Source organism: Haemaphysalis longicornis, unplaced genomic scaffold, assembly GCF_048455015.1.
Source record: "Haemaphysalis longicornis isolate Haplotype H1 unplaced genomic scaffold, Haemaphysalis longicornis Haplotype H1 scaffold_10, whole genome shotgun sequence".
Classification (NCBI taxonomy): domain Eukaryota; kingdom Metazoa; phylum Arthropoda; class Arachnida; order Ixodida; family Ixodidae; genus Haemaphysalis; species Haemaphysalis longicornis.
This window is the reverse complement of record NW_027526204.1, coordinates 16,932,613-17,004,701: the sequence shown is the minus strand read 5'-3', so window position 1 is coordinate 17,004,701 and position 72,089 is coordinate 16,932,613. Positions and strand designations below refer to the sequence as shown.

Genomic DNA, 72,089 nt, shown 5'->3' with positions numbered 1-72,089 from the left:
GCATCCTTTGTCCCTCCCCAGGTTTCTCGTTATGAAGATTACCTGTTTGTTTTTTAATTTCTGGTAACGGAAGCGCGAACTTTGAATGTTTTTTATATATTCGGTGCTTTTATTCGTTCGAAACGTGTTTTGCGGCTGGAGTGGAGCTGACTTAGTGCCAAAAGCTAGTTCTTTAGAGCAAACCAAGTTGTATTCTGCATTCATGACCCCTCAAAAACTTTCTTGCGCTGAGAGTCGCGGTAATATAAAACACGTTGCAGAGGCACATGCATGTTCCGTCTTTGTCTTTGTCAAAAGGCTTCCGCAGTACATTTGCATATACTTTTTTTACGTAGGATGGCAGAAGACGTATGTATTTGTTAGCTTGGCAGTCGCATTAACTTCAAATATTTTTTTCATACCGGAACGCATCTAGCTAAGCGTTCTTTTCACTCGGCAAGTAAAAACCCGCTTTATGCGCTCAAATCAATTATTTTACGGTGCATAATGTACCTGCTCAATTTTCGCCGGGGAGATGACAACTTTTATCCCGACGAGGTTAATTTTCTCCCTCACATTTAAAAGGACCTCATTTAACAACAAAATGTTACCATTTTTAGAATACCCAGCACCGTCATTTTTTGTTATACTGTTGTTTGATTAAGGGGAATATATGGGGGGGACATATCATATGGACAACCTACTAAGATACCTCTATTGTAGAATAAGTGTTTAAAAACCTCAAGTTTTGTTACGTTATTTACGCATCGGGTTACGTAGACGTCTGTTGTTTTAGAAAAGTCTTAATATAGAGCAGTTTGCTTGTACATAATTTTTTTGCGTTCCCTCTTACTGCATAACGTATGTGCGATTGGCTCCTTTTCAAGAAAATTTCAAATTTCGGCCAATGCAGCCTTGTACGAAATACCCCAGCAACACACACGACGAACTTAAACTTTTCACTTCTGGAACAATCCAGAAGATTTTGACACACCAGCGTAGGCACTCAATGTATCTTCACACTGCAATCATCTGAGAAAATCGTATCTTCGTACCTCGCACCAAATAAAAAACCTTTTTTTCTGAATTCGAGAGGTTACAACTTTCATAAAAACAATAATGTCTGGCAATGGAATCCGTCTCACAATCGGCGAAGTGACCCAAAAGGGCATAAGCTTGGATAAAGGCACGTTTTTTTATCGCTCAATTCTACGCGCCTTTACGGTGTTTTTTATCTCTATGCCGACGATTTCACAATTTCGGTCAGAGAAGGCAGTAATACACAAATTCAGGAAATCTTACGGCACCATATTGAGGCAGTCCAGTGGTACGTAGGTCCCCGGGGCCTTAGCTGCTCCTCGCAAAAATCAGAAATCCTGCTCTACAAGCGTGATGCTAGCGTAAGACGTACAGAGCCAAACCGTGACCCAAACGTAACGAATCTCCACAGGGTACGGTACACCGGTTCTTGGTCTCCGAAACAGGAAAAAGGAAATAAATGAGAGACCATCCGCGCACTAGAAAAAAACGTAAATGAGACTACCCGACCGATATCGCGAATCGCTTACGAACATTACGGTATGAAGGAGAACGGCACGCAATTTTGTGCGATTAGTTAAAGACTTCGTCGTCAGCAGGATAACGTACGCAACCGATTTCCTACACCTCAAAAAAGACGAAGAAACCACTATTGACGCCCGCGTTATATGGGTCTAGAAGCAGGCCCTAGGCACCTCGATCACTGCTCCGACAGAACGTTTCGAGGCACTAGGGCCTGACAACACCCTCAGTAAACAAATGGAAGCTCAAAGGCTAGCTCCATTGGGGTGGCTTAGCTAAAGACAGACGGCTAAGCATATTCTCGGCTAGCTGGCGATCAAATACCCGCAAACCAGCACACAAAAGGAACCCTGGGTTCCTGAAATGCGCGAACAGATTCACATTCCGCTGATCCCTCAAAACATACACTTGGTCCACAATCTGGAACGCAGAAAGAGCGGCCCTTCAGGGAGAAAGCCCTGCATAAGCGATTCCGAACTTAGGAGGATGTAGTTTACGTGGACCCGGCGGATTACCTGGGTCGCGCTGTCATGGCTCGGGGTCCATGAGGTCGGGGTCCGTCCGCTCGAGCGAGCCGCAGGTGGAAGAGGCGGCCATTGGCTTCGAAATGATGGCCTCCGCCAAAATCAAATACCTGGTACGTGACTCAAACTCTGCTATCATAAAATACGCAAGGGAGCGCATCTCCCCAGAGGCATCCGAAATTTTCAGGACTACACTTCGCAATATTGAGCGGTCAGGCGAGATATCTTTAATATGGGCACGTACACACTCCAGCTACGCTAGGAATGAATACGCGCATGACGCCGCTCGAAGATTTTCAATCCGAGCTGTTGATGATAACAGCGCTCATTCACTCCGAGGCTCGTCAGAGATAGGCTCGTGCCCGTTAGGCACATCACTCAACACTACTGGCAAGAGCGGGTTCGCTTCCGCCCCCCCCCCCCAGCTCATCCTACCCTCAGTAGATTTCAATTCGTGGCTTGGAAACTTCTGCAAACGAACTGGTACCCTAAAGCTGTAGCCTACAGTCAATGCTACCCCGGACAGTATTTTGAAATGTGCCACCGGTGTACGGACAGGGCAGAACTAGCACACATGCTATGGTCCTATCCAAAGGCGTCAAAATTATATCGCAATATCGCTAATGTAGAGCAAAGGGAGACCGTTTTGCGCAGCTCTGACACAGCGTTCAGGTCTGGGCCATTCAGCTGGCCGAAAAGCCTGCCAGAGGCCAAGGCCTCTTTGCCCACATCTAGGATAACTGTTTGCCACAAAATAAAGTCATTTTTATCGCTCGCTCGCTCTCCGGAATTCGCCCCTAATATATTTCCGTAATGGCAAGCATGAAGCCGCCAGATCATCAGATTGGTGAGTTGAGCCTGGCGTGCCGTACTAAATCGCACTACCCCGAGGATAACGCAGTTACGTATGTATTTTGCAATATTGAATATTCATACCTTGTAGGAATGACATACCGTTTGTACACATTCTATTACTATCAAATTAAAAAGTTATCCGTCAACTTTATAGGAGGGCAAAACTTCACGGTTAACATCACAATAACAAAGTATAGGTGTTGGTGGTGTTGTTGTCGTTCAAATGCATAAAACGTGTCATTTCAGATGCTAGAAAGCACAAGTTACAAGAAATACGTCTATGCCTTGGCAATGATGATTGTTAAAGAGATGAACTTACTAAAAACGCAAGCTACGGCAGCGGTTGTCTACCTTGAGAAATAGCGAGACCTAGTAATTCCAATGGGATCACCGATTTCTTCATTACACATATTAAAAAAGTGTTTTCTACATTCTCTCCAACTATCACCACATGGTGTTCGAAATAGATATATCTTAATGAGACGAAGTTAGTCAAGGTTCAGTAAAAAAAATCGGAGCGTAGGTTTTAACCTCGTCTGCCTAAACATTGGCTCGTTAGGTACAATCGCAATGCCAATGTACTTTTAGTAATCAGAAACACGGTGTTAATATGATGATAACTGTGTTAAAGCAACAGTTTGGGCTTCGACATGTTTTAAATTATGAAACGTCACCAACCAGGCTGTTGCTTCAGGCATTGAGAAGTGAGGCTTACCGCAACGTAGACAGATTTGTGTGGTCCGTTAGGCCGAAGCTTGATCGAGTACTGTCCTTTTTTTAAGGGTCCTCTGATACCAAGTGCTCTCCGCAGGTTCACCTCCCTGTGCGTTTTAGAACACGGACGAGTAATAATAAAAATGCATAGCAAAATCCTAGATTGATAGATCTAGAGCTGCCTCACTGGCCCTGTCAGCACTGTAGCGGCCACACTGCGGCATGAGGGTGGATAACTGATTCATCTTTTTCATGCAGCTAATCGTTGCCTTGCTGCTGATACCAGCTAGGAACAACGCAGAATGATAGCCTATGGAGGCGACCATCATGGTGGTCCACGAGAGAAGCCCCATCATGTACCCTGCGCCACAGATCTTGGATAGCAACTGGAATCGTCACTACCACCCGTCATCGGAGACATTCTGCGTCGGAGCGGAAGTGGGTGGCGCCCTGTGGTGTCAGCTCTGCAAAGTAATGAAGGCGTTCCAGGATCTTCTGCGCAGCCAAGGGCATGGCAGCGCTGTCGGCATGCGGGTGGCTAACCCATTCGTCTTTTTCATACAGGTTAGAAAACGTTACAGCAAGTGCACCTATTCCGATATATCGGTGCGTAATCGTGCTGCCATGCGCAAGGCTGTCGTGTTCATGCATGTATTAAGTGGCTTCGCACTTTACCGAATTGTTGCTCCTCGCTGGTGACGAAGAAACCCACCCCGTACCCAAAGTGTAAGAGCTGTTAGAAAAGTTAGAACTGATTGCTGGGGACATCAAGGAAATAAAAGAAGATAGACTGGCTTCATTTCATAAAAAACTGTAAAGCCTTGGAGTTCTGAGCACGAAAATTTCGAGCTGTGTTGAAAGAGTTGCAAAATTGCAAAAACTTGTCTGCCCTCGAACTGAAGGTAGACGAAATGGAAAACCATTGCCGCAAGTGCAACTGAATTATATATAGAATACCAGAAATCCCAAATGAGGATAATTACAACCTTGAAGTAACTGTAAATGGAACGGTCTTTAAAGGCAAGCTCAAGGTTTGTGTGGTCGCTATTGAAAGAATGCATAGGATAGGAAAAACTGCCGCGAACAAAAGAAGGCCGGTAATTCTTAAACTCCTCGACTTTCGCGACAAACCTATAGTGTTAAAAATTGCCACAACTAAAGGCTCAGATTTATCTGTTAGCGAAGACTTTTTCATGCGTGTGCGGGACATTACAAAAACGTTGTGGAACTGTGCAAAAGGAAATAAGTAGTCTAGAGACAAAGTCTCATTAGCTTATGATGAGCTCCGGATAAACAACGTTTGGTATCAGCGGGTTGCAGAAAAAAATGACAAAGTTGTCTTTCACACTGATTCCTGTGCTTCCTCGGTTGAAAAAAGCGTAAGGTGAGGACAAGGCAACACGCCCTCTGCATCCAAACCAACCTGCCAATAAGTAGTGTTCACAAATGCAGAAAAAACACTTTTTGCATCTAACAAAAAAAAACACATGCTTCACCCCGCAACCCGTTCCAGTGCAGGGTGAAGCATGTGTCTCCTTTTGTGCCATGCACAAGTTGCGTTGTGTACCTTATACCATTTCCATATGGTTATGTGTATATTGGACAAACAAGTCGCTGTATCAAGGTGATGTTGTTAGAACATATAAGTTCTTTAGGTGGGGACACCTACTTGCACGTCAGTCACCGCGCACCCAAGTGCAAATGCGAGCCTGGGTTCCAGGAAACAGATATACTATCTGTGCACAGGGACAAGTTGACAAGCGAGAATATTGAGGCTCACAATATAAGAAAAGAGAGGGTGTGTTGCTTCAGTGTGCCGTCGATTCATTTACGTGAGAGTGTGCTTAAATTTTTGTAATGGCCCTAGAACGTAAATATATACCACGCGCCTTTATCCACGAAGTTTGTTCATGCCTGTCACGTTTTCGATATGATACGCTGGAATGTGACATATGTATGATGTGTGGTCACATGGATTTAGGTTGAAGTATTACCCTGTCTGTTTTGATTAAAATCGGTTGTGAGTAAGCGCTGTGGTTTGTCGTTTCTTTTCCTGTTGTCCGTGTTAAGGTGCGCTACCCTCAAGGTGTCCCATATGCATTACCAAGTAGCCCAGTTGTCACTTCTGCTACTCCGCATTCACATTCCTGCGTGTACGTTTTTCTAAGCGTGTAACAGCGCTCCGGATAGATTCTGATAACGATCTAGCAATCTCTTATCGTCACTAGTGTTAAGCGTTAGGCAATACGCTCGTTCTACTAGGATACTTTCGCGCTATCTACTCGCTGCGCTGTGTAACTACGTTTCCATCGTTTTGTCTAGGCAAGGCTTTTCGAACGAGTATCAACGTCCTGCTACTTTACGTTTAATGGTGCAGAAACGGCTGAGTAAGCACAACAATCCTCAGATTATTTATGACGTGTTATGTCCCCCTACAGAACTACACTTTGATGTTAATTCAAAGAAAAACAAATTTTCCTTGAGTGTACAGGTTCCCATCTTTTGAACAACAGCGGATATTAGCGTAAAACGTGGTGAAGTCGAATGTTTCTCCAGTGCCTAAACCAGAAGGCTGTGCAATGTTTAAATGAAATTTGTAATTTCCCGGAATTTCTGTATTTATAGAAAACATTGCATCTTAACGTGATCTCCCTACCAAATTTAGCTGCTTCATAGGGCCCGACCCTGCCAGATGAACTAAAAGGTCGCTTTAAACTGCCAGTGAATTTAACATAAGGACGTCGAGATTGCAGCTTTTTAGCAGTTTTGACCATTAGTTCGATTTAATCTTGTTTTCGGAGATATGGTACGATAATACCCAAGTGTCTTGGTGCCCATCAAACTATCAATGCATATTGCATCGCGTACTAGTTGTCGAGGGGGGACAATATCACTGCTTGTTTCAGCATAGTATCTCGGCTGATCTCGTTGATCAATGTCGCTGGGTAAGTGAAGATTTCAAAGTATTATAAGTGCTTTGCTCCCGAACTGTATATTCTGTTTTCGACCGGACACCAAATGCCAGCTTAATATCTTTCTCTAGCTTTCTTGCAAACCTATTTGGTTATATATTATATATTAAGTACAAGGCAATTTTGGGACGAGATTGCGAGTAGTTGCGACCTAGAAGTGGTAGCAACAATTTCTGTCACAAGAAATTTTAATGTCTTGATAAGAACGTACGGGTTTCCTAATGTTATTTTGACTCCAATGCGGCTAACGAGTTCTACATACACGTACATTTGTTTATTACTTACTAATTTTAAGCCTGCGTATATTAGGAGCGGCGTTTTCTCCTGCCGTAAATGTGAGCACATGCAGAGTTCTCAGACTAAATTGGAAAATCAACAAGGTAAACACACGTACCAGGAAAGGTCAATCTATTACGAAAAATCGACTTGTGTATTTTCGCAATCAGTTATGCCAACTTGACTGGAGCACAGATTACTGCGCTAGAGGTATTACCACAGCCTTTAAGTCATTCTGGAATCTTTAAAACAGCCTATGACGCTTCTTCCTTTGCTTACCACTCAGGCGCATCCAGGTAATATTCGGAAGCCCTGGATGACGAGCGAATTACTTGGTTAAAAAAGCATAACTTTTAAGGAAATTTCTGAATTCCTGTGATCCGGTTGATTTACAAACGTTTGCATTTTTGTAATCAACTTACAAAGCGTCTACGTAAAGCCAGAACAAACTACACTAATAGCGCATTATAACGAAGTCAGCGGGAAGGCGAAAATTTTTTTATAAGCGGCATTATGTTGTAAGCAAGCTCTCAAGTAAAGGTAAAGCATTTGAGCATCACAGCTACGAGGAACGAAAGGACAATGTATTGAGTGAAGCAAAACTTTATTCAGGTGCAAAAAAGACAGAGAGCTTTGACTGTTCAAAGCTCTTGCAGGGCGCAAGTAACCCTTGCTCTGATTTGGCCAATCATGGCGTGACGCTGTGGTCGCCGCAGTTAACCTTGGACGTGGCAGGGACCACTTTTATAAGGGGCGTGCGGGCGTCACGGGATGCTACGAGAGTTTAGCTCTTGAAAGCGCCGTAAACGAGGTGGCTCGATTCTGACTCCTGAGGTTGTGTTAATTGAGCTAAACAAACGATTTACCGCTCATTGTGGGTACACGACGCGATCACGGAAACCGACCGGTTTTACACTAGGCATTTCCCATGATTACTGCGCAATTGTTTCCCGTGGTGCAACCGTAAAGTTGGCAACACGAAAGTTTTAACAAAGCGTTCTACCGACAACGGTTCTTTCGTGGCGAGGGTGGCGAGGGGGCTGCCGAGGGGGAGGACGGTTTTCGCTCACGGAGCACAGTGTAGAAGGCGCGGCGAATGGTTACCCAGCATTACTCGTGCGCCCGCGGACGCGACGCGTACCCATTCCGTCGGCTTTGTCGTCTGCTTTAGCGACGGTTGTTTGGAACCGGTTTGGGCGCAGCTCCGCGTCCATTGCGCGCTTCCTTCGCACGGCTTCAATAGCACGGCTTCAATGTTTCATAGCACATCCTGGGTAACCCGGCCCCGACTGAATGTGGTGGTCGTACGGCAATAATGCGTTAAGAGGGTTCAGCAGTGCGGCGCTAACTCAGATTCGCAATTTTTTGCGCAAGAGATGGCATCACATGCCGCCCGCAAAAAGCTGCGTCAGGTAGCAGTATTCTAGCAGTGGAAAAACAACCAGGACACCGAAGCACGATTTATTCTGCCGCACGAAAGAAAATATAGCTCCGATGATGGCATGCTTCCGCCGCGCTCGGACACGACCGTTCTCTAACATGACCGAAGCGAAGATTGTAGTATCTTACTCCGTGATCCTTGCCAAGAATGTCAGATAACCGTACGAAATGAATACTGGCAAGACCTGGCCCAGATGTTGTTTTATTGTTTTAAAATGTGTTGTTTTTATATATGTTGCTTACTGGTATGACGTGGAGGGGGTCTTCTCGCCCCAAAAGAAACTGTCCACGTTATGCGGCAAAATAGACAATGTTATGTCATAGTGAGAAGCCATCAAGAATACAATCATCCCAACATACACCCTCCTACATACACCCTCATACATACATACACCCTCCTTTGTGCGTTGTGCAACAAGTGTTGTTTGGCCACAATGATGTAGGATGGCCACACTTATGTAGGACAAACTGGGTGATGCCTAAACATATGTCTACAAGACAAAACGCTGACAAATCAAAGCACGGATCTCAACCTATGGAACATTGGAAATCGCATGGGTGTTCAGCTATCTGCGATACCACAGTATCGTCCCGGCATTGAGATAATAACACTCGAGCGCTGACAGAAGTGTTTCAGATTAAAAGGTCGCCGATAGATGTTTTAGTGCACCGTAAACTGCTACGGTCATAGCTACCATAGCAGTTTCTTGGTATGCCATGGTTTCGCTCTTTTACTGTTTTCACCCTTCGACAGTCGCCTGCAGAAGGGCATGTATATACTCCATGTTAACAGTGACTTTCATGGATTTATCTTGGACGAGATGAACGCACCGCGTGAGATGTTTCCAGAATATAGTCATTTTGTTTCAATCAACAAAAACTTCAGAGTTTCTGCTGTGTCTTCTCCTTTTTTTCCTACTGTCACCCCTGTTGCGTGAGAGCTTCTATCTTCAAGATTAACAGAACCCAAATATCCCAAATGTCCGTTCTAGTTAAGAAATACATGCTCACATTTTCGTGTTGTTTGCAAATGGAACAGTCGGTTCCCTTTTGCACTCAGAGCCCCTTTTTATCGAAGGTGCGACTGAAACTGTACCACTGTACAATTTAAACTAAAGACTTTGCTTCAGCTGACACCTCCATTCGCTTAGCTCGTTTAACCACATCTTGTCCTGGACCATTACTGTACAGAGCTCCCTACAGTGGCACGGGGAGACAACGTCGCATACATCCTTATGATATTTCTTTTTGTTACATTGGCCAGATATTGCATAAAAAAGGGGGTGGCCAAACAACGAACTTGAAGACACAATTATTTGAAATATCCATCACCACCACTTGCAATACAACTTGAAGAAACCACAAAATTCTGGAAAAGCACGTATTAACCGAACTTGCAGTACAGTGCGCAGAAAAGGGTACTGTACATCGCGCAAAAACAAAAACCGGTTTACAGGCGGCCATACAAACAGATGGGCTAGCCCTAGAGCACTGTCAAGGATTCGCGGACACAAATTCGTCCTACTGCTCCTCTTCCAATCGGACCCCCCCACAAAAACTACAAATACGCGAGGTCTCTTCTGTACATTCAAAGGTGAACAATGCTGTACTTGCATCACAAACCAAAGCTTTACCACAAAAAAAGTTACAAGTCTTCGCTCTTCCATATACTGACAGCCCACTTGCTTTCAATTTTTCCGCCTTCCGTTCGCGTGCTCGCACGTGCCCCCACCAGTAGGGCTCACTGTACGATAGTATCCCAGTGGGGTTCCCAAGTACTTTACGGGGGGGGTGACCCAAGTTACATAAGCAAAGTTCGCTGGCGTTGACAGCCATTCACCGTGCCAAAACCACACGCATTTTCCTAATTCACTAGACTTCAAGTTACCTCACCAAGATGCTTCACTGTTTCCTCGGCAGACGTGTTGGCCCATGCTAGCCCAGTATTAAATATTCGTACGTCGTCGGACGGCACTCGAGCCATGCCTGCAGCGATCAGGTAGAGTGCCGTTGGATGACACTCTACAAACAGTGTGTTTGACCAAAAACAGCACATAGACGAGGAAAACGTAAGGAAAACACAAGAGCTCATGTGTGCGTTTTGCTTTCTTCATTGTTGTCTATGCATGGTTTTTGCTCCAAATCAGCAGCAGTCTCAATTATTCGAATAATGCACCTTAACCACTCGATACGTTTGATACTGTTATATTTTACTGAGCAGGGAGCTCAGTCAAAGAACATTATTGTAACACTGGCTGCGGCACCAGCAAAACAGGGCATTTGGTGCCCTTGTTTTGGGCGACTTGAATTATGCATTTCATTTGTTCCTAATTGAGAACTTCATTATGATGTCATTGTTTCCCGCAGTGGCATAGCGATGAATAATTTTCGGGGGGTGCCATACGCCATGGGTACAAATACAAAGAAATACATCCCGAGGTGAAAGAGTATTATTTTTCTGCTTTAGTAATGCCTAAGGGTTACTGTTTTCGCCGACTGTAATAACTGCACAAAAATCGGGTACGTACAGGACTCCAAAGAGCCACATTTCAGAACAAACATACGCTTTTCTTATTTTTGTCTTTAAATTTTATTATAACGACGCTGTGTTTGAATAGCATGGGCAAAAAACAAGGCAGAAAGGGGAATAACGGAGGATGCAGCGCTCAGAAAATTTGGGGGGTGTTCTTACACCGGAACACCCCCCCTCTGTCTATGCCCCTTGTTGCACATGTGTACATTCAGCGTGAGAATTAAAATTTTTTGTTGTCCCACTAAAACCAAAACAGCCATCGGTGCAACAGACATATATTACTGGAAGTCACTTCTCTGGCTAGAGAAAATGCAATGCATTACAAGGGTCCTTTAGCAGAGATTTGCCGTCGAAAAAGCACATGGGCTCGTTCCGCCACGTGAGTTCCACAACGATTATGGCGGCTGGTGATGGGTGGCGAACACAACGTGGAAGCTGAAACATCATGTCTACTAGTCGTGATGAACTCACGGCGCTGAAAACATCGAAACACAGCTTAAACGGCGCGGATAATCTTGCACGCTGCGCTGCCAGCACATCTACGCAGGCCACTCCGCAAGCGATAGCCTGCGGGGCACCTCATTCGCAGCGCCCCACACTACAGCGGTCGTGGCATGTACTGAAGAGCATACACGATCTGGTCGTGTTCTCCACTACGGTGGCCGGCCAGTGGCAACACCTAAATATTCTTACACCGTGCTCGTGCCTCAGGGCGCGTGGCAGGCTCCTTAGTTACGCGGTGCCCTGCTCTGGCGCCGCCAGCTACCTCGGATACTGCCGATACAAACAAGACTTGGCAGCTTCCCGACATGGCACCATGTTTGTTATATCGAAGACAGAGGTGGCAATAACAACGTTTATTCAGACAGGCACAGCATTGCAGACTTGCAACAACCACAAACATCGACCACGGCGGCTGCTTCATTTCTACTAGCGTACCGCAGCGCCAACGCCGATACATCGCCGCCGCTAAACGATCTACAGATGACGTGCAGCCTAGCAGCATGTTTAGAAATACTTGGATGCACACTGCCCCACGTGAAAGGTCTGCTCACGCAATTCTGACCGTAAATAATGTGTTCGTGAGGTGGGCGCCGAACCTAAAGCGACCTAAAATATTCCCAGTTGTCATCATTGACAAAAAACACGTAAACTCCCTTTAGAAAATAAATGCAATTAAAATATTTAGAAGGACAACCCGCTGGGCTTCGAACTCAAGCCGTCCGCGCCAGTATCCAGAACTCTATCTCAACGCGACTCAGCCAGATTGGCGGGTTGCTTTTGCCAGAAGCCCAATCGAATAGCGCGGACACTGACATCCCACACTCGACGTAGGACACTGTGCAGTGAAGCGTTTGGAAACATGCTGCCGGGCACCCATATCAGATAACTCACACAAAAACGACGCTGCAGCAACCAATTATCACGCCCACAGCAATACAACGATGTCCATGGAGAATCGCAAGCTTTCTCTAAAGTGTGGCAATCGTGCGAATAAAGTTAAGCCTACACTCTGGCGTACGTACGGGTAAATGGCGGTACCTTGCTCAACTGAGAAGGTGGTGCACTTACGGGTTAAAAATATCCCATTCGAGGTCTCCATAGGTAAGGCGAAGGGTAGGGTCCTCAAGGTCCTTAGTTGTCACGATATCAAAGGAGATGCTTGCTCTTGTTTGGAATGGATCCTCAGCGTGAAGTTTGGGATTTTCCACCCTAATAACAGACGGCGAATCTTCATTTCGTTGAAATGAAAGAAATAAGATAGAGAATACAGTGAGAAAACTGCACCGATTACAGGCGACAGCCTTTTGGCTTTTGTGACGCCTAACTATTGCTCCCCACATTCTTGATTTTTACGGGGTATAACCAAAGACACTTAGGCAAGCCTTCAAAAGCGAATACAAATATAAAGACACAAAGTATTGAATTCTATGTGTTTGTTCTGGATTGAATTCGCAGCAGAATTTAGTCTTTGCAGTATAATTTTGGACGAGCACGCATACGTACACAAGTAGTCAGTGAACACAAAGGTAAACAAAAAAGCCCAACCATGCTTAAAAGCTACCCCCCGCCCCCTGAATATTGTTGCAGGTTGTAAAAACAGGAAACAAAATATAATATCGAAAATGAATGCCAAGAAAACTTCCTAGATTTATAGTAGGTGTATATGATGATACAACTTAAGAACGAGAACGGAAGGTGCCCTGCGTTCCATCACTGCAGCTGGCTGTACCTGCGTGATGTGCAGAGAATGCGATACAGCAAGTACCTTGAACTTGATAAGAGTGGTTTTCGTGATAAATCAAACTCAGTCTGCTACCAAATAACTGCAGTAACTACAAACAAACTGAATTTGAAAATGGAGGCGCCGTCACGCATCAGGCTTCGTGTCCTCTTAATATGCTCGCACGTGTTAACGTCACACCTTCGTGGCTCCAGCGCAGTCATAGGCGACATGAGTTACTGTTGTTCTTAAAGGAGTACTGACACGAAATTTCTCGCTTTCAGTTTTTATGCTGTAAAGAATACCTATTGGCCCAGTAATTACGAAAATCGAACCGAAAGCCGCCAGCCGCCAACACAGAATTATTATAGAACGTTTATTGCAACCAATTTCAAATTTGGTCGCCGCGCGGGAAAATGGCCGTCCGAAGGCCAGCCTGCAAGCGGGCAGCCTTACGTCACGGTCTCACCCGTGACGTCAGGGACGTTTTTCTTTCCTCCATGCGTTCGCCGCATCGTCTGCTACGATTTCACATGGTCCGCGACTCGCCCGCGCAGCCGACATGTAGTCTGAATCGTCAGACTCGGATGAGTCACTGCCACCCGACAGACAGAACAACTTTATTTGGCCTGGCGATTAGGCCGGCGATGTCTCCGCCGTCGTCCGTTTTTTAATATCACTGCGGCTCGAACCGGCGCAGACCGTGATAGCAACAGCTTGTCGCCACTCTTCTAATCAATCTGATCACGAAAAAGAAGCTCCACATGCGAGAAAGTAGACGTTAGTATGTTGAAAATTGCGCGCAGAGTTGTTATCAGCGCTGAATTTAAAAGTGGCGTTCAGATATTTGCCGCGATGGTAAGCCTACGCTGACCGGAAGCAGAGGTTCGGCGATCCGACCCAGCACTGCGGGCACCACGGTGCGGCGAGCGGCCGAAAGATGGCGCCACCTGCGCGCTAGAATCAAAACAGGCCGCGGCAGATGTCTTGGTCGCCGATCGCTGTAACGGAAATTATTGCCAAAATAAAGCTTCATATGCGAAAAAGGGGATGATAGTGTGGTAAAAAGTTGTGTAAGGGATGGTCATTCGCAGTTGTACAGATAGCAGCGATCAAATAGTCGCCGCGATACTAAGTTCCCAACACCCAAGGTCACCCGTGCAACCCCGAGCCCGCTGGCTTGGGCGACAGTTCTTGCGGCCGCCGGCGCGCACGAACTCAGTCCACGTTTAGCGCTGCATGTCGTCGCGTTGAAAATAATGCATCTTGGCGTCGTCGTCGATTTGCTCGGACAGGCTTCCACGAGCAGTACTTCGCATACCGCGAGCTTGCCATAGCACAACTTGGGCGAGCTCGGCGACGCGCACCGCCGCGTCGCCGCGGTGCTCGTCGACATCGCGCAGTTTTCGGCACCATGCGCCGGCAACGAACTGAAGAGCAAAGACGTCGAACACGCAACGTTTACAAGCATTGCTCACACAGCTACGCCCACGTCTCCTGCCCAAACGAATACCACCGACAACAGCAGCGCAGGATATCGTTTCCGGTTCTGAAAACGACTATATGACGTCACTCTGAACCGGCCAGACACGCAGGCCAATGTTTCGTCACGCCGAAAGCGATTGCGCTAGTGCTGCCGATTTGTGGAAGCTCGTGGCCTGGACAATCAAAATCGATTTTAGATGTGATTCCGGCCTCGGATCGCTGCAAAAATTTCTGTGAGGCATCTGTACAAACTACTCAAGCCAATTATATGATTTTTTAGGTATGCAAAATTTGGTGTCAGTACTCCTTTAAGAGTGTCTCAGTGGAGAATTGTGCAACATAGTAAGGAAGCAGGCTTTTTCCTTTCTTTAGAAGAACTATAAATATATGTTGCGTACAGAAGTGACCTGATTACCTTAAATGATGCGATTATGTGCCTCGACCTCGCTGGATTAGACCCAAACGTCTAGACAGCGCAAAGCGAACGTCTTGTGATGAGCTCTAATACAAAAGTAGGCCACTGTCCAGCGGCGCGAGGAAGGGAATATAGGTTGTGTACTTATGATGGCTGATATAGCAATGGTAGTGGAAATATCTTGAGGTGGCAGGAAATTGGTTTTGGGGCTTGCAGCCGCAGAGCACAAGGAATGACGTATTTTAAGGTGTGATCGACAGGCCAAAATCAATGAGAACTTTAGCGAGATACTTCTTGACGTACCGGGATTATGGTGTTCAGATTCTTGTATTATTGGTATTCGGTCCATAAGGCGCACCTGTATATGGTATCAAGCTTGCTCTGTGCTCAAAAATTGGTTCGTATAACAGTTACCATCATAACAAGGTAAAGGGAGTTGAGTTGCGTATATAGGAGTGCAGCAGTGGTATAGCAAGGCAAAAGACATAGGGAGACAAGCCATTGTACATGCCCTGTATAGTTGAGCGGGCTGCATTGTCATTGCTGTTTGTTAGCGTCCTCCTGCTGGTCGTATCATAGATTTTTTTCATTTTCAGAAAACATTTTGAACTATGTCAATCTCAAAAAATAATACGTGGTGTTAGGAGGCGATTTCAATACAAAATTGCTTTCTTATTGTAACGTTACCACATATTTTCTTGCAGTTATTTCAGCCACTAGGTACGCCAATTTCATTACTAACCCATCAAGAATTACGCCCACCACTGAATTTATTATTAACCTTTTTATTATAAACTTTGATGAGAATCGTTATTTAGGTTCCGTGGTTCCACTTTCCAGTTGTATTTGCAGTTAAAACACGAGTAAACAAGACGGGGCCGATGCGGCGTCTAGTACAACGCGTTACCGGAAATGGACTTGAGGAATTTAGGGAGGCAGTTGCTTGTGTGAATTGGGCTCAAGTCGTCGCCATGACGGACGCAAACGTTGCATGCAACACTTTTTTTTGGAAAATTTGTAGAAATCTAGAATACTTATTTTCCACCCCGCGCTTGTTTCCCATCTAAGAAAGCAAAAAATGGTGGATTACATCGAGTTTACTGAAAGGAATTTGGATGAAAACTCAAATTTACAAGAAATTTGTTGAACAGCGTAATCAACAACTATTTTCACAGTTCAAACCATACAGTAATAAAGTCAACAAAGCATCAAAACAGCCAAGAAATGCGTACTATTACCCGCTGTTTAAATCCTGTCATCATGAAGTGAAAAACGTATGGACACAAATAAATACAGTAGTTCTGCATTAAAACAATGTCATAGCTCCCGTTGAGATAACCGTTGATGGAGCTAGCGTCGCGAGCAAAGACATGTGTGATGCCTTTAATGATTATTTTGGTAGCCCAAGGACTGAATATGCTACGCAGCCAAATGAAAATTCGTATTGTTATAACAGTGATTGCATGTGTATAAACCCAGGAACATGCTCTGAAGTTTATTTTGTCTTTATGAACAGGAAAAATTCTCAAAGCCGGGATGCAGATGACGTCCAGTTAAAGCCGGTGAAATACGTCCTTAATATTGCCGCGAACCATGCATTGCGTTCGTTTTTTGTGTTTTGCTTTTGCCGCCCGGCTGCGCCGGTCTGTGTTATCGGTGTTGTGTGTGTCAAGGGAGGCGCGTGTTCCCTTCTTTCTTTTTGTGCCGCATGTGTTATCTGTTCTGATAGGGAGATCGTTCCGAACTAACGTGAGCAGCCTTGAATATTCTTCGTTGATCTACAGTGTTCTGGATACAATTCGACTATTTAAGAAACCCTCGCGCCGAGTGACAAATTCCCGCTGAGCAGATGCCGCGGCATTCAAATTGTCGACACCAGTCTACGCACGTCTGTTTCTAAGTCTAAGCACCAGTCTAAGCACGTTTCCTCTGTTTCGCCGCCTGTTTATTCTTTGAGTTCTTAGGGGAGCACAACTTTGCTCCAGAAAAGTTGTTTTTTCTTCAAGACAGCTGCGTCGTCTTTGGCTACGTGACATCTGGTGGAGGGGCGGGGTACGCACCCTTTATGCTACCAACTCCCTCTGGAAGCCACCAAGCCAGTCCAACTAGAGCCAGCCGCCGACTGCGAGGCCTCCCGCCCGAGTTTGGTCTTCTGCCAGACGGACCCAAAAGAACTACCGCTGGAACGGCCACCATGGTGCAAGAAGCAACATAACCAATCGTCCTGCAGCAGCCACGGGATCCGCCATCCTTCCGAGGAGCCCCCGCAGAAGATCCAGAAGAATGGTTGGAGAAACTGGAGCGCGTCTGGATCTTCAACAGGTGGGACGACGCAGAAACGTTCCGGCATGTTTTCTTTTACTTGGAAGATTCAGCTCGCGCTTGGTTCGAGAACCACGAGAGCTCCTTGATCAACTGGGCTGGCCTCAAAAGCGAGATCCTGAAGACATTTACTACCGTGGTTAGAAAAGAACGCGCAGCGCTTTTGCTGGAAACTGGAACCCAGCACCCCAACGAAAGGGTAATGATCTTCGTCGAGGAGATGAAGCGAATTTTTGGCCATGTGGACCCAGAAATGACGGAGGAAAAGAAACTACGGTTTCTGTTGCGAGATGAGAAGCAAGATCTCTTCGCATGCCTTGTTCGCAACCCCCCCAAGCGCCTGCCCGAATTCTCGTCTGAGGCCGCCGCGATGGAGAAGACGCTCGAAATCCGAACGAGGCAGTACGACCGCTCAATCAATGCGCTGGTTTCGGAGACGATTCGTGCCGGTGCTATTAACTCCGACTCACTATACGAGACCGTCCATGCAGTGGTGAGGGAGGAAGTGTGAAAACTTTTCCCGACGACGACGCCACAACCTGAAGTCTCTTCCCTGACTGACGTAATCCGGGAACAAGTGCAGCAGGCTTTGGGAACTTTTATGCCATCAGAAGCACCCCGCGAGCCAGCAGCTATGGCCTACTCCGCGGCTGTTCGTCGACCCCGGCCTGTTCCAACACGTCGTCAAAAGGCCCCGCCGTCCCGCCGCCCAATGTCACCTGCCCGACTCCCTCTAACCCGAAACCAGGCGCCAAGGAAGACCAAGATGTGGCGAACGCCCGATAATCACCCGCTGTGTCTCCACTGCGGAGAGGCCGACCACATCTACCGCCACTGCCCTTTATTTGTCTCAATGGCATTTTACTGTAGTTCTGTCTCTCTGCTATATACAGTACAATTTTTTTCACTTCTACATTGTACAAGAGGTCCCCTTTCAGTCTTTGTCTATGGGACCTCTTTCTGTATATCTTGCACATGTTATCTGAATTTTGCACAATAAACCTTTTCTGAATGAATGAAAGAGGCTAGGTTTAAGATAATTCTCCGTCGATTCACCTCGCCATCTCCCTGCCCAACGACCACGTGAGATCGACGAGTATCTCTCTCAAACAAGCCGTGGCCCAGCCCATTTCAACCGCTCGCTATCGCCCTACCCGTACCAATCGCCCAACGACCGTAGCAATGCTGACTTCGACACTGCAAGGTCCCCCAGCCCACGCGGGGGGAACTAAAAGTAGCAACTTGTGGAGGTGAAGTTGCTCTGCGGCGAAAAACCGGAAACCCTCCAAACCCGCAAGGACGTGCCCAACAACGTGATTCACGACATGCCCTAATCCCGACGACCCGACATATCCCTGACGAGACTCACGAACACGACAACTACACAGCGCGACGCCTACCAGACATGACCGAGACTGCCGCTGTGAAAACGACGACGACGCACAGTGCCCGACAGTCAACACGCACAAGCCGAGATGCGACGCCCCGACGCACCCGGAACTTGAGGAAGGCCGCGTCCGACGTCAAGGTGTCCATCCACGGCTTTGATGTAGTCACCCTCGCAGACACGGGAGCCGACTACTCAGTATTGAGCGGACCGTTTGCGTGTAAGCTGAAGAAAGTTATGTCCAGATTGGACGGTCCGCACATACGCACAGCAAGAGGCCACCTCGTGACGCCAAGTGGGACGTGCACATCCCGAGTCACCACAGACGGCACGACTTACCCTGCCACGTTCATCATTTTGCCTAACTGCTCCCGCGACGTAATTCTCGGAATGGACTTTATGACGGACACCGGTGCAATAATGGATCTGCTGGCCAAGTCGATAACTTTTTCCTCCGATCACTCCATGACGCCGGAACCGAACCCCGAACACCGTGCAACTGTAAGGATCGCCGGTGATCATGTAACCCTGCCACCCCGCGCGAGCTTGATGATCACCGTCTACTGTGAAGGTGCTGCTCGTAACGTCGACGCTATCGTGGAGAGGAACAAAGATTGCTTCTCGACCGCAGCCTGTCTGTCGCAGGAGGTATTTGGCGGTTTAAGCAGCGCAGATCCCACGTTTTGGTCACCAATTTAACCGACGAGTAGCAGTATTTAAAGAGCGCTACAATTGCGTTCCTCGAAGAAACGCAACAGGCCAGTGACGTGATCGCAGTTGCCAACTTTCAACGCGCACCCGAAGATACCCTCAAGCTCCCGCATCCTTTCGACGTGAATCCGACACTACCGCAAGAAGAAAAGAACCAGTTATTGGTTTTGTTTCATCGCTGCAGCGAGTGTTTTTCGTCAAACGCAGTTACGTCAGACACCTCTGGCGAAGCACCGGATAATAACCGAAGATGGAGCCCGACCTACCCGACAGTCACCGTACCGCGTGTCTTCACACGAGCGCGAAGCCATCCGTACTCAAGTCGATGACATGCTTAGCGACGACATAATACAGCCATCTAAAAGTCCGTGGACTGCGCCGGTAGTACTCGTGAAGAAAAAAGACGGAACTTTAAGATTCTGCGTTGACTACCCGAAACTAAACAAATCACAAAAAAGGACGTGTACCCCCTGCCACAAATCGACGACGCCGTCGACCACCTCTGCCGCGCGAAGTACTTCTCATCGATGGATCTGAATACCGGCTACTGGCAAATTGAAGTGGACGAGAGAGACCGCGAGAAGACTGCATTAATAGGCTTGGATGGTCTATACGAGTTAAAGGCGATGCCGTTTGGGCTGTTCACGGCGCCAGCAACGTTTCAAAGAGTAATGGACATGTGCTAGCTGGCCTGAAGTGGCACACCTTAATCGTATACCTCGACGACGCTGTGGTATTTCTCCGGACTTTTGACGAACACCTTGCAAGGTTGGAGTCGGTACTTGAGGAAGGCCGCGTCCGACGTCAAGGTGTCCATCCACGGCTTTGATGTAGTCACCCTCGCAGACACGGGAGCCGACTACTCAGTATTGAGCGGACCGTTTGCGTGTAAGCTGAAGAAAGTTATGTCCAGATTGGACGGTCCGCACATACGCACAGCAAGAGGCCACCTCGTGACGCCAAGTGGGACGTGCACATCCCGAGTCACCACAGACGGCACGACACGACGGCTCGTCGGGGTTAACGCTGAAGCCCGAAAAGTGCCGCTTCGCTTACGAGGAACTCAAGTTTTTTGGGACACGTCGCCAACGTCCCGAATTCCTACCCGACCCGGTGAAAAAATCAGCCATAGCGAACTTCCCAAGACCGAAAGACAAAAAGAGCGTGCGAAAATTTCTCAATTTATGCCCATACTAGTGGCGCTGCGTCGCAAGCTTCGCACGCATTGCAGAGACACTCACGCGCTTGACAAAAGATAGCACCTCTTTCGTCTGGGAAAACGCCCAAGAAAAAATTGGCCGCGTATCTGCTCCTTTCGTTGCAAATGTCATCAAAAGACGATAGTCTTTATCAACTTTTGCCAAGTAAATGCCTCACTTCGCCTTCCCACCCGCCGCGGTGGCTCAGTGGCTAAGGCGTTGCGCTGCTGAGCACGAGGTCGCGGGTTCGATTCCCGGCTGCGGCGGCCGCTTTTCTGATGGAGGCGAAAAGCAAAAACGCCCGTGTGCACGAGATTTCGGCGCACGTTAAAGATCCCCAGGTGGTCAAAATTAATCCGGAGCCCTCCACTACGGCGCGCCTCATCGCCTTCGTTGCGTCGGCGCGTCAAACCCTACAATCAATCAATCACTTCGCCTTCACGCTCACCTTTCACGTTGTTTCTCTTGCTTTGCCCTCCTCCCAACGTAAGGACGCCACAGGTCTGCTTAAATCATTTTAAATTTCCCGCGTTCCACTGTTCCAAACCGGGTGTCTCGATGCCAATGCTGCCGTACGGCGAAGACGCGCGTAAATCGAGGCGGCCTTCAACGTTTATAAAACCGGGTTTCCCTACTCCACGTGCGTTGCGAGCAGAACGTGGAACCCATCTAGTGGAACCTTTCGTAACTGTTGCCGGTTGATTTCTTAAAATGGCACCAGAAGCTATAGTGGCGCGGGCGACAGCAGGCGATGGCGGAGGGAATTTTTTTTCTGCAGTTGATGAAGTATTTGTTTCGCAAAAGTCAAGCATGTTGGATTTTTTATAAAGGAACACTGCAAAGATCACTTCTGTATTAACTTGTCTTATATTTTCGTAATGTCTTGTTCTTCTTCAACAATGTTGGCAAGTATGAACATTACACCGGACCTACACGGATATATTAGTTGTGACTATATAAGACTATTGCGCAGGCATTGTTTTACTTCGGCTGGGTGGCTAAATCGTGTCACAGACAGACAGACGGACAGACAGACAGACAGACAGACAGACAGACAGACAGACAGACAGACAGACAGACATACAGAGAGACAGACAGGTATACAGACAGACCAAAATTTCTGGGTTTAAGTAGCCCAAGAAAGACTATCGTCTTTAAAAGCATTCTGAGAGCTGCAACAACGCCTGCAAAACCCTCCCGTGCTCGCTCATTTCGACGAAAATGCCGAAACGGAAATGTACACGGACGCCAGCGATATAGGTTTCGGTGCCGTCCTCGTCCAAAAGCAAAGCGATTGCGAAAAGCTAATCGCCTATGCAAGCCGTTGCCTATCGCAGGGGGAAAGAAACTACTCTGCCTCCGAAAAAGAGTGCCTGGCTGTCATATGGGCCATTTGAAAATTTCGCCCATGCGTGTATGGCAGAGCGTTCAATGTTGTGACAGACCACCATGCGCTGTGTTGGCTCGCCAATTTGAAGGACCCGTCTGGCCATCTTGGGCGGTGGAGTTTGCGCCTGCAAGAGTTCGACGTTAAAGATAGTCTACAAATCCGGCAGGAAACACTCCGACGCCGACTGCCTGTCCCACGCCCCGGTCGAGCCAACACCACAAGACACCGATGAAGATAGCGCTTTTTTCGTAGTCGTGACAGAGCGACCTAGCCTGCAAGCAGCGTTCCCACCCCGACCTGCGCGTCATGATCTACTGCGTCGAACGACGCAACGTCGCCGCGCCTAGGGCGTTCAAGCGGAACTTACCAGCATTCACCCTCAAAAATTTCATCCTCGTGAAGAAGAATTTCAGCCCCGTAACGAGAACGAATTATCTATTTGTTATCCGCGCAGACCTTCGTGACAAAATTTTGGAAGCGTGCCACGACGACCCGTCTTCCGGACATCACGGAACAGCTGGCACTATTGCAAAAATCAAGGCGAAGTACTTCCGGCCCCGAATTACATCAGATGTCACCCACTACGTTCGGTGTTTCCGTGACTGCCAGAGACGAAAAACGCCGCCGATAAGACCTGCCGGAATACTGCAACCGATCACCGTCCCGTCGCGGCGATTTCAATAGATCGGAATGGACCTTCCAGGCCCGTTCCCTACGTCACGATCACAGAACAAGTGGATTGTCGTAGCGACAGGTTATATGACGCGCTACGCTGAGACCGCCGCTCTCCTGAGAGGGACTGCACAAGCAATCGCCAAGTTCTTCATAAACCGAATTGTGCTGCGACATGGAGCCCCTGAAGTCCTACTCACGGACCGCGGAACGGCATTTACTGCGGAGCTGATGCAAGGAAGCTTACGCTATAGCAACACGGATCACCGAAGAACTACACCGTACCACCCCCAAACGACAAGACTAAAGGAACGCCTGAATAAGACAATCGCGGATATGCTGTCTATGTACGTCGATGTTGAACATAAGACTTGGGGCGAAGTGCTCCCGTATGTCACGTTTGCGTACAACACGGCTATCCAGGAGACGACACAGCTGACGCCGTTCGAGCTTGTCAACGGAAGACGGCCGCTACGATGCTTGACGCCATGTTTCCCCACGTGGAAGAAAACGACCTCAACGCCGACGTCCAAGGACACCTTCAGCGTGCGCAGGAGGCGCCACAGCTCGCTCGAGTTCGTATAACGGACCAGCAGCTGGTGGATGCGAGACGGTACAACCTCCGACGCCGAGACGCCGAGTACCGCCCAGGGTATTGTGTGTGGGTTTGGACTCTTATCCCACGATGTGTACTCAGTGAGGAACTTCTACGATGGTATTTCAGACCCTACCGGATTCTACAACGTGTTGGCCACCTTACCTACTTGGTAATCCCCGATGGTGATTCCAGAACATCACGACGACGCACGCGGCCCGAAGTAGTCGACATGGTTCGCTTAAAACATTTCTACGCACAATGACAGACTTCTATTTTTTAAATGCAGAGCATTTCAGTAACTCACGATGTCACCCGCGTTGACGTCCGTAGTCCGCACGCTCACTGCGCATGCGCGTCGAGTCGAGGCGATAGCGAACACTCTTTCGCGAGGGGCATTGGATTGGATTCGAACACTCTCTCGCGAGGGGCATTGGATTGAATTCGATTGGATTTGCTTGGATTGGATTGGCTTGGCCTGGCTTGGATAGGATTGGATTTGGGTTGGATTGGATTGGATTAAAGTTGATTGTGTTGGATTGCGTTGCGTCATAGCCGCGGCACGTTGCGTCATAGCCGCGGCAAACGCGCTGGGGCCGGCGCATGTGCAGTACTCTCTCTTCCGCGGTTTCCTCTCCTTCGGGCGCGCTGCGCATATAACCGGTGTGTCGTTCTCCGGCGAAGCAACATCCGCGCTTGGCTCAAACACCTAGAGTCCACGCCGCTTTACAAGTGCGCCAACGTCGTCGACTGGGACCGGCTTACGCAGTCCCCTCAACGTATATAAGCGGCGGAGCGCGCGTTCGGAATTCAGTCAAGGGCGTCTTTGCTTGTCTTTCGCTTGACGTGACGCTTTGCTTGACTCGAGTAGATGCGACGCATTTACTCGAGTTGCCCCCGTGGGAAGATGCGGGCGGTGTTTTTTTTTATTTGTTCAAACTATCGCTTGTGTTAGCATCGCGTCGATGCAGTCTTAGGGGGGGGGGGGGTAATTCCGCGAACCATGCATTGGGTTTGTTTATTTGTGTTTTGCTTTTACCGCCCGGCTGCGCCGGTCTGTGTTATCGGTGTTGAGTGTGCCAATGGAGGCGCGTGCTCCGTTTTTTCTGTCTGGGCGGCATCTGTTATCTCTTCTGATAGGGAGATCGTTCCGAACTAACGCGCACAGCCTAGAATAATCTTCGTTGATCTACAGTGTTCTGGATACAACTCGACTATTCCAGAAACCATCGCGCCGAGTGATAAATTCCCGCTGAGCAGATGCCGCGGAATTCACATCGTCGAGACCAGTCTACGCACGTTACTTTGTTGACTGCTGTTTCGCCGCCTGTATATTCTTTGAGTTGATAGGGGAGCACAAGTTCGCTCCAATAAACTTGTTTTTTTTTTCAGGACAGCTGCGACGTCTTTGGCTACGTGACAATATATTAACCCCAATATTAACAGATATCTTTAACCTCTGACTTAATTCGGCCGTTTTTCCCGCCGAAATGCAAAAGCCAAAAGTGTCCGCACTCTTCAAAAAGCGAGACAGGAGATGTGTGTCAAACTATCGGCCCGTGTCAATATTATCGGTGTTTTCTAAAGGGCTTGAAAAAATAATTCAAATTCAGATGTCATCATTTTGCAAAACTCATAAATTAGTTTCTGATGATCAGTTCGGTTTTCTATCTCGCAAATCTACTGAATTAGCACTACTTCAACAAAAGGAATACGTATTACGCTAATTCAAAGAAAAGAAAGTTGTTCTAGGAGTGTTCATAGATTTTTCTCAGCCATACGGTTGCAATTATCACAACATACTTTTATCGAAAATTGAAACGTATGCTTTCCGCGGTTCCGTTCCCTCTTTACTCGCCTCTTACTTAGCCAATCGTTCACAGTATGTTTGCATTGACACTCACAAATCATCTGTTAAGCGTATAATAGCTGGCGTCCCACAGTGTAGTATATTAGGACCTTTGTTGTTTAGTCTATATATTAATGATATTTTAAGCTTATGTCAACAACCGAAGTGCATTTTGTACGCCGATATGTCCGTACTTTTTCGTTGGGCTCGTCAGACCAGATCAGAAGGAAAACTAACGCTGTCTTGCAGTCTGTTCAATGCTGGTCAATTACTAATCGATTAAAAATAAACGCAAATAAGTCTAAAGCTATACTGTTTCGTCCCAGAAATAAACAAATCATTGTTCCACAGTATGTTAAATTTGGTTCTGACTCAATAGAAATTGTGGAATGCCTGAAGGTATTAAGAGTGTATTTCAGTAGTCACCTTACTTGGGATGACCACGTTAATTCTGTAATTATAAATTGTCTCGCATTGCAGGAATTCTTAGCAAACGTCGTCACTTAATTCCGCTTAAAGTTAAGTTACTGCTTTATAAATCTTTGTTTGAGTCTTATTTAAATTACCCTCACCTAGTTTGGGGAACTACTACACTTGTTAATAAAAACAGACTTCATGTACTGCAAAAAAAATCCTTACGTTCCTTTTGCAATTTCAGCTTCTGGGCCCACACTGGTCATTTATTCCAGAAATACTGCAGTACAAAAATTTTCGATCTTTATTATGTAAGCTTAGCTGTTAGCTTTAAGAAAGAACTAGCGAAAAATTTCAAAAATATATCTGAGCGGGCCTGCCTTTGCCCTAATTCGCCTGTGTACACTTGCAGAAACACTGAACGATGGCGCGTGCCCACCCTTCGTACATCATTCGGTCTGCAAATTTTATCTGATACTTTACCGCGCTTACTGAACAAACGGGAAGCAAGAAATATAGATATGACGCGTACTTACAAAAAGGGAGAGTGTAGATTGAGAGCGTCATCCTGGTAATGTTTTTTTTTTCTTTACGTCGCCAATCTTGTTATCGCCAAGCTAGCCCCTATCAATGCTGCCTTGCAAAACACTTACTTGGGGGTCTTCCTTTTGAGTAATTCGCTTCTTTGCTACTCTTCATTTTTTCGGGCCTTCAATAACAAGCATCACTGTTTTCCTTATGTGTAACGTTTTAATGCATTATGCATCTCACTGTGGGTAACACTCTGAGTAGTGTAACGATTTTTTTGAAGGGCTTATTCCTGTTCTGTTGTATGCAGTAGCTCATATGTATTCTTTTTATGATCACTTTTTGTTTACCGGTGCGTTTTGTAAACTGACACTATTTGCATTTTGTATATGTTTCAGTATGTGCATCTTCGTTTGTTTCTCTTTTTTGTTTGTCTTTTTTTCTCAGCAAATATATGATTTTCGTGTAGCGTTCTCATGCTTTTCTAATACAATATCGTATCTTTGTTTAGTTGTTAGTGTGCATATATATTTTTACTTTGCATATTTTTGTTATCGCAATAGAATTGCGACACTTCGATGTGTTTTGTTGATTGATTGTGGGGTTTACCGCGCCGACGCAACGCAGGCGATGAGGCGCGCCGTAGTGGAGGGCTCCGGATTAATTTTGACCACCTGGGGATCTTTATCGTGCGCCGAAATCTCGTACACACGGGCGTTTTTGCTTTTCGCCTCCATCAGAAAAGCGGCCGCCGCGGCCGGGAATTGAACCCGCGACGTCGTGCTCAGCAGCGCAACGCCTTAGCCACTGAGCCACCGCGGTGGGTGATGTGTTTTGTGTGTATTACTGTAGTAGCTGTACAGCATGCATACGTGCCGTCTGCTGCTTGACGTTTGAATTGGGCTGACGGGCTTCTGAAGTTGCTTCTATGGAGCTGTTATCGTCAGCCTTGCTATGTAATAACGATAAATTTAAATAAAGGATACCTCACCGCCTCCCCCCCCCCCAAAAAAAAAAAAAAAAACTCAGCATTGCTACGGCGGTTCGGCGACTCGTATGGGTCGGGCGACGGCGAACGGTTGAAACAGGCTGGTCCACGGCTGGCATTGGACATGTATTCTTCGATCTCCGATGGGCGCTGGCCGGTTCGGGGGCGGGGTGCGTCGACGGAGAACCCTCACAAAGCGAGCCTCTTGTAGGGGCTGCGACGGAAGATGTGGTCGGCCTCCCCGCAGTGGTAGCACAGCTGGCGATTGTCGGACGTTCGCCACACTCCGGTCTTCTTTGAGCCGGGGGTTGCACTGCACACTCTTAGGCAAAAAGGACTAAAAGTTCGTCCTTTCGGGGACTAACGGCCTCTGCCACAATCATTAGTCCCTTTGGGGACTAACTGCGAGGGGACGAACGGTTAGTCCCCCACCCGGATGGTCCGTTCCGATACTCCCCAAGGACGAACTGCGTAGAGTGCAGAAAAAAGAAAAAAACGCCAGCACCGGCAGGGATCGAACCCCTGACGCCCGGAATTATACACAAGGAACCCGACGCGCTATCCGCTAGACCACGCCACCGGATGGTTCCTGCGGCAGATAATATTCAAGTGTACAGGGTGTAGTTCTGTGCATAACGCAACAGATCCATTGCAACTGGTGCCTGAATTTCTATCTGTGCAAGCGAACGTGACCGCGTTTTGCGCCTTGCGCTTAGCGCTTTGCTAGGTTTAGGGACTATTGCTCAGTTCGATTCGAAGTAGAGCCTCACAACCATAGTTTTTTCGTAAATAACAATCAACTCGTCGTCGCCTAGTTGACATAGGTAGCTGGGCGATCGGACGACTCATTTGTTTCCGCACAAATTAGCGCAAGCTAAGTGCTTTCTTAGTGTTCGATACATATGTTAAGTGCTCTATGTAACGTATGTGAAAGTTGTCGTCTGTGTGAGTGTCAGAATAAGGAAACATGCCATATTTTCCTGCATCGGCGAAAGCGAATTTGTTGCTGCTTAGCCTGAATTCTTCAAATTCGCGTCGCTAGACGATTGCGACTGCGAAATGCAAGCGGGTTTTACAGCAGTTGCAACATTGTCATAGCTTTGGTGCCCAAGGCAATTATGTACCGAGTGTAAAAGATAACTTCGAGACGCTTACCTGTAGCGAGCATTTTTGTTTTGCCGTTGTCATCAGCAACATGCGTTTTTTCTAGTCTGTTAAACATATACATATTCATTACGCTCAGGAATCCACTTTTGCTACTGTCACTAATTTTTGAGTTACTGTTTAGGCGCTTGAAAGCTTTCATTGGCCGTTATTATCTCGCACGAATCGAATGCAACACAGCGTATCAACATAAACTCGCCGAGAAGCGTATGACAATCGCGCTTCGCCGCTCCTTGCCATTACCCGCCGCTCTACTAACCCTAGGCGATTTTCTTATAACTAACATCAATATTTTCTCCCGTGGCACCATCTAAAGCACCCAGTGACTGCAATGCCTTGTGTTTTGGAAATATAAAACTGTTCGCAGACATATGCGCGAAAGGGCAACGACGACGCCATTAGGGGATTAACGACGCAGCAAAGAGACTAACTGCATGCGTTTCGTCTTCCCGTTACTCCTTATAGATCGGCGGGGACGAACAGTTAGTCCGAATTTATGCACACGGCACGTACTCTGCCGCAGATACTCCCTTTGAAGATGAACGGTCGCCCGCGAAGACTAACGGCTGTATTTTAGTCCCTATTTTAGTCCTTTTTGCCTAAGAGTGCAGGTGGTCGGGCCGGCGACAGGGGACGACGGTACGGAGCCTCGTGACGATAGGGCGCCGGTGAGCGAGGGCGAAGGACAGCGACGGATAGGGAGCATAAAGGGTGCGTACCCAGCACCTACCAGATCTCACCTAGTCAAAGACGACGCAGTTGTCTTCAAGGAAAACAAGTTTACTGACCCGCCGCGGTGGCTCAGTGGCTAAGGCGTTGCGCTGCTGAGCACGAGGTCGCGGGTTCGATTCCCGGCCGCGGCGGAAACTTTTCTGATGGGGGCGAAAAGTAAAAACGCCCGTGTGTACGAGATTTCGGCGCACGATAAAGATCCCCAGGTGGTCAAAATTAATCCGGAGCCCTCCACTACGGCGCGCCTCATCGCCTGCGTTGGGTCGGCGCGTTAAACCCTACAATCAATCAATCGAAAACAAGTTTACTGGAGCAAACTTGTGATCCCCTAACAACTCAAAGAATACACAGGCGGCAAAGCAGCAGTCAACAAAGTGACGTGGTCAAGCGAGCGCCGGCGATTAGAATTAAAGCCGCGGCGTCTGCTCTGCAGGCCTCTAGAACCTAAAGTGTTTCTAGAACCGTCCATTTACATCCAGAGCAAACAATATTATTATAGGCTGTTCACGTTTGTTCGTAATGCCCTCCCTATCAGAAGAGATAACACATGCGGCATAGAAAGAAAGAATAGAACACGCGCTTCCTTTGGCACAGAGATAACACTTATAACACCTACCCGCGCAGCCGGGCGGTAAAACCAACACATAAATAAATAAACCCAATGCATGGTTTGCGGAACATTGCTTGTTCGCTTTTAAATGCAGAGCATTTCTTTAACTCACGATGTCACCCGTTCTAGTTGTCCATCGTAGTCCGCACCACTCCCCCTACACTATATAAAAAAAATAATACTCACCGGCGCCTGGTTTCGATCCCATGCCCCTGCGGGCGGAACGCAAGGTACATGGTGCTCTACCCACTGCGCCACAAAGCCGACACAGAATGGAGGGCTACGAACGCGCCTTATATCCTTGACTTATTCAAACTACGTCAAGAAGCTGCTGATACAGCAGCAGCAAGAACAAGAACAACTTCAACAATGACGTCTCCCATCGACTCCCTCGAATGGGGGGACTAACTCAATCAGAGGCATCTAGACGTCGACGACGCAACAACAGCCAGAGAAGAAAAGAGAGAGAAGAGAAGAGAAGAATAATAATCATACCCACCTGCTAATAAATGATGTCACGTGACCACGTAATTACGTCTCCTCATTTAATTACAATACAACAACCAACAGCAACAAGTGCTACAACATTAACGTAACGCAAACTACTTAACGTCGTGCGCCCCCGGAAATGCTCTGCATTTGATCGTGCCCCTCGTGAGGGGGATGTTCTTGGCGCTGCGCCCCCAGCGTGTTTTTGCACGTTGAACATGCCCAGGTGGTCAAAAGTAATCCGGAGCCCTTCACTACGGCGCGCCTCATCGCGTGCGTTTTGTCGGCGCGTTATGCCGTACAATCAATAAATTGCTGCGAATTTTGCGATAGATATGCAATGTGTTCAAGATTTTTTTAGATGCAAGGCATCTCTACACTCGGCCTATCCCGCGTTGACCGGCGCAGTCCGCACTCCTCATTACGCATACGCAAACTCTCCTCCATTCTTCGCTCCGATAGCTGTGCGTTATGCGCTCTCTCCGGCTCATTATCATAACAGCTGGCGCGATTCGCCCACGTTCGCCTGTGCTCCGGAGCGCTTGTGCGCGCATGTGTGCGCATGCGCAACTTTCCTCCGCTGTCTCCTCTCCTTCAAGCGCGCATATAAAGCGGCGAGCGCTCGGCACCCGTTCAGTTAAGCGCGCGCTTTCGCTTGACACAGTTGCTCGACTCCGCTTGACTTTGCTCATGCTTCGCTTGACGACGACGACTCCGTTGAATCTTCCGATGAAGACCGTCTTTACGAACTTGGAACTCTAGGTGTGATTGAGCATCATTTAAGGTTCACTACACTTCAACCACATTTGGGTAACCAACATAACGGAAACGCGAGTCGAACCCCGTGAGATGCCTTGCATCACGCCAGGGTTTTCCTCGAGGGAAGGTGGCGGAATTTTTTTCTTGCTTTGTATTTGGTTCTTTCCTGATTTTTGTGCTTCACCACCAATCATCTGCATCTCCATGATGCAGCATCCCAAGAAGCTAATCACCATAATTACCGCCTTTACCTTCATCATGTACGAATAATGGCACAACCACCATGCCAAAATTTGTATCTTGAGAGACTTATGTGATGCCCTTTACGAATCGCAGAGCCCAGGTTCTTCACGTCAACGTATTCATCCACACATAAAGGAAGCAACATCGCTATGTCTGTTCGGCACCTATGTCCAAGTAGAATTTACGCCTGGACATTAGCCATGCTATCACAAAATCAAGCAGACCTTTTGACTGCACAAGAGGTTAGTTTTAATGTCAACTGCTCTAACTCCTCCCTCCAATTGCGATGCCTTTATTAGGAGTGGGATATTTTCAACTGTGACCACAATTTTTTTCTGACCGCCACGTATTCATACAAAAACAAAAAAAACAAGAAGCATTGAATCAGACTACCCTTATCAGAAGACCGCATAGCACATATATCCTCGCCGAATCGACCCCAAAAAACTTGCCTGAGGAAAACCCTCGGCAGCACGTCAACGTCAAGCGCTATAGAAATACCCCGAAAATGTTACTTTCCCCAAACAATATCAGTGTGGCCTTATCGAAAAGAACACGGACGCATGCAGGTATCTGTCATGTCGTCTGAAAATACCCAATGTTTACAACTAGGAAACCTTCCTTCTCTCCCTGTCGGGACCCCTCCCCTCTCATTGACCTTGACACACTCAAGACCACAGTAGATTTCAAATCGCGCTATTTTCTACTGAGGGCGGCTTACCACGACGACATAGTGCTCTTCTCTAGAAAACTCATCTCCTATTTGAAGTGCCTCAAAACTCACTTCACCACACCTTGCCACTGAAGAAAAAACGCCATCAAGCACATTACGAATAATGAAGCATCATGCGTTTATGTTCATGTTACTCATCCTAATCATCATTATTACCAGGCACTTTGTTGTAAAAGAGGGGAGAGGGATCGACAGAGAGAGGTCTGTGAGGAGTTCTATGACCAAAACGCCGGTGGCAATAGCTCCCGTCTCGGCTTCACGGATCAGTTAATACGTCCCGTAGAGCCTGGCTGTACGAGGCCATCCACCATGACACAAGGGAGATGACTTGCACAGCATAAATCCTAATGCACAGACCTGAAAGTTACGTATCGCACTACCTCTTCAGTGTTCCCCAAAGATTTCTCTCTCGTTCTCGCGCCCCTTGGGGTCGGAACTAACTGCCCCTGATTTGCACATTCGGCGCTCCATAACACCTGGAAAAAAATTCGCTCTGCTTTTTTTCTGGCATCGAATCAATTTGCGGGAAGATTACATTCGCATTTCATAAGCTCGCACTACAAAAGTCAACCTTGTCTTTCTCGCGTGCACTTTCTTCTACTATTGCGTCTGCACGCTCAAATATTTTTGGTTAAGTGTATATTTCTGCATACTTTGACGCTTACGTATTGTTTTTGAAGCAGTGCCAAAAAGGCATGACAAGTTAAAGGCATTATGAGATATAGGTTTCACCAATTCTGCTCCTACCCAGAGCGAATTTTGCATCTAGGTAAATGATGAGTGCGATGAAATTTGACATCTAACTGAAGATTTTAGAACAGTGCTCACAGAAGAAGCCTCTTACCTTTTAGAAGTAAATATTTTTGCCGTAGCTTAGCTTTCCGTCACAATGCGCCTACGAAAACTATACAATATGACAAATTTTATTGGTCTAGAAATAAAATGTTGAATTTGATAACCACCATTTCCTCTTTCTGTACGAAAATGTGTTCTACGCACGATTTTTGTATGAAAAGGGTAATGCAAATGTAAATTCTATCAGCCGAATAGTATATCCTACGACATCCTTCTACGCCTCATATCGTCATATACTACGGCATACATATACGCATATATACATACTGTAGCAAAGACCCTGAACATTAAAAGATGGACACTTTTCCAGTGGCTATGTCCGGTCACAACATAAAAGTTGGTGGACAATCTTCCGGTAAGGTTATGTGCCATGCAGCGCTTTCGGAAGGGAACAAAGTGTGTCCTCACACAGCTCCTCACACGTTATCATCATCATCATCGTCTGGCCGCCTCGGTCGATGTGCCCTACGGCTGCAAGAGCATGACATACGAGTTGTATAGCGGTCGGGCCGCAAGCACACAGACGCAGACGCCCTTTCTAGGTCTCCTCTACCATCCGACGCTGAAGACTTATCTTCTGTGGAGTGCACTCTGGCCCCCCTTGATATCACCGACATGACTGCTGAACAGCGAAAGGATCCGTGGATCGCTTACATTGTGGAATTTTTGTCCCGTCCATCGCCAGCAGCCACGCCCCGCTCTCTCCGCCGCCAAGCTGCCCATTTCTCTGTCAGTGATCAACTCCTTTACCGCCGAAACTATTCGTCCGAAGGTCGCAAATGGCTCCTGGTCATCCCTCGTCATTTACGCGTGCACATCTGTTCTTCGTTCCACGGTCACGCGCAGTGTGCCAACGGAGGTGTCCTGAAGACATACCAAAGACTTCGCCTTCTCTTTTACTGGCGAAGCATGTTCACTATCGTCACAAAATATGTTCGTTCCTACGCAGACTGCCAGCGCAGTAAGTTTCCCCACGACCAACAACGAGCGAACGCCAGCCTCTGCCGTGCCCTGCCCGCCCCTTCGATAGAGTGGGCATCGACCTCTACGAGCCGTTGCCGTGCACATCCAGAGAGCACCGCTGGATTATCGTTGCGGTAGATCATCTCACGCGATACGCTGAGGCAGCAGCCCTTTCAGCAGCCACAGCCCGGGACGTGGCGTCCTCCTTCCTCCATTGTTTCATCCTTCGACAAGGAGCGCCTCGAGAGCTGCTGAGCGGCAGAGGTCGCGTATTTTTATCGGAAGTTATCAAAGCGCTCTTGGCCGAGTGTAACATCGTTCACCGCACTACCACAGCGTACCATCCACAAACCAACAGCCTAACCGAACGATTCAACCGCACTCTGGGAGACATGCTGTCTATGTGTATTTCATCAGACCATTCCAACTGGGATCAGGTCCAACTGGGATCAGCTCCCCTGTTTGGCTGGGTGCCATGTCCCACTCCAGGTCTCTCTCCGAAGCTTACATCGAATTATCACGTTCCTTACCATGTCATCAAAAGCACTTCGCCAGTGAATTATATCGTCGAACCAGTTATGCCCTCATCGGATCTTCGGCGCCGCGGCCGTGAGACTGTGTATGTTCAGTGACTCAAGCCCTACTATGATCCGCTGGTTCCGTCGTCACCATGAGTCGCCAGGATGGCTCCCTCTTCTCGCCGGGGGTTATTGTAGCGAAGAACGTGAACATTAGAAGATGGACACTTTTCCAGTGAATATGTCCGGTCATAACATAGCAGTTGGTGGACAATCTTCCGGTAAGGTTATGTGCCATGCAACGCTTTCGGAAGGAGACGAAGTGTGTCCTCGCACAGCTCGAACCTCAGCCCCGGTTGCCTACGTCCGCGCGTACTCTGCCTGACTTGACGACGTGACCTTTTGCAGGTGTCAAAAAACGTCACCACAATACGCACATACATACATACATAAATACATACATACGTAAATATGCATACATACATGGGCAGATGCACACATACACACATGCATGCATACATGCATACATACACACATACATACGGACATACGTACATACGTACGTACGTACGTACGTACGTACATACATACATACATACATACATACATACATACATACATACATACATACATGAATACACGCATTCATACATGCATACATGCTTACATGCATAGATGCCTACATGCATACATACATACATACATGCTGCCGCGAAACCTGCATTAGGTTTATTGTTGTTTTGTTTTTGCCAATAGGCTGCACCGGGATGTGTATCTGTTTTTTTATGGACCAAGTAAAGTCCATATTACATTCCTTTAGATGCGAAGCAACTAATGCTGGGGGCTGTGTCCCTCCCTCCCTTGTTGTTCTCAGCCATCCGCACTCTATTGCGCATGCGCGTCTCTTCAGCCCGTCAGCGTTTGGGCTGACGTCCGTGCAGTCAACTACAAAAAGAAATAGTTAGGCCGCCCGGGTTTCGATCCCACGACTCTCTGGCTGCAACGGGAGGTGCTCTTCCCACTGCGCTACAAACCGAAACAGGAGCATGTGCTACGAGCACGCCTTATGTCCATCACTCGTTCAAACTACGTCAACAAGGTACTGATACAACGAAGGCACGCGAAGCTGAACGTCAACGGAACCGATGAACTGAAAAATTAAGCGAAGATTTAAATTTCCGGCGGGAAAGCTGTGGCAGGAAGAGCCACACGCCTTGCAGCTCAACCAGAGAAGAGGACGAAGAGAGCGGGCAGCGGGGTAGGAGCGTGAGCACGCAATAAAGAAAGACCGGAACCAGGAGGTGTTCGATCATGTAACGCGGGTGTCAGTCTCTTTGCTCCCTCTACATTTCTTTACATTTCTCTACATTTCTCTGTCTCTACATGGGGGTTCACACTACGTTCCCACTCGTGCCCCGATAAATGAAACAGCATAACGGCAACACAATAGAACCTACACAGAACCTCCATGATGCTTCGCATCCTCCTCGTGGTTCCCCACTAGAAGATGCTGCAATTTTTGATTTTTTATGCAGCACGTGTTTTATGCTTTGTTAGGGAGAGTGTTTCAATCTAACGTCACCAGACTAGAATAATCTTTTTTGATCTACAGTGCTGTGGATGTAATTCAACACTTCAAAAAACACTCGCGCCAAGAAATAAATGCCCGCAGAGCAGAAGCGGCGGTATACGATTCGCGGTCACTCGCCTGCGTACGTAACTTTATTGAATGCTGATTCGCCACCTCTGTATTCTTGAAGTTGTCAGGGGTGCGCACGTTCGCTCCAATAAATTTTTTACCTTCAAGATTGCTGCTTTTTCTTAGGCTTCGTGACAATACATACACCCATACATACATACATACATACATACATACATACATACATACATACATACATACATACATACATACATACGTACGTACATACATACATAAAGACACACACATACTTATACATACATACGTACGTATGTGCGTACGTACGAACGAGTTAATCTAAATATCCCGCAAGTGGGCCAGAATATATGCCTTTCATTGTGATTTCTGCATCTTTGCTCTGCTATTATGAACCGACGTTCAATCAATCAACTTTTCAAAACTTACAATCGGACACCGGCACTCATAGGTTTATGTTCTTTTTTGGCAATATGTTGCATCCCAAAAACATAGCACATCGTTCCTATACATACATACATACATACATACATACATACATACATACATACATACATACATACATACATACATACATACATACATACATACATACATGCATGCATGCATGCATGCATGCATGCATACATACATACATACATACATACATACATACATACATACATACCGGTAATATGAATATGAGCAAGCGGGCTGTAATTTATGTGCCTTGCATCATCACTTGTGTATCTTTGCTATGTTAGCAAGCACCAATCTTCAATGGAGCAATATTTCGAATCTTACAATCAGTCACCAGCACTCATAAGCTTCTATGTTCATTTCTGGCAAAATGTTGCACCCAAAAACGTAACACATCGTTCCTAGACCACGCAGTACCCTTTGACTGCTTTTAACCTTATGATCTACCCTAACGCTTTCCACAGACGAAGGGTACCGTGAATACATGTTTAAAAAAACAAGTAACTAAGTAAGGCGTTTGCCTTCAACGTGAAGATAGCTAAGATTTACTAACCAAAGATGCCGAGATGTGCCTCGAAAGTTTAGATGATCATCAGTGTGATGAGCACGTTAAAAAGTATGAAAATGGAACTGAGAAAGTTATATTTAAATTGGCCATGGAGGCAAGAAACGAGTCGCGCTAATAACAAACACTCTTTCCCCTATACCAGTCTTATTCATTTTAGGGACAACTTTAAAAAACAACCTACATAATAAAGAACACCTTTTCATCAGTCGCGGCTCCTCAGCCACATTCAGCCGATTTCTCGGGGTCTTTAGAGTCACGCTCGTGCGAATGGCGGTCACCGACTTAACCCACCTCCAAAGAAAAACAATTGGGTCATGATAGTTGGGCGTCTAGTTCGGTTTGATGATATCACTCAAGCGTAAACCGTAAGGCGCGTTTTTGCGCGCGATTCGTGTGTGTCGGCGCTGCGTGTGCGATTTTTATTCATCGCACGTGGCAGCTTCGGCCTTACTCAAAAAATGACGCGCGTCGCACGCTTGAGCGGCAGGAACGTGGCGCCTTGCGCCAATGCGGAGGCGCGGGCCTCATGGCGGCAGTTGCTAAGCTTCGAGACATCCTTATGGCTCCGCCGACGATGTTTAGGCGTGCCACCCCAGCAGATATTGAATGGGTGCTTTCCCTAGCGGCGCGAATGCTGTTTGATAGTGCCGTTTTCACCCACACTGTAAGCTCTTTTACCGCAGAAGGAACTTCGTGCTTGGCTAGAGCGGCATTTTAGAGAGCTCTTAGGAGCAGGTGCTCGAGATGCCGACCCCGTTTCGTGTTCGAAGCCGCCGCCATGTTGCCGCCGCCGGCAGCAGCGCACGCAGCATGCGGGTGGTTCCGCGGCTGCGTCAGCGCGCCTGTGGCTTGGGCGGCGCCTTTTGGCGAGCAGAAAATGCTCCATGCGGTTTGCACATAAACACCGATAAACTCCAACGTGCAGATAAAACACCGAAAACTGTTTTCAGTGGTGGTCCATATAAACTTCCTCATGACCCTACTACGTCACTGTAAACAAGAATATGAAAAATGATTTCTATAGTTCTCGCATTTTTTTTTATGAAAACCTCTTTCCAGGCTTGAATAAAGCGTAGTAAGTTGCCAAATCCAAATTCTCTGAGCTTGAACAATGTCGCATTGTCTTTTTATAAACCTTCTAAAAACTTTTACAGTTTAAACTTCTTCAATTCGCGAAGTAAAAATCTGTCGTCGACTTACTGTTATCGCATCTTTCAATGTTAATTGGCCTGTCCCAGAAGCAAGCGACAAAGTGCATGATCATGAAGACGAACAGGGGAAGCAACATTCTGCCTTTTGTTTCTCGTCTTTCCAAGGATGACACAGGCATCTGCAACGGGATCCCAACCCTTTTAAAGCCCATAATGTGCACATAAGAAACGCGCAAATACGGCGGAAATGAGAAAATACAAAAAATGGGTCTCTTCAAGGCTGTCTGCCGAATATTTCCAAGTTACAAAGATAATATTTTATCGTCGAAACCTAAGAAACATTTTTTGTACATGTAAGGAGGCTTTCGCAAATTCTTGGTGCCGGTAATTCAGCTAGCCCAGTCCCTTGCAGCCGTCATAACTTGTGTTCCGATGATACGCACTCATTTTCCAGCGTGTTGCAGCTGGCCTGTTCGCATTCGGAATAACAGCTTCGGTTCCAATTTTGTCAAAGTCGTGGGCTAATGTAAGCAGCGGCTAGCTAGGCAATCAAACAGAGAATGAATGAATGGGAAATCGGCGTCAGGCTTCTTTAGGCTAGGCCATTCGAAACGAAATGAAGTTCCGGCGTTCCAGTCTGCCGGCATCGTAATTACATGTTCATCAATCTACGGTATTTGACTGTTCGGCCACTACCGGTAAATTAACATTAGTCTTTAGCTTAATCAGTTCATTGCTGTAAATGTTTTGTCTCACTAATGTCGAAAGCACTTGTACACCGGTTTGGATATTTATTATTAAACTTTAAAAGCAGCAGAGGTGAAAGGCTGCTTGCAGTTTTTCATCTTCATTGACTCCGCTATCTTTGAGAAAAACTGGTGGAGGAGATAGTTACATACCAGTAAAAGTGCAAGGGTATGGCACGCCAGTGATCGCCACATCCAGTACGACTGTTAGGTTCCAGCTTAAATGGGAACGCCCCAGCAATGCCAAACCACTGAAATTGTGAACGTGAAACCCTCCTTACCCGAAATCGAACTGCCATCCCAGGTGCATTTTGCCACAGCAAGATCACTGACTCCAACTCTCACATGTTCCAGATGTTTTTAGAACAAAAAGTGTTTTTCACATACTCGGCAAACGTCAACGTTTACTTTGCGCATTCATTTTTCTTCTACCGATGATAATTGACCGTATGCCCTGAGAGAAAAACAGGCACGTTAGCATTTTTTTTATGGCAACATTTTTTTTTCTTTTGCAAAGTTGTACGTTTGATTCCCCAACTTGCAAAACACATTTGAAAAAAGAACGGCCACTACAGGCCAGACTCCAAGTTTATTTAGAGGCCAGTTGTTAAGAACTTCACCTTGGACAGAAAAAGTCTTCAGACAACATCAGGAAGTCTTCAGAAAAAGCCAGACAACAAAATCGGGAAAGCCGCTGACGGTAAGCGAAAAACAACGTATCAAATACATTATAATTGATACGTCGTGGTCAGAAACGAAAACGAGACCCAAACCCAAGTTCAATCGGATAGATTTTCTCGAACCGCGAGGACAATCTCCAAACTTGTCTAGTCTAAAAAACAACGTGAAGCACGCTAAGCACAGAAAAGTGTTTCGAGTATGCGCCATTGAAAGTACAAGGTAAATTGTCTTAAGGCCTATTTCTTAGGCTGTATTATCAACCGCATAACTAAGAAGATGCTCTTACACCTCCTATCAATCGAAGGACATAAAAGGTAAGTAAAAATCAAGGGAGTAAAAATCATATGCAGCGTTATTACAATGTACGTTGAATCTTGTAGGGGAAGAGAAAGTGTTTTGCAGGCGTAGAGCAGAGTCATCTTCCCAGACGTCCCGGCCGATGGCGGCCGTGTTACACCTTCCTAAAAACAGTGTAGAGAAAGATCTCCAAGGGCACTGTAAGTTCGCCAGCTGTAGCATGACTTGTGAAGTATGTCGGTGAGTTATTCAATGCTTGCCCGCTCGGATACACTGCATCCCCCACATAGGAGTAAGCAAATCGCATGCCTAAACACGAGTAAGATCGCTCTCAGTGGACCCTGTAGTGGAGAGTAGGCATAGGCTTTTTCCTTTTCTGACGTAGGTCTCACGGCGACAATGGCGGGAATAAGAGGGTCACAAGCCTGCTCTGCTCAACATCAACAAGGACCACAAACCCAAGGGCACAGTTTCTGATTGCACTGGTTATTTCTTTTGAGCAGAGCTGCACGGGTGGAAAGGGCAAATGTTTCGTAAGCGCGCTTGTATTTAAAAGCGTTGAAACCACTGTGTATGTGATTTTCTGAGAAATATACCAGGCCATGCACGACGACTAATTTTAGCGCTTCTTCCCTTACCCCAGGCACGAAATAGGAGAGAAAACAATGCTGTGATTTCGCTTCCGAAATTTTTGCTTGTGCCTGATCTCGCGTGGAGTATACATGCTTCCGTTGACATGTAATTTCTATTATGATGCCAATACGTTTAGATCAAAACTTTGCGCAGAGATTGCCACTGGATGCTGAGGGAGGTTGCAAATTTCATTCTCAATGCTTGCAACATCCCACAAGCTCACGAGGTATGCAAGTATCAAGGTGTGCACGAACTCTTCCTGTGTTAACCAAATACAAATAGTTCTTACTAAAATTTCATGCAGATGTATTGCCTGTTATGGCGCAGCTGGAATCTCTTGGATTCTTTATGACCTACGACGCAGGATTCATCCCGTGAGTCAGGACAGATATGCCCGAGCACAACTTCCTGGCATGCACCATTGCCTACTTGAGTTCTTTTGCACAATACGGATCTGCGTTTTAACAGTTCGCCTATAACAACGTACGTATACAGTGTTTTCAATATTTGTCGAAATCCTATTTTCAATTGGTGCGTGGTGGGTAAGCATAGATTATCGTATTATATTAAAGTGATTGTATTGTAGTTTTCGAAAACATTAGGGTAATGCCGACGGATGGAAATCTGTATGGGTATCTGCCAAAAGAAAGTTGACTCTATATTTTGGGAAAACACTCGGTCTGGTGACGATGCAAAATTCACCGAGGGGCAAGCAATGGTAAAGTACCGATACAAGGTCATATATTCACTCTTGTAATAGCTGAATCTCAATAGCTTGCGTAAACATTTTGTAACTTTGGCGACCAAAGCCACGTTTTGTGGCTTTGGTCATTGGCCACTGACGTTCTCTGGCGAAGGATCGTTGCTGAAATCCCCAGAAAACCTCGCAACCTCGCGCAGCTCCAGCTCACCAGGCTGTCCACGTCCTGGAAACTCCTAGTGCCCCTGCACAGGCTCAGAAGGCCTTAAACTTGGGGCCGAATGTCTGTGTGAATCTTTAACCAGATAAAATAGAGCTACTCTCCGTGATTAGGACCGCAGCCGCAAGAGCAAACTCTGAAGAGATCGACCGATGCGTGAGCGATGGAGTCGATATCGTGAGGTGTATGCCTAAGACCAAACTCACCGTTCACATAAAAGAAGTGGTGTCCTCACTTCGTGAAGCAGACTTGAAGCTTCTGCTGTCTGTCAAAGAGGGTGGCTTCGTCGCAATGCCGTCGGGGTCTTACGCGGAAAAAGCAAAGCAGGCAATTGCTGACAATTTCTGCAGGGTTCCTGACGTCAGAAAGTAAGGAAGGAGGCATTGAGGCGGTGCGAAGACATGCAGTTGGGGAAGATCGCTGAGTTTTTCAAGAAGAGCGAGTACGCCAGTTTATCGGTGGTTTTCTCTGCAAAAACACACGAGCCGCGAATGCCCATTCAGAGTGATCGTCTTTGAGCGGGCACTTGGAAGCACTCGGTAGGATTCTTTTTGCAGCAGTCGCTTGCGACTCTACCGATTGACTTCCCCTATCGTGTCAGAAAGGCGCAGGAAGTTTGCACTTTCCTGGGTATGGAGTAACCACAAGGGGTAACCGCTTGTTTAGTAGATCTAGAGGTCTGTACTGTTCGCTGCCGCGCGCCAGCATTTGCCAGGCGGTTGAACAAGGTATTGACAGCTTAGGCGGAATCAGGTTCCAGAATGAATGAAGAACCAGCGTGGGAAACTTTCTTGAGCGGCTGTCTTTTTACCTTCGTTCCACCTTCATCAAGTTTGAAGATTGCCTACACCTCCAGAATTAGAGGGTTTGCATTGGTTCATTCACGGCGCCAATCCTGAGCGACCTTAGGCTTGCGAAGCATGACAAAGGCCTGGACGAAGCTCAAAAAAACAGCGCAGCGTTAAAGGCTCCTTTATCGCTTCGTCGACGATTTTCTCATTATCTACAAGGGGTCTTAGAAAGGGCAAGCGCAAGACGTCGCTGACCTTTTGGGGATCTTCGCCGAAACCTTAAAGGGGCCCTGAAAGGCGTTTTGAGCATATAAATGAACTAGCGGAATCGTTAGATTGGGTCGTCAACGTAAGCTGTTCAAAAAATTACTCTTTTACGTGCAGCGGAAAGCTCACACTTTTGTTGCAAAGTTTGTCACCCTTTTCTCACCCTTCCCTGCGTGTTTTTGGACGCCGCCATCTTCACATGTCTACGTCATCGATTCCCAGATGTTCGTCATGAGGTAAACATCATGCTATTGGGTGGCTTTTTCACGCTCTTCCGGCAAAGAGATGTGTCGTCTGCTCAGCGTCGACTCGCAGGCTGACCTGCCAGCGGAGTGCCAAATTGCTTGAACATTTTACGAAAACGAAAGAAGTTTAAACAAACGCTTAACCGTTTCTATTGAACGACGGCCATAACACGCCATCTATGTTATCTTACGTGAGTACGTGCCATAAAGAAAGCGTCGAAGCCCCGTGGCACTTCTTTAGTACAATCGCAGAGAACGCCCTAAGCCGAATGGCCGTGTTTGGCGCATACATTTTATTCAACTTCAAAACAATCCAGAGATGCGTTTCGAACGAACACAACGTCACAACATGCGTTGCAATTCTGAATTGAGATTGACAGACTATTGGTTGCTTCCTCCTGCCCTTCGTAAATTCGGCATTCACCTCTAGCCCGGTTTTCGGGGACGAACAGCAAGTCATTTATCTCCGGCGCGCAAGACGAGAAGGCTTTTAGCTAGTCACACTGCACATACCCAATGCCAGGTTGAGTCGTACGTCGCTCGAGAAAGATAATCCAGACCATGGGAAGGACTATCCTCCCGCAGAAGTACTACGCCGCATTTCATCGCGAAACGAACGCGCCCACAGTACAGGAGGAGAAGGACACACAAACAGCTTCGGTCGCTGCCTTGTCTTAGCTCCAAGCTTCGTTCGACAGTCAGTGATGGTACGACGATACAGAGCTGCATGAGGGCGACGTGCTAACTACTTGACGTACTTAAAAACACAGGGCCAAAGAACTTGGTTCCTCAGAAGCAAAAAATCTTTCCTTCATATTGCGCTACTTCCCTCCATGTTGCGGCCTCACTTACGCACGCTAGTTTGCGGTTAATAGAGAGTTTTAGTACAGCATTTGTTGCATTTGCATACACTAAACGCTAAATTTTTGCGTCTTGCTACGCAAAATAGCGAGAGCAGTAAAATACCTATAAGGAAGGATGTCAGACAAGGAGACACAATCTCTCCAATGTTATTCACAGCATGTTTACAAGAAGTATTCAGAACATTGGATTGGGAACAGGTGGGAGTAAGGGTTAATGGAGAATACCTCAGTAACCTACGATTTGCTGATGACCTAGCCTTGCTAAGTAACTCGGACGACGAATTGCAAAGCATGCTTTCCGTACTGCACGAAGAGAGCAGAACCGTGGGCCTTAACATTAATATGCAGAAATCCAAAGTAACGATCAACTACCTCCGGACAGCACAGCAGTTTGGGATAGGTGGTGAGGTAGTGGAATTGGTATGGGAATATATCTATTTATGCCAAGTTGTGACCCCGGACCCCAAACATGAGGCAGAGATAATTAGAAGGATCAGAATGGGGTGGGGTGCATACGGCAGACATTCTCAGATAATGAATAGCAGACTACCATTGTCGCTGAACAAGAAAGTGTATGACAGCTGCATCTTACCAGTACTCACCTACGGGGCAGAAACTTGGAAGCTCACTAAGAGGGTTCAACCTAAATTGAGAACGACTCAGCGGGCAATGGAGCGGGAAATGATAGGTGTAACATTAAGGGACAAGAAGAGAGCGGAGTAGGTCAGGGAGCAAACTGGTGTTAAAGACATATTAGTAGAAATTAAGAAGAAGAAATGGACGTGGGCAGGGCATGTAATGCGAAGGCAAGATAACCGCTGGCCATTAAGGGTAACAGAGTGGATCTCTAGAGAAGGCAAGCGTTGCAATGGGCGGCAGAAAGTTAGATGGGCAGATGAGATCAAGAACTTTGCGGGGATAAATTGGTCAGAGTTGGCACAGGACCGAGGCAATTGGAGAATAAGGGGAGAGGCCTTTGCCCTGCAGTGGGCGTAGATAGGCTGGTGATGATGATGATGACGTAAACACTGCGAGGGGAGTTTTAGTAGAGCGTCTCATCAGTTTGGCGTAAAGAAACGCTAATGCATCCGGCGCCATCTGTCAAATGTTTCGCGAAATGACTCGCCGGCTGATCTGCTAGCGGAGTGCCGGAGTGCTTGGACATTTTACGACTATCCCAACAAGTGCAAACAAACGCTTTACCCGCCGCGGTGGCTCAGTGGCTAAGGCGTTCCGCTTCTGAGCACGAGGTCGCGGGTTCGATTCCCGGCCGCGGCGGCCGCTTTTCTGATGGAGGCGAAAAGCAAAAACGCCCGTGTGTACGAGATTTCGGCGAACGTTAAAGATCCCCAGGTGGTCAAAATTAATCCGGAGCCCTCCACTACGGCGCGCCACATCGCCTGCGTTGCGTCGGCGCGTTAAACCCTACAATCAATCAATCACTCAAGCAAACAAACGCTTTCCCGTCAGTGTTGAATGCAACACATGGGTGCAGCTTGTCAGAACACGGGTGCTCGCTGTTCGAGTGCGGCGCTGGTTTGCTCTGCGCCTTCCCGCTCATCGCCACTGATAAAGCGATCCGATCCGACTCGTTTTGTGCATGTGTTCTGTGTCGGTTTTAAATGTCTTGTTCACATGCCGCCTGTAGGAATTACCCCCGCCTCAAAATAAGACCCGGCACCAGCGGGGCCACATCTGAGACGGCTTTTAGATGCGGCTGCAGCTCATTCACTCGCCTTGTCCCTCCATACGGCGTTGTTGTTGTCCGTCCGCACCCCTCCCCCATTCTACTCACCGCGCGAGCTGCGCTCTCCGCCGCTCACCCCCTCTCCTCTCCGATAGCGAACACTCTCTCGCGAGGGGCATTGGATTGAATTCGATTGGATTGGCTTGGCTTGGCTTGGATTGGATTTGGATTCGATTGGATTAAAGTGGATTGTGTTGGATTGTGTTGCGTCATAGCCGGGCCACGTTGCGTCATAGCTGCGGCAGAGGGTTCACGGCACGTTTCACGCGATGGGAGAATCAACCTAACGGAAACAACAACGGAACCCCCTATGCATCGCATCTACACAGGGGTTCCCGCGAGGGGAGGTGGGAGAAATGTTTTTTGGATAAACAGTGCGCGGTGCATCAAAGGGAACGACAGCCCTCTCCTCCCCGTGCGGCTGCGAGTTCGCCGCTGATAAAATTCATGATCCGCCGATAGCAACTGTATTAACGTACATCGCGAAAGGGCAAGGCCAGGCCGCACACATGTGGCAAGGTCCTTCGTTCGCTTTTCCAACCTTGAGCGCAGTGCGGGATTCGTGTCCATGGTGTCAACAAGGATGAAAAGGCCGAAAGAGCTTGCTCGTAGCAGACGGCAGTCTGAGGAGCGCAATAGCGCAAGTACGTCACCACCGAGGAGAGCAGCATCATGGGAGGGAAGGCGCGCGCGCCGACAACAGCGAAGAAAAAGTTTAAACGAGGGGGAAATACGGCGCGACTATAATGCGTGGTTTTCGACTTACGATTTCTCAGCTAATACTCATGGCTTTAACAACATTCTTGCAGGAGGAGATTGCTAACACATTGCTTTATTTGGTTACATGTACATCCATGCATCGGTGGAAGGTATTTCAGGACCAAACAAGTCTGCCTGTTTGGTCTTGCCTCTTATTGCTATTCTGCGTGTTAATCTGCCTGTTAATACTATTGTTGTTTTGATGTCTGTAAGTGTATTATTCCATTTACTATATGTTTACTCTATATATACAAGATGTACCTTCAGCAATAATTAGAGTGTTTGCTAGCTACAAACTATTTTATTGGTATTTAAGTATTCTGCAGCTGTACGAGAGAGCCTGTGAATATATGTATTTATCCCCACTCTCCTTACCCTACTCATGTTTCGAGTATATTTTTGTGTCTATAAAATTGAATGTTATTTTGTTGATATCTGTATTGCTGGATTGTCCCGTGAAGCAAGAGCCTCTGTTAGGCTGGAGCCTTTAGCTCTTGCTTCACTTTCAACAATTGGAAAGGGAATAAACTTGAAACTTGAATCTACTTGACCCCTTTAAGCGACTTCGGGCTAACCAAGGAGGTAGACACAAATAACGAACTTCAGTTCTTCGGTCTAAGATTGCTCTTGAGCGCTGAACACCTCTGTAGGAGTAAGGCCTCGCGCTCCCAAAAACGCTTCATTCCTTTCACGTCCGCACATTCCGAGCTTGTCAAGAGAGGAGTGGCTGCGTCTGCTTTGAAGAACTCTTTGTCGATGTCTTGCCATCATAGTGTGCAAGGCAGCCTTGACGCTCAAAGAAGCCGTCTACGTATGACTGGCTTTCCTGATTCGCTTCTCCGTAGCGTAAACCACAAGCTGCCCAAGGACTTGAGAAAGCGACAACTTGAACGGGAGCCTCCATCAGAGAAGAAAAAGGCAGCGGTCATACCCTACATCCATGGCGTTAGCCACCGGCTGAAGAAAATAGTAGGGCATGCGGGTGTAGGCGTTGCGTTTGCGGCACGAAACAAATTAGGCAGCATGTGTGCAAAACCAAATTGCGAAGGCGCACCAGAAGACAAGTGTAAAAAGAGGCACACTAAGCCGGTGGTCCACTGTGAAGAAGAGGTGATCTACGAAACACGGTTGTCATGTGAACGCTCATACGTTGGTAAGACGGGGCACTGCCTCAACGATCGCCTACGAGAGCACGCGTGCGATGTACGCAACTCGTCGGGGAGAACGCTAAGGGCATGTGGCTGAGTGCGCATGCCTGCCTGCATATCAGCAGTGCCTCGTGCTGGCTCGTTATCCTGACAGAATGAGGCGAGAGATACAAAAGGCATGGCAAATTCTGAAGCGGGAGGAAGATTGTGTAGCACACCCTCCATCGCCCTTACGGGGAAAGAAATCAGTTATTTAGATAGCTAGCAGATTGCACGTGCGGAGGAGCCTCTGATATGTGGTGACTGTATGGGCTCGTGTACTTTTGCTGTGCCGATTACTGTGTTTAGATTCCATGGCATTTTGTTTTTTTTTGTCAAAATTTTTGTTAAGTCGAGAGTTATGTGTCACGCTCCTTTTTTCTATTTATTGCTGTCCAGCAATAATAAAACTTCAGTTGTTAGTCAGCGCTGTGTTAGTCTCCTCTGTTGTCCCGTTTTTTCGCGCTGTTAATATCACAAAGGTTTTTACATTGCAGACAGTAAAGTCAGTGGAAATATATTCTCTTCATTTTACTGGTAAAGACACGCCGTACTCACCAGCTTCTGTGACACCGTACCTCACACACTTCAGAAATTCTTTTTAGCCCACCTCATTAAGGTAGCAATCCTATGTTTGGTTAAAAACTTCGCCGCACACACCTGACCAATTAAACTTGCTGAAAGAGAAGCTTGGATTGCATTATATCGCACCAGCTGTCTCTGATAAAAGAGAATTCAACTGTAGAACTGATCTCCATATACTTTGATCCACAACCGCCTACGCCGACAAATATTTTATTTTTGTATTCCATCTTTACGAGCTCATAAGCTGAGCATTTCTTGCATAATCCTTGTGCAGCATGCTTCCCGATATTTACCACAGATATCTGATTACCCGAGAATGCTTTCCTTGAGGAAGCAAAAGCGTTCGCAAAGGCGTAGTGTGGTTGCTCTGCGGGTCCACCCTGCAAAAAGTTCCCCTCGTATAGCTTGTTTCGACGGCCCATGATAATCGTTTCTGTTTGCTTTAATTTTTCATAACCTAGATCAACTTGGTTCACTCTTCTGCCGTTTCTTATTGACGTTATATTTTCTACTTTCGTAGAAATCGCAGAACCATATGCAGCTTACAGTGCCAGAGAAGCGAAGTAAACCGAACTGTCGTAAGCAAATATGCTGATGAAGCTGCCGTCCAATTGCAGCTCGCGCCAGCGTACCCGTCTCTCCCTTTCATGGTCCACAAACTTGTTTGTTACGCATAGCGCCGTGTAAGCAGTTTTTGTGGTGGCCGCCTTAGGCTTCGATGGTGCAGTCAAATCTCGATACAACGAATTTCAAGGGTCCGCAAAAATACTTTGTTATTTGGAATGATCCTTATAGTGAGAAAATAAAAATGCGTAGTAAAAATTATGAACGTAAGAAAAGCATCCACCTGCCTTCACTGGGAACACGCGAACAATCACGTTAGTCGCTAACGCGGGTCTGGATGCACGTTTATTTGAAGAAATCAGTAATCTTCGCCTAACGTGTGCCAATAAACTCCTGCAAGATGAACGAGTCGAAGCTGTCCGTCTTCTTCTGCACTGCCTCGGTAGCATTGGTGCACCTGCAAAGAAAAATCCACATTTTTGCTACGGACAGCAGCATATCAGCTTTAGACACGGCTTCTTCGCCTTGTCTTGCCGGCCCCGTATTAGCGTCGTCGTCGTCGCTGGTTCCGTCATGGCGACTAACGGTGTTGACGATGTCTTCAGTCACCAGTTCAGCAGGCGTGCATGCTTTATCGTCGCACTGCTCGCAATCGTCCAAGGTGACTGCAGCATCCACGGTGAGCTTTTCGGCGACTTCATCCACGCATCGCATTCTTCACTGTCTTCCCGCCGCCGCTAGCAAGCATGGCGGCGAGACCGCCCAAGCGCAGGTGGTTGCGATGGAGCAAACACGCATTAAGTATTAAGTACCATTAGTCGCCATTCGCACCAACACGAGCAATTTCGTACACTCAGAATTCGTCATTTCGAATTGTTGTTTCATATAAGGGTGATAAGATTCGATACATTATTCTGAAATAATCTGTGGTCTGAAATTCGCAGTAGTGAAATGTCTTTACATAGAAATTATTGGGGATTTGGTAGGGGATTTTCAAAATGTTAGTTAATCTGAAAACATCGTTCATGTGAGGTTCGCAATACCGGATTTGACGGTAGCGATAACTTCAACTATCATAGCAACCCGTATCCGCTCGACCTTGCATGATAGTCGAGATGCGGAACGAGGTCAAAAAGGGAGACGTGGTAAGGACAAACGGCAAAGCTGTTCTCGTGGTTGTTGTTTAAATAAATGTTCGGTTAATTAGAAGGGTTTTGCGGTCCCCAGAGCCTTTGTATTGACAAGATTCCCTTGCAATAGTAAATGGCTACAAGCAGCAGGTAATAGTAAGCACTGCTTACCCTATGTGGTCAAAGAAATTCACTCTACCCTCGGAGGTGGCTTGGAGATTCGATACTTGGCGCTATTGAATGTGTCCTTGATACTAAGCAATGTACGCAGGTTATACTCCCCGTATGTTTTCGCCAAGGAAACACGACTGAGGTATAATTAAAAATCAAAACATGAGTGAATAGCCAGTACTATTTTGTATTAACTTGCCGGGAGGTACGAACCCTTTAAAGCTACAATTGTTGGGTGTATTTTATTCGACCAGTTGCGCAAGACTTTGTACAACTGTATTCTACGTGTGCCCTAGAGGAAGTCTCGTAAATGCTTAAACACACGTAAAAATATTTTCATTTTTCATTAACATCCTACAGAGTAACACAATTTTTTTGAGGCCAGTAGATTAACCAGCCGCTCTATCCCAATCACCCGCGACCTCGAAGAAGGAACAATAGCGAGCCGGCAGTACGCACTGGGTCTGCTTGGCTCCGCAGCCTCTAAGTTGATGAATTCCCATGGCTCGATGTTCCTTATTCTCACGCGTCTTCCCGGGATTTCGATGGTTCTGGAATTCAAGGTGGACATCATTGGATGGATTAATGTTTTATAAATACGGATTGTGCACATTCTCTCGCTACCAAACTTTAAATAATACCGGCTAACTTTACACTATGGTAAATGTTACTTTGTGTGTTGCGCCACAAGGATGCAAAGGGCAAACGAGCAAATGTTGGGAAGGCGTGGCTCAAGAAAAATTGGGGCAGGGATGTCCTGGGAATCCAACCAGGGACCTTTACGCCGTGAACCCTTCAACGTAACCAATTGACCACCTCAAGTGCCCGAGAAGTACAGGGGGCCAGAACGATATGTTCAGTCAATTGTAAAGAAGAAAGATTGTGTTGGCACAAAGCGCGCAGCACCTGCAAACAAGACAAGGCAGTAAGGAATTTAATGAATGATATAGTCAATTTGGTTAATTCAGAGGAGGACAAAATAAATAAACTTAAAAATTTATTTAGGCACAGAGACAAACCACCCACCTTTAGTCGGCCGCGATCTCTTGTGACACAGCGGCTTCTAATGTGAGACCGATGACTTTTCGCGGAGTGCTTCAGATCCGGCTGTGTAACAGGAACTCCCAATATGAAGCATTTTGGTGAAGTTTGTTGTGACAGGGACATGTCCACGCCATGTGGTCGTGGTCCGCGATACGGTTACAGTTCTTGCATCTAGAGTCGTATACTAAGAGCTGTCATTCACTGTATAAAACTTGTTTGGGTTGTCCCCAGTTTGCAATTTCCCCCAGTAGACCTTTTTTCCTGCTAATCTGTGGGTTACCCGGCGGAAGAACAGTCTTCTTAAAAATTTTGTGGGACGCGGCGACTATGGCCGCAGCAGGCACGCGGCCGAGCGGGGGACCCGTTGGGGTGGAGAGAAAAAAGTACCCAAATATGAATATTCCGTAATTTATTCTGATACGCCTATTAGATGTTCTGCCTACCCCTTTCCCCTCTCCCCCCCGCCTAATGGAATTTCTTGTGGTAACCTTCTCGTGAAGAGTTTCTTGTTTGGGGCGTGTTTTTATACAGCTGGCGTTCTGCGCTAAACCTGGAAGCCCAAACGCTTCCTTGCTAGCGGGCACTCCTCAGCGGCAACACTATCGCTATACACAAAAAGTCTGAATTTCATACTGTTACATGTATGGAGCATCACATGAGGATGAAATACCCATATGTAACACCCATGTACGAGGTCCAGTTAGTAGTTCTGCAGTCGCAAGTGCACTCACATAGATGGAATGCCTCGCGCAGTAACATCGCGCAACGTCTGATATATTTGCAGACAAAGCCTGCTCTTTTGTGGATTGAACAATATAAATTACGTTTTATTTTGAAGCAAAACATGCTGATCTTGAGAATGTTTTGCCCGCAGGTAGGCTGTACAAGCGTTTCTCTTTTGGACCCCTTATGAAAATTTCTATGTCCAGTCAAAAGACAGTCTGCGTCCCGAAGGAAACAGACTGCGTGCGTCCTGTGTGTTTCCTCTGTGTTGGAATTTCGCCACCGACTTTCTGCGTACTCCAAGTGTCCCGTGTGTTTCCGTCCTCCATGCGTCCAGTCTATCTCCCAAAGGCAACACAGACACCATACGGCCTTTGTGTGTCCCCTATATGTCTTGAAGGCAACAGACCGCATTCGTCCCTTGTGTGTCCCCTGTATTGAAATTTCGCCACCGACTTTCTGCGTCCCCCAAGAATCCTTTATGTTTCCGTCCTCTACGTATCCCACAAGCTTCCACCTTTTGAGTGCCCTTTGCATGCTGTCAAATAACAGCGCCCAACAGCCAGCTGCATGTAGAAAATGTCAGCCAGCTCCACAGTCACTGTTTCATGCTGCAGCTGTTTCTGTAAGAGCAAGCTGACGAAAATCACATGAATCACACGACTCTTGCAAACCTGACTATTTTATTCAGGTTGGATCCATACGTGCTGCTGCCGCCGGCCACACCAGGTGTCGCCTCATCTTTACCCCTCACAGGACGGGATAGCCACTGCCACGCTTGAACCTGAAATGACAAACGCATTGATCGCATATGAAGGGGTTTAAACAAACACGTCTCAAACATTTGCTGGTTATGCTTGTAAATATAAAGGAGTGTTCCCATACAAAACTGAACCAAGTATCCTGAAAGAGAAGGTACAACTTCTAGGTTGCAAAATTAGCCACAAAATTTAGACCACATAAATTAACTAATGAGCTTACGAACATCAAATATGACATACTGTTACATAGGCAACACACCCAGAACTAAGTACTGTTTAGATTCATGGCCTCCTCATGACGGGCATTTATACAGCCTCGCAAGAACATTTGAGATGAGATTATTGCAGCAGCACTGTGGGAACAAAGCAATATGGGGGGGGGGCAGGGAAGGCAACATAAAATTGCATGAACATGCTAAGACAGGCATTGATCAGTCGTCATCATGAGTAGTTGCTTGTGTCTACGCGTTCTTTGGAACCTGTAAAGGCAGCAGTTTTATTGTGCATTTCGTTTACGAGACAGCACTTGCATTGTCTACTTTGTTTGTCTGTGCTTGCTTACAAAAAGCAAAATGTACATCACCATGAACTGAGCAACCTCTAGGTTGGCTCCTCACTTCTTATATTTCCTTGTGTCGATGGGTAGCAGACACAGGAACAGAAATAAAAAACAACCCTAGAAAAATGTGGTGGATAGCACACTTGCACCCATCATTGCACGCGTGCCACGTGGTCACTCATCCCAACAGATGTACAGTGCACGGAGTGACCCCCAAGCAGCGAAAGCTGGGCTTGGTCGCTCTGTACTTTGTGAAAATACAAGCTACTAGAAAGATTTGACAGATAGCACAAACCGTGCAGGTGCGCCAACTTAGCACCATGGCACGAATTTTTCAACGCACAACAGAAAACGCACCGGTATGTCAGTGACACCGTGGAGGAGAAATTCGAAGACAAACCAGGACATCAGTGACAGTGAAAGGGTTAAAGCGGTCGAATACAGCAAATTTAATTTCAGGGTTTATGCTTACCAGCAATGAGGAAAGCTACCGCAGTAACTTGAGCTGACTACTCTCTAACGTGCACTCAAATGCTAAAAACACACAAGCATTTTTGCATATGTTTGCACACAGAGCATTCATACTGTTCGGAAATAATGCAGGTTTTTCCTACTATAAACATCATAATATTGCCCCCAACCACGCCATTTGATTTGTTTACAAAATGTTTTGTTACAAGCACCTGGCCACACCCTGCAATCTTATCCTTTTTTAAGGGAACCGTCTTTTTCCCCTTTTTCCTTTGTATGCTGCACCAGCAGTCCTGTTTGATATGGAAAGGGTGTTTGTTGCTTTGCGATCCCTATCCTAGCTTTTCCTGTTTTTTATTGAAAATGTTCTCGATCTAAATGAATGAGTGCAAAAGAAACCCTGCAGCATTCAATTCGCCAACGCTCATCCATGCACGTCCCTTTGCTGACTTCTTCGAGGTTTGTGTTTTTTTATGTTTACTGCGGAGCACAAGTTTGCTCCGATAATCTATATTTTTACAAAAACCCTGCATTATCCGTGGCTACATAACAATATTCCAAACAAAGTCTGATACACAAACCAGAACCCCCCACAGCTCTTTCTTCAATTGCTGAGTACCCTTCTACAATTGATTGATTGTAGGGTTTAACGCGCCGACGCAACGCAGGCGATGAGGCGCGCCGTAGTGGAGGGCTCCGGATTAATTTTTACCACCTGGGGATCTTTATCGTGCGCCGAAATCTCGTACACACGGATTTTTTTGCTTTTCGCCTCCATCAGAAAAGCAGCCGCCGCGGCCGGGAATCGAACCCGCGACCTCGTGCTCAGCAGCGCAACGCCTTAGCCACTGAGCCACCGCGGCGGGTACCCTTCTACAATTAGGACCATCATTATATTTGCTAGAGTAAATAGCTGTTCGGGGGGAAGGGGGGGGGGGGGGGGGCTACGATGGCCAGTGAGACTCATTACACTACATGAAACAGTGGCAAAAAGGCACGCAATACACCCTTTTCACTGCTAGGCACAAGTTGCATCTAGGGCATTGAAGTGAATTCACCTAAATTCTATTTCTGGGTGCATGGAATTGTTTCACTCATGTAATGTAATCCATAATATGACTTTTGAGTAGAAGTCTAAAGATGTAGTTCATCTGTAATAGGCGGTAGAAGAAAAATCCCCACACACTGTCTGTGGGTACCACGCAACTACCACAGTGAACAAGGGTGACACAGTCGTTATTAATTAATTCATGGAGCAAGGACGCAGCCCTGATGCGACAAAAAAAATAAGAAAGGTACCAGGAAGTTTCTCACCCTCATCGGTTCTTTATTTTTTGCCCCATCTCTGCAATGTTCTTATGTCTTAATATCACTAAGGTACCACAAGAATGCCACAATGGTTTTCTATGTTTTCATGTTCTCTCAGCCTTCAAAATCGAGATTTTCATGCATTTCACAGCCGTAATGAACTCCACTTACAGGTCGTGCAGGATAGATAGAAACAGGAGGCAGCCAATCCTTCTGGTAGCTCACAACGTACATCCTCCATGTCAAACACCTGGCCCTGTAAAAAATGGAAGTTCAAGTACTAAACAAGCCGTAAATATGCGGTATAATGCCGTGAAATACTCGCTCTGACAGGACATGACAGAATTTCTTTTTTGTAGGTGCAAAAAAGGCCCCTTCAGTTCTTTCAAGCTAAAAAATAAGTACAGTGCTCACTGATTGAAACGCAACACTGCGAGCGCGTGGCCGCCAATAAATGCAGCGCCGTCCATGGACACCGCTGTCGCTGACAGCGCACCGCTGTCACTGCGGGGAACCACTGCCCCGCTTATTGGCAACCGGAAGCAGCAAGCTTATGGTCAAAACACTCTCATCCTCGTGGTATACCACAATGCAACACCTAGCTTCCACGGGCGTCCACTGGCGGCGCTGCATGTAGCGCAGGCCACGCGCTTGCAGTGTCGCGTTTCAATCCGTGAGCACTGTACGTACATTACAATCCTTACAAGGCTTTCAGCCATACTTTAAAGGAACAGAAGCATCCTTACACTGAATTAATGTTAAACTAAGCCTATTAAATATCCCTAGGTGGTAGAAATCTGTGGCCCCAGATTTCCACTGTGCAAGCATATTCTCTGGTCCAGAGGGTGCGAAACGTGGTTACGGCTTTTAAAGGAGCCATGAAGAGAAAACACAAGTTTGGTTCATTCAAAGGATTCCGTTGCTAGACTCATGCTGACACCATTTTTAACATAAACTCCACTCAAATAAGCTACAAATTAGGAACAAAGGAAATGGCCATGCGACCCACTAGCTCATTTCCCGCAACAGAACCTATGTCATACCAGCCAGCTCTGCAGTTAGCGGAGGGCGGCAACAGCAAACGCGAATTAGGCAGAGGCTATAAGCTTGCCGAACGAACTATTTGCGCTTAAATTTAGGGCACATTCTTTTTACAGTAGTAAGAATGGTGGGACCAACAGTAAAGGTTAGGAAAGCCCACATAAGCATAGAAGTACCGATGCGTACTGCTGTTGGTACTGCACGCACTATGCTTGGTTTAGCTGCACAGGACTGCGGGGCTTTGGGGTTGTCTCGGACAACAATGGCCGATTGACACAAGCAACGGTGTCTTACGTGACCATATTTGTGGAGCGAGCACTATGTTTCACGAAACGATTATTTTCTCGCTGAACAAAAACAAGCCACGTTTAAATACGGTAAAAACAAAACAAAAGCGGCTTGCCACGGTATGGTGGCACCATCTAGGTTAACTAACGGTAAAGCAGGTTTCCCAATCGGCTGCAGAGCGGTCGGTTCCTGTGATGTCATTGCAGACCCTGAAAATGCACGATTTAGCGGGAAAACCAAAATTTTAGCTTCAATTAATGAATTTCTCAGTGAATAAAGCATCGTTTGCATTTGGACAAGTGCTGGGGGCACCATACCACACGAAATCTTTCGAATAACACAAACTTGTATATTGTCTTCATGGCGCCATTAAAATTCTCTCTGAGGCACATGGTAAACGTCTCAGCGTGCCAATACCTCCAAGGGGTAGGCAAGTTGAAATGCTGACGAAACGAAAAAACAGGATGGCGAAGGAGCACGGTGGCAAGCCCACGCCCTGTTTAATCTTTTTCGCACCGTGATTGTATCCCCATCACATGCATATTTGTAAGAATAAACACGTTTAACCCATGCTCAACATGTTACGGTCAACACAATTTATGCAAGCCAGCTACAAATAATGTCACACCACACAAGAATTGCTGTCTCATCATGACGATGCTGGATGAGCTTAGGAAGGTGGAAAAATTTCTTGCATTAAAACAGTGAAAGCTGCCCTGTGACTGCACCAGCAATGCAGGCTGGAACAGCATGTTTTCAAGCTGCGACGTCTAAACAATTATCTGGTCAAATGTTCACTGCCTAAAGACCTTGTGCACGTGGTACTACTTATAAAGTTGCTAGCAATGCTTAAATGTTGAAAATTCAACGTATATGCAACTCTTACGTATTATATCTACAAATGTAATGCAGCCTCCTTGCATTTCTTTACCCGTAAACGAAAACTACCCGTTAGAACATTGCTAAGCTGCCTACGTCCTGTAAAAAAATATACTGTGGGTCAACTGCCTCCTAAAAAAAAAAAATCGGGGAGTGGGCGTTTTGTTTTACAACCATTAACGCAGTTTTCTTTCTTTTTTTTTTTCATGCAACAAGCTTTAGCGTCGAATCCACCCAAGCCAAGCGGCGGCCGCTGGGCCGTCAGCATAATATTTTCGTTGCCGGCAATGGCAAGGGGGTCGATCACTCACACAGCATACTGGCCGCCGCTCCTGGAAGCTCATTATGACCGCGCCGACGCAGCCGGTAATTTACAATAAAAGAAGCGCGGCGAGCCGAACACCAAGGAATATACTCAACACGTTTAACAAAACAGCACTGCGGCAACGCGTAATAAAATTTTAACATGCACCACGATAAACAATCACTTACGGCAGAACACGCAGCATTTTTCACACGTCGCGTCGACAGACTGGTACTTGCAGTAGAGACTCTTGATTCACGTAGGCACGCACAACTTGTCAAATGGCGACCTCGATGTGCGTTTGCTACAGCAGCGCAGTACGGCGACGACACAGACGCTTTGCCAGCACTCACGATGTTTCAGGTGGCACAAGAGCACTAACACGTAATATTACGGCAGGAGTAGCACGTAGTAATTCACGTAACACCAGCAAATCGAAAACAAACCACCAAAACCACGCACAACGAACAAACCACGTCTTTTCTTGCGCACCTATAACAATGACTGCATATATGCTAGCCTAGACTAGACCAATTACTACAGTTGGCTATCTAGCAGTCATAGAGTTTTAGCAGTTACTTTCTTCCTTCATCATCACCCCTGAAGCAAACTAGGCAGACGCCATTATAGTATTTTGTTAAAGTTGATAATAGCAAACATATATATAATGGCAGTATATTTTCTTGATGCGAGCAACGTCTTTTGTTGTCGTAAGTTGTTGCTACTCAAAAGCGAATAAAAATGGATTAACAAACGAAGTTATTATCATCGTCATCTACATCTAGATTGACTGTTTTGTGTTTTGTTCAGCGTCCAAGCATTCACCCTTCACTGTTTGTGGGCTTTTCACAAACAGAACGGCCGGATAAAAAAATTACTCCCCGCAGACATACGCAAACACACGCGCACACGCATACGCACACACACACACACACACACACACACACACACACACACACACACACACACACACACACACACACACACACACACACACACACACACACACACACACGCGCGCGAGCGCGCGCGCGCGCATGCACGCACGCACTCACGCACGCACACAAAAGCACCGTGCGTCAAATCCACGCAGGCAAACAATTCACTCAAATGGAGGCTTAGCAAGACTGTGTGAGCTGAAGTATTTAGACGTATGTTTACGATCTAATCGTGTAATGTTTTGGTAGCTTGGAGGTTAAGTACTCGCCTACTGAATGCAAGGGCGGTGGTTCGAAACCCGCTCAGTGACCGTTTTTTTTTTTTTTACACCGTGTTTTAAGTGAAGGTTTTCTGCCTTAGGTTATATTTTGACATTGTTGTTGCTCTTGTTGCTCTCGTCTGGCTGTGTCCCTTTTTTTTCTGTCGCAATATATTTCTACCGCAAGCTCTGCCCCAAAAAACAGTACACCGCTTCAGCATTTAGTTGCAAGGATAAGCCATTTTACAACGACCCTGAAGGAAAACACAGACTAGGACAATCGGAAGCCACTTTTTAGGTTGTTTTTGTTTTCATTGCTTCGTTTTCTATTCGTCTTTTTGTGTTCTTTTTACTTTTTCTGGTCTGTATATTCTTCTCCCTCCCACTTTTTTTTCGTAATGGGAGGGACGAGGCACTTCGAACAGCCTCGTTCAATATGTATCCTTCTTACGCCACTGTTTCATACAAACGTACCAGTTGGTAATATTAATTCTGCGAATTTATCAGACCTTACTAGCACGAAATAACGTATACAGTGCTGCAGAATTTCCACAAACCATCGGCATTGTTTCTTACCATCTCTAGCCAAGCCAAAAAACTTAACCTTTCGAGTATAATTAAGGCTTACATGCTCGACTTTATGTTTACTTGAGGAAGCATAATCTTCAGAAAAAGAATGTAAGGCAACAAATAGTTATCCTTCCTCCCAGTGTCCTAGAGGCAACACAAAAGACATAAGTCAGTCTTTTGACTTCATTTTGCCTTCAGTACATACATAAGCAACAGCATTACGGCACACAGAAGAATTAAGACAGCAAATTCAAGTTCTATCTTACAGCCTTTGTCCTAGAGGCAACACAGGGGAAACAGGCCAAAGTCTTTTGACTTCATTTTGCCTTGAGTACACACATGGGCAATAGCATTGCGGAACTCAGAAAGAGAAAAAAGCAAGTCATTTTTAAAGTTTTATACCTCTCATCCGAAATAAAATCTTCGTATAGAAATTTAAACTTTGTCTTTACGATAGTACATATAAAGGTAAAACATCATGGCTGTTTATCCGGCAGTCTATAAAAAGTACACAGCCTGCTTATGTCCTAGAGGTAACACAAAGGAAAAGTCAAAAGAAAGGCCACACAGTCAACATGCAGGAGACACAAAGTAAACAGAAAGGAAAAGTTCATTTTCATAAGGGACATCACGCCTATGTGCCCTTAATAGCCTTCCCATACGCAAATTCAACCGGATAAACCCTTCTCCATTCTTCTGCACTATGTGGCAGGATTACTGTACAATCTCTTGCTTCGCTTTAAACCTAAAAGGGGCAACTAATATGCTTCGTCCGCGGTGCAAAAAGAGGACCGCATCCTAGCCAGTAACGTAACGGCTTGTGGTGATCTACCCAGTGTCGCGCATATCTGCGAGAAGGGGGAGCTGGGTGTCGCTAACTCCGTGTCGCCATCTGGACGCTGTCCGGCACCTATCGGCATCAAATAAAACGCGAACACTAAAATAATAATAATAATAATAGTGTTTATTGATTCAATCAAAACAGAATACAAATGCGGGTCTGGCAAAGCCACAAGGGCTTGAAGGGCAGTTCCCGGCCGCACGAAACACGTCGCAAACCAACAAAGAGGCAGAAGTTGTAAAAGAATGATAATTTAGACAAACAAAATTCAGAGCCCTTCCACCTCGTGAAGAGGGATGGCCAGCAAAGCTGCGGTGCCGAGTCTCAACGTAAGGTTTGACTGGGTCGTAGTTCAAGGGGTGCACGAAGCAAAACACATTTGTTTTTAATTTGTGATCGAGCACTGTTCTTGGTTATTAACTGAAAGTCCAGTCCTGTCCAGTCACTGCTGCTCGCGCATGTTCAGCCCGGCTCTTCACGAGCCACGTGAAACGGCTATCAAGCGGCGCCGACGCAGCGTCAGGCTTGGCTACTGCGCAATAGAGGTGCACACCTGGACATGCGCTGGCGCCAGTGTGTCTGCCGCGGCTATGACGCAACACAATCCAACATAATCCACTTTAATCCAATCGAAATCCAATACAAGCCATGCCAAGCCAAGCCAATCGAATCGAATCCAATCCAATGCCTCTCCATTGCGCAGAACGGCCCTTCACGGCACTCGCGAAACTTCTCAACCTCGGCCAGTGTAGCTTACGCTACAAAACACACAGGAATCGTGGGTGGAAATTTATTATAGCACAGGTATGGTAATCACGGTGCATGCTCTATGAAGGCCCTCGGACCTTTTCAATTTTTTATGATTTTTTCCATGCCCCGGGGGTGTGGCGCGCAGTTTTACGATAACGGGGATTTGAGCGGGTTCCGCAACGTGGCGCTGCGCTCGCTAGCGATTCCTGTCTCCATCGCTCGGGGACCGGAGACGATCTGGTGGATCCTAGCCATTTACGGCTTTGCTGTAAAAAAAGGCGAACACGAAGAAGAATATAAAAAGAAAGCAGCACTGTTAAAGGCGATACTGTTAAAGGCGATAGTGAAGTTCAAGGAGACTGTTTTTAATTTGCTTTCGACTATTCATCAAAAAGAAGTCGTCTGGAAAAGAATTCAGGACCATCGGGACATAGTATTCGCGAACATTTTCACCAAATCTTCACATGTTCGTGGTAAAAGAAAACGATCGCGAGGGCGTAAATCCCGCACAGGAGTGTACTGCTAGCAAAATTGCTGAGACCAAATATACTCAAGTACAATTGTTTGTTTAAACAACAAGGTAAAATGGGCATGCGCAAAACACGAAAGTCATCTTTGTTGTCAAGATCTGGTGTACCATTCAAAACGTGTTTGAGTATCGAACGTAAAATAGCATTCACCTTATTTTTCCAGAAATCAGAGCAAAAGTAAAAATAACAAATTCCGTACCTTAATGTGGAATAGGCTAAGGGAAATGCAATTTGCTTACGTACGATTAAGGAACAAAGTGATTTGAGCCAGTACATCAAACAGGCAGTTTTCTTCAGCTGAGAACATATAAAGGCCAGATGCGTATTCCAAGACATGTTAGAATAAACAATACACCCAAGTATTTAACAGAGGCCAGAGGGAAAATAGGAGTGCATTTACAGTTCGAACAACCAGGTGCATGCAGAAAATTGATGTAACTTTCGGTATTGGCTTTAAACTATTATGAAAGCAACCAAATTGAGTTTCCTTAGTGTTGATTAGAATTTCGTTGCTGCTAAACAACTTTATTATCTGTTCACAATCATGTTGCAGATTCCCAACGGCAAGATCGAAGGCACTATGCCTCAAAACTAGCAGAGTGTCATCCGCCTACTGAAATACCCGGGAATGAAGTACACAGTTTGAAATATTGTTCACATATAAGTTAAAAAGCAATGGTGCCAAGTTACGCCCTTGCGGAACGCCAGTGGGCAGTACTTGTGGGGAGCTTGTAATTTTACCCAATACAACATTCTGTCGGCGGTTACGAATGTTTTTTCTAATAGCAAAAGGAAAGGCCCACGGAAACCATATTGGTGCAGTTTGTCAAGCATTACATCGTGGTTTACAGAATCAAATGCTTCTGATACATCAAGAAACACTGAACAGCAAATTCATTGTGATCAATGGCATTATTAGGTTCATCAGAAAGGTCATCCAGAGCTTTTTGTGTACCCCTACCAGCAGTGAAACCATATTGGTTGGACGACAGTATGTCGTGTTTTCGATAAAGGAAGTCATTGTAAATACCAAATGTTTTTCTAGTACGAGGGCAATTGCGTGCAAAATTGATATACCTGGGTAGCTATTGACACTATTCTTTCCGCCTTTCTTGTAAAGAGGTCTAACAAGAGCCTTTTTTAAACCTTTTGGCACGATTTGGGTTGCAGTAATATCATTGATGATGGCAAGAATGACACATTTGGGTTCATCAAAATGCCTACAAAGTAATTCAACGGATACGCCATCCAAACCTGGTGATTTCCGCTGATTGAATCCAGATAAGATATACCTTAAACCTTCCTCGGTACATGGGGGAAGAAACGCAGAATCCTTAACAGAACTAATACTTTGAATCTTCGGATTACTACTAATGGCTTGACCAGCAGAGGAAAAGAAGCAGTTGAACTCGTTAGCGGGGCAAATGATGCCGCACCAAAGTTTTGGGCAATTATATCAGAGGCATGTTTAGCTGTTTTGCCCCGTAACCGATTAATGGTAGACCCTGTTTTGGCCGGTCTATTTCGGGAATCGCTGAATATGCTGTGAAAATATTTTCTTTTTTCAGAGCGAAGAACAGCATTTCGTTTGTTACGGGCTTATAAATTGGGCTCTTAAATGATCATTTTTGCGTGAGCGTCTGCAACGGGCCTAGTCCCATTCTCTTTCTACTATTGCTTCAAGCACCGAAGAATTGATCCCAGGAAAATCAATTCTCTTCTGTTTTAAAATCACTGTTCTTTTCGAAGCTTCCATGATCGTAGTTACCTGGGAAACAAAGCAGTCAGAAAGATCGCTCGGAGGCGTAGAAGAGAGGAAAAGGTTCCAGTCAAAATTTGCTACTGCCAAGTCCACTTGTCGTTTATCTGTGCATTCTGTGCATTCTGTGCATTTCTGTGCATTCGATACGGCAATGTTAGAATCACTGAATATCCGGCACCCGACGAAAAAAATTCCCCGCATTTCCCCGAGGGGAAGAATGTGAAAGTGCGAATGCACGAGTTGAATTTGCGTGGTTCGGTAATGTTCGCGAAAGAGAGATCACATACACACACAACTACAAAGAAAGAAAGATGCATTTATTCACAGACACCTATTTGTGTTGTCGTTGTACTTGATTGCTAGAGCGGATCATAGCTTTGAAAGTTCGTGTCAGTACTCCTTTAAGCGGGTGCATTAGCCCTTCTCACGCCCGATTCCTGGCCAATCCCCCACGTGGGTATGTGCCATGTAAGCGGCGAGGCAGCGCGCGCCCATCTCCCCCCGTTGCTAGGGAAGACGAGGAGCGCGCGAACCCGCAGCTGTTGCTATGCGGAACACAGCGGCGGACGATTCAGGCTCGCTTAAGAAGTGCATTCGCACTTAAAAGTGATCGGACATTTTTTGTTTAATATTGAAAGAAACCTATTTTTATGTTCGAAGTGGACATTCACATGATCAATGCATGATGACACTATCTTGTCACGTCGAAGCTCGACACGGGTTGGACTATTTACCGCAGCTTCAATTCCTTTATCTGCAAGAGCGTTTAATAATCAACAACCAATGGTTGCTTATTTTTCATTGTGTTGATGTTTACGTTCCCCACCATGCAAAAGTAACCGGAGGGGATGCGTATGTCATTTATTTCTTCGATAAATTGTCGAGGGTTTAGGTTAGGGGGCCTATAGATTGCGAGCAATCTGATATCTGACGTAGCCTTCTGAACACGAATCATGAAGCATTCAGCTGTCACGAGCAAAAAATCGAGCTGATCAGAAGCCCAGTTATTCTTCACGAACATTGCGATGCCGCCCCCTGCCTTGTTACTATGCGTTCGAGAAAACTAGAATAGCCTGCTAAGGAAAATGGGTGGGTTATGTTCTCCGCAAGGTGCATTTCAGTTAGTACGAAAACATCAGCTGCATCTTTTAAATTGTGAACAATACAGGAAAATTCGCCCCAGTGCTTACGTACACTTCGAATGTTAACATGAATACATCTAAAAAAACCTACAGTAGTTGATAGGAAAGTATTATAAAAAACCGAGAAATCTTTAAATAAAAGAGAGTCTGATGCCATGAAAGAATCTGGTACGCAGAATTACGTATCTCCTCTAAACGAGCTGAATAAGGTCAGGTGCAGGCGAGACGCGAAATGAAGAATCACCCTCCCTCTACTTGGGGAACGTGTGGCCGTTTTTTACCCAAATGAACTTACATGATTTGTCCTTTGCCGCCGCACGCGCAACCCAGTAGAGCTCCCTGTTTTTCTTCGACAAGATTTCCGAGAAAAACACAACTAGAAGGTCACCGTTCTGAGCACATTCTCTGAGTTTTGAACGCTTATCTAACCAGAGGTTCCTACCTTTGGCCGAAGTGAAGCTAACCAAAACAGGTGCCGGCTTATTTCAAAGAGGAGCTAACCTATGAGCAGCAACAACGTCACCGGAAAAGAAAGGGATGTCAAGCTTTTGAGCAACATTTGTGAGTATACCAGGCAGAATCTCATCGGGTGTTACGGGAAGGCAGTGAATTTCTAGGTTTGCTAGTCGGCTGTGCTGTTCAGAGTCATTCAAGTCACTCTGAAGTTGTTCAATAATTGAGGCTTGTGAGGTGACACAAGTCTCAAGCTCTTGCACCTGTGATGACAAAGCAGTTACAGTAGCGTCTGGAGCATCATTTTCAGTCACGATAGTGTTGTATTTTGTCCAAAGGTTGTCTAGAGACAGCTGAACTTCACTAACGACAGATTTCAGTGATTCAACTTGAAGTTTCAGCGTAAGAAGCTCATCAATTTGGATCTCCAGGGATGAGAGCGACTCGAAACGTTCCTTAATAGACACGAGGATGCCTAGCTTTTCAGTAATGTCAGCTAGTTGCTCAGACACGGTATAGGGTTCTGATTGCGAAGTCGCTTGGACACGACACTGTTTGCATCGCCACTTATCCCTCTTCACTCCCATAGAAGCAAACGTTGCTTCAGCGACCCCAGCACAAACAGGCCCCAAGTGATGCGCGCCGAAACATACAGAACATCTGAAATGTTGTTGGTCTGCGTCAATGTTTTGAGAACACTGAACACCTTTTAGTTCGGACATTTCACAGACACTTGCAGTTGGCGGCATATTCTAAGAAGAAAAAACTAAGCAAATTGCATGACCATGCTCACGTGCAGTAATGCAAAACAGTCGTCACTGCCAGTTCACAACATGCCGCCAACTGCGGCATGTTGTGAACTGATGATGTGAACTGCGGCACGTTGTGGAAATTATGAACCTGAACACACCAATAGCGTGATTTCTTTCCGAGCAAATCCAAATGACAGCTGGCTTAGTTACAAAAACAAAGTTGGAAAAAGGTTACCTGCAAACATACGAATATCAAGCCATTATATGAACTCTACGAGAAGTATTGTTCGATTTTGCACGTTCTGGTTCGTATTTTCGTGTTCACATTTCATTGGACGCCGATAGTACGTGCTGTTTTCTTTGCCCTAAACAACGGGGAGATGTATGACAAGCGCCAGCGTTTCACGAGTTTCGAACGCTTATGACTATAAAACCGCTTGGCTTTCGAAGCCTCTGTGGGACGCTGCTACGACGGGACTCAGCTATGACGGCACGCCGTGGGGTCTGCTTGGGTCCAGCGAGCGAGCTACGATGACAAGGCGAGCCGCTAAAGTGTTCTGCAGTTAAAATTCACCATCATTTTACGCAATGCAGAAAGATGCCCCGTGAAGCTGTGAATAGACCAACGTGTGGGCGAAACAAATCACGCTTATTTGTAATTCGCTAGTGAGGATACCTCCAAGTAAACTACCACAATGAAAGTTAAAGGCCTCTAATTTTGTTGTAGCGGCCAAACACGTGGATGATAATTTTCCTTCTGTGAGAGCGCATTTATTGACTGCAGGCCGCAATTTCCCAATATTTCTCAACTACGTAGTTCACTTCTGTGAACTACAGAATGATTAAAACAAATAAAACTCGGAGTACTGTTAGAATCAACTTAGCGGCCAATTGCCATCTACAGTCGAACCTCGTTATAACAGAGCAGTATCGGGGCAGTAATTTTATTCTTTATTGATCCGATATTCTTTGATCCGTTGACCCGATGTTCATTGGAACAGTAGCTGCAAAAATTGGCTCTAACAAATCAGTTCTCTGGTTCGTGCAAAAATCCTACATACAAAGTCGCATTATTCTAGGTTTCCAATCTATAAACGTGGTAATGCGTACTTGTGTCATTGGGGCTTTTCTAATTAAATGGACCTGAACATGACAACGTGAAATCACCAGCGAACAAGGCAGGTTTCAAATTTCAAATTTCTAATTGAAGAATTATGTGATTATTATGTAATGGCTTTGCACAGACCTGAGCAGGACGACGTGTTCACAGTATTCACACGAAAGGGGCTTTTCTTCTGCAATTTTGGGTGTAGAGAATTTTCCCAAGTAGCTTTTGAGCATCCCGCAAACCAAATTTTTTTTGCCAATATGGCACTTATCTCGCGGTTTCGGTTTCATCATAAAAACATAGGAGTCACTGAAATGAAGTGTCACCAACCAAAGTTTGTTTCTAGTTCTTTATAGCCGATAAATTCCTGTATCAGTGTTCGTTATAACGAGGTTAAACTATAAGTAGGTATACTGTTTGATGGTAGTTTCGAAAAGCATGAGTTGGAGCTGCCTGCTAATAATTTGTCGATCAGATTGTTTCTGAATCAGTGATCGTGTGAAGCATGGCTGCGCGTGTGCAGCTCCCCGTTCTCCGTGCAATCATGAATGGGTGAGCGGCCGGTGATGTGCACATGCTTGACGGTAAAAAACAGCGCCCATAACGTCGTTCCGGAAGCCCTTCAAGGTGGACATGTCAAAACGTAACTCCAGGAACCCTCGAGGAAACCTCCAAAAACGCAACCCTAAACGTATCTCCAGGAACCCTTAATATGACAACACAAAAACGTAGCCCTGTAGACAGAAAACTTCCGTTCTACGCCGAATTGCCCGGGCACGCTATATTTTGAAAACGGAAACATACACAGCTGCGCTGTAAAAGCACTAAAACAAACAAATAAAATTTACACGCAAATTGACATATATGTCGCAAAATAGTCATTTTTTTAGCGTAGGGTGGAACGTAGGGCCAGTAAACGTAGTGTGTAGGGCGATGTAGGGCTTTTTCAGGCGCGGCGTGGGTCGGTCAGATTTGGTTGTCAATACTGTTCTGTAGTATGGTGGGCGCGCAACAAGCTGAGCGGCAAGCGCAGCACCCCCGCTTGGCCGCACATCTGCTCCTGCCACGGTCGCCGTGGTCCACAAAATTTTGACACGCTGTGCCTTACGCGTGTTTTTATACTGTTTAGTAATTTCGAGAAAACTTCCGAGCAGGTATGCCCTCGGAGAAGGTTCTACAAACGAGTCGAGGGCAGCCTCGGCCATCGTCAGGAAATCAAGACCTCGGGCGGTCGCATGTGCCTTTTCGTTCCCGATGAGACGCTGATGATTTGGAGCCCGAGTAAGCGTCACCTCTCCGGCTGTCACTTTAGCGTTTGCGAGAATTTTCCAGGCAGTGTCGGGAATCCTGCCTCGGTCATAACTTTTAATGGCTGACTTAGACTCGCTAAATTTCACCCTAGTTGCTGGCCGAGTCAGCACCAGGGCGAAGGCAGCGTGCTCTGCTTCTTGCGTGGCGGTACTAAGTATTGTGAAGCATGAGCGCGGGAGGCTGTCTTCCGCTACTGCCACTTCCGTGTAAGATTTCTTCTTTAGGTGTTCTGCTGCGTCGGGGCATAAGACGTCCGGCCTGCCTCCGTATCTGATTTGCAGGACACTGGCCCAGCTCTTACATCTGTCGCGGTAATATTTCAGGCTCATGTTCGTGGGTAGGACAAATATCGTTAGCTCTTAAAGCAAAGCTTTCTAGTTCTACCAGCCAGCGGTTCATTCGCGATGTAAGTTGAAAGTTGAAAGTTTATTTCCAGTAAAGCATATACAAATCTTTATCAAGGGAAATCGGGAAAAAGTTGCTCAATTGCAACTTGACGGGCTCAACAACTCTTGCAACAAACTCTTAATATGTCGAAGGAGGTGTGTGGGGCCGTTCACGGGAGTGAGGTTTTACGGCGCCCATCCCGCAACGCGTTTGATGGGATGGCAGAAGATTCAGCCACCACCTTTTTCGATGTGCTGGACACGGCTGCAGAAGACGGGCCTCCTGTACCCACATCCACTGCCACCGGAGTTTCAGCGGCCGAAGTCTGTCGAGGAGCGACAGCAACGCCCCTCCCAGTGCCATTCTTCTCAGGTGCAACGCCTGCGGGCACTGCTGGAGATGTACGAGTTGTTTGGCCTGCCAAGACCAGCACCTCCAGGTGTGGGTGCGCCACCAAGTCAGTTTCACTGACCTGAGTGGCCCCAGAAACCAGACGCTGCTTCACCGCCCGTCGGGCCGCACTGGCGTAGCTCCCTGAAGGAAGCAGAGCATAACGTTTACGGGCTTCTGGAAATGAAAAATTTTGCGTCACTCTTAGGTTGCTAATTCCTTTGTCTTTCTTAAACTCCTGGCAAGAGCGAGAGTATGCTACGTGGGGTCCTCCACAGTTGCTGCACTTAAGTTGTGTGCTTTTGCAGTCGTCTGCAGAGTGGTTCTGCTTCGAGCACTTCGCACATGTTTGTTTTCCTCGGCACGAGTTGCTGCCGTGCCCATACCTCTGACACATAAAACAACGTCGCGAGTTCGGGATGCATGCTCTGGTCTTACAAGGCAGAAACCCTGCATTTACGTACTCAGGCAAAGTGCAGCGATCAAAGGTCAATATTATGTGCTCCGTCTTAATTCCCTTTCTGTACCGTCTCATGGTGATGCGTCGCACAGCGGTTACCCCCTGCTCGCGGAAACCTTCAAACAGGCCATAGTCTCCTTCGTTCATCAGTTCTGATTCAGAGTTGACACATTGGCAGCTATTAAGGGTATGGTGGGGAGTCAATGTGATTTCAAGGTCGGCTAGCTTGGTCTGCTTCAAACGGGTGTTGGATTGCTCTCTACTCCTGACTTTGATCAGCAGGCCTCGGAATTGAGCTTTTTCGCTTCATAGGTTTTGCCTCTCAAACTCTCAATGAACTTTGCAACTAAAAACACACATTTTATGGTGACGGGGGTTGCTTTATAAGTTGACTGCATCATTAGAAAGCGTGGTAAGTTGTCAGGGTTCTTAAAAACGAGGTTAGAAATCGATTTGAATAGTTCTTCAGTGGGCCTAGTTTCAGGGGCCGATCAGTTCTTATGGTTGGAAGGGAGAAGGAACCATAAAATATGGAATGCGTTCGGTGGCAAGGCCAGTCACCCACCACGGAACCCAACAAGGGAGCGTGGAGTTGCAGCCCACGCTAGCTGTACGCTGGAACTATAACCCTATGCTCGAAATCTAGGGTGCAGCCTTCGCACATCGTTAACCCTCGCTGCATAGAGAAAAAACGGAGAAATTAGGAAGATTGAAGATGACAGGAGAGGGTTAGGAAAGAAAATAGGAAAGGAAAGGAATAGAGAAGATAGGAAAAGGCGACTGGCTAATTCCCCCCCATGTCGGGTCAGTCTGGGGGCGCCGTCTACGGGAAGCGGAGGACGAAGTGGTGTGTTGCCTCTGCCAGGGGGCCACGAAGGTCCAAAACAACGCTGGTTTCGGGTCAACCACGAGGATTCCCTTTTCCCCGGACACGGCAAAGCCACGCACAGCCGAGGGCGTGGGTGGGTTCAACCCACATGGTCTCAGGGCCCGCGGTGTCACCACTGCCGTCACTTTGAAAAGCAAGGTGCCCCTTCGGGGTGGGTGACCACAATACCAGTGTACTGTCGTTTTCATCTGTTGGCTGCACTGCGATAGGGCGAGGTGGCGCCTCCTGGCTCGCAAAGCTCGAGCACTCAGTCTGCTGGAGAGACGTTGCCGCCTTTCCTTGTTGCTCGACTCTAGTGATAGGGACACTTCCTTGTTGTCGTCTGCACAGATGGTTTTGCGATGGTTAGAAAATGTCTCTATTCCTTGCGGTACTTGCCTCTGGTCATTTCGACCCAACTGGTGCTCCCACGGCGGCGCCGCACAGCTGGGGTGAGCCAGCTCTGCAGCCATCTTCCATGGCGGCGCCTCACCACTGGGGTGAGTCAGCGCTGAACCATTGCTGCCGTGGCTGCTCTACGCTGTTTGTTTTTGGCAATTCCCCGTGGTTGGCAGTTGTCGGACCCTTCGCCTTCCAACAGCACTGCCTTCCGGGCTCGCCGCGTTGCTTGCTTCCCTTGGGCCCTTGGCTGTTCTCGTCCGGAGGGCGCCTGGGAGACGCACGCACAGGAATCCTCAAATCACGCCTCTTGATGCGGCGGCGGTTGGTAGGATTCAGTGGCCATCAGCGAAGTTTGCAGGGCTGGGGCCTCTTTGGCGAGATCATCAAAGTCGGAGAACCGGCTGGACCGGAATTACGACTGGAACCTCGGGTGGCATTGTCGCACGACCCGGAAAATGTTTTCCGCTTCGGGTGCCGCTGGTTCCGCTCGCTCGTACAGGTCCTGCATAGAACGCACGTATTCCCAAAGCCTTTCATTTTCTCCCTGTGTCAGCGCGCGAAGTGGGTCTTTGGTCCGGTACTGATACCCGGGCGGCAGAAACACTAGCTTAAAGTGTTCCTTGCAGTACATCATGTCCTCAAATTGCTTCTGGGGACCCTGCTAGCACCGGCTGCCGTCCGCAAAGCAACTGGCCAAATCCTGCTTAACAGCACGCTTACTGAAATCTCCACGGCTTCTTGGTAGTCCGCGAATTCATAAAGGAAGTCAAACACCGATTTTTTGCCGGTGGGACCCCAGTACGTCGGCACAACCAAGTTTAGGTGCAAAGCTACGATGCAGCGACAGCTGCATTCATTAGCTTTTGGTGCCCGATTATCCAATAAAGCCTCACTGTGAAGCTTGCTAGCCTCATGCGTCAACAGTTGCTTTTCAAACTCCGTGTTTGCTACTGTGAGTCTGCGGGAAACCATCAGAATGGAGTGCCCAGGCGCGTCCGATTTTAGGGTTCAAGAGTGTTTGCTCACCAAGCCTTAGCGAAGAATCTGCATTCTTGTCTATTGGCATTGTTGTAGCGGCGAAATACTTTCAACACAGGGTGGAATACCGCTGCAAATTGCAGCGACGAAAAAAAGAAAAAAAAAACGCTACGACTTTGGCAATAAAGTTCGCTTATTGGTGACCTTTCGGCGATAAGGGTGAGTCACTCACAGGATTGTTTGAGCAGTTTTCGCCCGTTCCAGTCCACGAACAGCTTCGTCGTGAGGCGTAGGTTTGCGGTGGATGTTTCCAAGCATTCTCTGCTGGTTCGGGAATGCCCACGCCTGTGGTACACCTGGCATTCATCGCGCCTTGTCTTCCGGTAAATGACACAATGAATAAGTTAGCGGCCCGAAGAAAGCGGACTGTTCTAACGACGTTCAGAAAACATTCCGACATTACGGTGGTATTATCGCTCGCGAAGCGTGTCAAGGCTCGAAGGTGACAAATGGAAAAAAAGGAATTCATGTTGGGCGTCAGTGTAATAGCCTCCTTCCTGTGTGAAGAGTTCGCGAGCCTGACCGCACCCGACACAGCGACGGCGACAAACAAGGAACAGAAATCACCGGTTTACTCTTGGCAACAGATGCGGGAAAAACATCCGCCTAGAAGAGAATGGTCATGGGAGCATCACGGCATACGAAAGCCAACTGCCTCCGTGGTGCAAAAAATAAGACGGCGCTTCCTCACCCCTCACAAAAGTGTCCGAGTCCATTGTCCTGAGCCAAACCGTCCACGTCCACCCGATGGCCAAGGGTCAGGGTTGCGGTTTACGGCCTCTTTCCGCTCCGATACCGGCGATTCGCTGCGGCCGGGCTGTCTCATCCAACTCCCCCCACTGCACTTGTGAGCGCGGCTTTTAGGTCACTTCGTTGGTTGTGCGCATATTCCTGGTTTTATGCGCACTACACGTGTGTGTTGCGCCTCATCGCACATGCGCGCACACGCACATGGCGCATTGCCGTCAGTATCGGTGTTCGGGGCGCGCTCACGGCACTGTAATCACCGTGTAAGTAAGCGCAAATTGAACAAGGACGAACAAAGTGAACGGGACACGGCGCTACTATCAACTCATTTTATTTTCACTATGATGTCCGATTTTATACGGGAAGATACACAGCTAATGAAAGAAAGGAGGAAATGGGGAGGAGCACAAGCAAGTACAAAAAAAAACAAAAAAGTGAAGGATGACATTTTAAACGGTCGCGTTA

At 46.7% G+C, this 72,089-nt stretch overlaps 1 long non-coding RNA gene across 1 annotated transcript; it reads right to left on the bottom strand.

Moving 5' to 3' along the window:
- Positions 1-51,571: 51,571 nt before the first annotated feature.
- On the bottom strand, positions 51,572-57,393 carry LOC144157623 (uncharacterized). The gene is made up of 3 exons (XR_013319804.1): positions 57,104-57,393; positions 54,575-54,659; positions 51,572-52,088 (listed from the first exon to the last, which is right to left on the bottom strand). It is a non-coding gene; the product is annotated as an uncharacterized LOC144157623 (long non-coding RNA).
- Between the last annotated feature and the right edge of the window lie 14,696 nt (positions 57,394-72,089).